The 70,199-nt window shown below is 37.0% G+C and overlaps 8 protein-coding genes and 1 non-coding gene across 13 annotated transcripts; 8 read left to right on the top strand and 1 right to left on the bottom strand.

Moving 5' to 3' along the window:
- Positions 1 to 1,205: 1,205 nt before the first annotated feature.
- On the bottom strand, positions 1,206 to 1,822 carry LOC114722417 (phytosulfokines-like). The gene is made up of 2 exons (XM_028908451.1): positions 1,679 to 1,822; positions 1,206 to 1,593 (listed from the first exon to the last, which is right to left on the bottom strand). The coding sequence occupies exons 1-2, from the start codon at positions 1,793 to 1,795 to the stop codon at positions 1,465 to 1,467; spliced, it is 246 nt and encodes an 81-aa protein (XP_028764284.1). The 5' UTR covers positions 1,796 to 1,822; the 3' UTR covers positions 1,206 to 1,464.
- A 9,060-nt stretch (positions 1,823 to 10,882) lies between these two features.
- LOC114722419 (basic leucine zipper 43-like) lies at positions 10,883 to 12,289 on the top strand. Its single transcript, XM_028908453.1, has one exon. It carries the CDS (start codon positions 11,315 to 11,317, stop codon positions 11,999 to 12,001), a length of 687 nt encoding a protein of 228 aa, XP_028764286.1. The 5' UTR covers positions 10,883 to 11,314; the 3' UTR covers positions 12,002 to 12,289.
- A 9,553-nt stretch (positions 12,290 to 21,842) lies between these two features.
- Positions 21,843 to 25,472, top strand: LOC114722383 (thioredoxin-like protein AAED1, chloroplastic). Of its 2 annotated transcripts, none has more exons than XM_028908411.1 (7): positions 21,843 to 22,929; positions 23,700 to 23,746; positions 23,848 to 23,962; positions 24,586 to 24,630; positions 24,717 to 24,776; positions 24,877 to 24,972; positions 25,051 to 25,128. In XM_028908411.1, the coding sequence occupies exons 1-7, from the start codon at positions 22,624 to 22,626 to the stop codon at positions 25,060 to 25,062; spliced, it is 681 nt and encodes a 226-aa protein (XP_028764244.1). In that variant the 5' UTR covers positions 21,843 to 22,623; the 3' UTR covers positions 25,063 to 25,128. The 2 variants fall into 2 exon arrangements, with proteins under 2 accessions (XP_028764244.1, XP_028764243.1); XM_028908410.1 differs by having other exon boundaries at positions 21,848 to 22,929; positions 25,069 to 25,472.
- On the top strand, positions 21,940 to 22,053 carry LOC114722430 (small nucleolar RNA snoR126). Its single transcript, XR_003738157.1, has one exon. It is a non-coding gene; the product is annotated as a small nucleolar RNA snoR126 (small nucleolar RNA).
- Positions 25,473 to 26,252: 780 nt separating the features above from the next.
- LOC114722394 (AP2-like ethylene-responsive transcription factor AIL1) lies at positions 26,253 to 39,988 on the top strand. Of its 4 annotated transcripts, none has more exons than XM_028908425.1 (10): positions 26,253 to 26,262; positions 36,235 to 36,598; positions 36,701 to 37,319; positions 37,561 to 37,643; positions 37,852 to 37,860; positions 38,011 to 38,099; positions 38,243 to 38,316; positions 38,453 to 38,503; positions 38,632 to 38,708; positions 39,119 to 39,987. In XM_028908425.1, the coding sequence occupies exons 2-10, from the start codon at positions 36,289 to 36,291 to the stop codon at positions 39,703 to 39,705; spliced, it is 1,899 nt and encodes a 632-aa protein (XP_028764258.1). In that variant the 5' UTR covers positions 26,253 to 26,262; positions 36,235 to 36,288; the 3' UTR covers positions 39,706 to 39,987. The 4 variants fall into 4 exon arrangements, with proteins under 4 accessions (XP_028764258.1, XP_028764259.1, XP_028764256.1 ...); XM_028908426.1 differs by lacking the exon at positions 26,253 to 26,262 and having other exon boundaries at positions 35,835 to 36,598; positions 36,701 to 36,861; positions 36,958 to 37,319; positions 39,119 to 39,988; XM_028908423.1 differs by lacking the exon at positions 26,253 to 26,262 and having other exon boundaries at positions 35,836 to 36,598.
- On the top strand, positions 26,499 to 29,072 carry LOC114722396 (thioredoxin-like protein AAED1, chloroplastic). The gene is made up of 7 exons (XM_028908429.1): positions 26,499 to 26,910; positions 27,476 to 27,522; positions 27,611 to 27,725; positions 28,324 to 28,368; positions 28,455 to 28,514; positions 28,610 to 28,705; positions 28,820 to 29,072. The coding sequence occupies exons 1-7, from the start codon at positions 26,614 to 26,616 to the stop codon at positions 28,937 to 28,939; spliced, it is 780 nt and encodes a 259-aa protein (XP_028764262.1). The 5' UTR covers positions 26,499 to 26,613; the 3' UTR covers positions 28,940 to 29,072.
- Positions 31,985 to 32,827, top strand: LOC114722395 (NADPH-dependent 1-acyldihydroxyacetone phosphate reductase-like). Its single transcript, XM_028908428.1, has one exon. It carries the CDS (start codon positions 31,985 to 31,987, stop codon positions 32,825 to 32,827), a length of 843 nt encoding a protein of 280 aa, XP_028764261.1.
- Positions 39,989 to 42,956: 2,968 nt separating the features above from the next.
- LOC114722418 (GTP-binding protein At3g49725, chloroplastic) lies at positions 42,957 to 48,509 on the top strand. Its single transcript, XM_028908452.1, has 13 exons — positions 42,957 to 43,422; positions 43,997 to 44,061; positions 44,142 to 44,204; positions 44,312 to 44,401; positions 44,513 to 44,625; positions 45,058 to 45,126; positions 45,710 to 45,854; positions 45,933 to 45,988; positions 46,096 to 46,146; positions 46,491 to 46,545; positions 46,653 to 46,709; positions 47,218 to 47,337; positions 47,415 to 48,509. Exons 1-13 carry the CDS (start codon positions 42,996 to 42,998, stop codon positions 47,952 to 47,954), a joined length of 1,851 nt encoding a protein of 616 aa, XP_028764285.1. The 5' UTR covers positions 42,957 to 42,995; the 3' UTR covers positions 47,955 to 48,509.
- Positions 48,510 to 56,225: 7,716 nt separating this feature from the next.
- LOC114722428 (1-aminocyclopropane-1-carboxylate synthase 3) lies at positions 56,226 to 58,191 on the top strand. The gene is made up of 3 exons (XM_028908462.1): positions 56,226 to 56,547; positions 56,668 to 56,960; positions 57,052 to 58,191. Exons 1-3 carry the CDS (start codon positions 56,401 to 56,403, stop codon positions 58,022 to 58,024), a joined length of 1,413 nt encoding a protein of 470 aa, XP_028764295.1. The 5' UTR covers positions 56,226 to 56,400; the 3' UTR covers positions 58,025 to 58,191.
- The last annotated feature ends 12,008 nt before the right edge of the window (positions 58,192 to 70,199 follow it).

The following is a 70,199-nucleotide window of genomic DNA, read 5'->3' on the forward strand; positions in this document are numbered from 1 at the left end:
AAATTATTTTCTTTCTGGCCGTATCATTCACATCATGCCTTGTTCTAGATGAATTACGAGCCCCCATCAATGTAATAAGTTTGACGCACTAACCATCTAATATTAAAATCTCGCCGCGAATAAAGTTATCAGCACTATCACTATTCATCGCCTCCGCAACTCTACCGCTTAAACACTATTATTTTCACTTTTTACGTAGCCTTTAAACTCATAAATCCGCACCCGTACACAGGATTGATGCCGAGCATGATTATTAGGAAAAACTATATCTGTAGTTTATGACTTGTATGTATAACAGTGTTTAGTGAATGTTTAAAACAAGGGTATTTTAATAAAATGTTGTGAAATTTTATTATAGTTTAAGTTAACAAGTAATTTTATGGTAAGTGAGACGTTGTTTTAGACAGAGGTTGCAGTTTACATGGGAAGAGAAGTCAATTGTTGAGGAAAGGTAGGATAGCGTAGGCCTAGCGAGAGTAGCCATGGAAGAATGGAGCTGAAGCAATGATAACAGCGTGAGGAATTAATGTAATGTTTCAGAACTTGGAATTATTACAGTTGACGTTTATGCCGGCTCCCCTCTGCCATGGACATGGCAGCCTCCATGCCACTACTTATCCAGCTGCCCTTCTCCCACTCTTTGACATTAGAATATCACCTCTGTTTATTGAAATCCCTTCACTTTATAACAAGACATGACAAGACCAGCAAGCTAGAGCACTACGGCAAAAACGGTTGTTTTATGCTTGCTGGTTTTTTGTCTTCACATATCAGACGGAAATGATCTCTTAACTTTAAACTCAACCGTCAACCAATTCCATCAAAATCACCCTTAATATGTTTGCATCTCTTTTCCAGCCACACAAGTCGTTGATCGCATTTACATTCACTATTAAATGTAGCGCAGGCTGATGGTTTGCATTAAATCCACACTTGTGCCTGCCTCTACAAAGTCCACTCTCACGTACTTTTCCCTCTCTGACTTCGGTTCTTGCTCAAATTTGGGCTTCATATTGCTGAGTAACATTTAATTCCCAGCCATGGTACTTAAGAATTACATTTTTATTCATCACGGCTTCCTCAAGAAAGCCGCTGCTGTCCCACAATTAAATTGGATTATCATGTGCGGAATCATCCTTGAACATTTGAACAAACCATTCCGTCGAGGCTTCCAGTATCAAAATCGTTTTTTCGTTGTTGTGGGCTTATGGCAAGAGCCGTCTTTATTTGTAAATATAACTACAGTCCCATACAAAGTAAGATATATGCAGACACATATGAGCTTATATTGTCAGCTTCATTACAATACTTTATACTAAATAGTAAATACAGAGATGAGAGTTTCGTAATATGACGGGGGGGAACTAAAAGCTTGGGGTCAAAGTCCGGAGGAAACAAGCATTTAACGTATGTAATTACGAATCTTGTTTTGGCATATGCTTCTACTCATAGTATTAGAGAAATTCAAGGCTTGTGCTTCTGGGTGTAGATGTAGTCAAGGTGAGCGGCGAGTGTCCTTCTCATCAAGCATTCATCCTCTGAAACGCCTTCACAAGAGTCCACTACAGCATCATCATGCCCTGCGTCCGCACCCTGTGCACCAGAAAATAAAACTCAGGTAAAAACCCAAACAGAGAATAACAAAAGATATAGGCTAGAGTATCATAATTTAACCAACCAAATGTTGCGTCGTTGCTGAAAGTTCCTCGTTAAAACCTGGGACAGGGCGAGTGGCGTGGGCAAGCATAGAAGAAAGAAGCAGAGCAGTGAAGAACAGGGCAGTGATCTTGGCCATTTTTTTATTCCTTTGGCTTGGGTTAGAAGAGACAGTAAGAAGAGATTGGGATGGAGGGTTTGGAGGCTTGAAGCTACAAGCAGGGATGGAACGAATTTATAGAGGGTTAAGATGACAAATTGAGGTGTGAACGAATTTATCAGCGGGTTTTATTTATTACAGCTGATAATAATGGGAGACCAAAAAGGCAACAATAATACTAAATAAAAATAGGAGGGGAGCATTAATGGAACGGAAAAGTTGTTTTCGTTATTTTATATACTCAATAAAGAATCGCGTGAAGTAATGGGAGAAAAATCGGCCCAATCAAAAGCACAATAACAAGAAGAAGTAAAATGAAAATTAACCGAGAAAGGAGGGGCTTGAAATTCCAGCACTTTTTTGTTATTTATGGGATGGCTTCTGTTTATCTTAGTATGTATTTAGACGTTCGACTGAAACAGAAAAGCGTTTGACATTAACTGTTTAAGAGAAAGTAAAGAACAAGAAAGGAAACTAATATGACCAGAATAAGAAACAAACTTGGGACGAAGGGCCCATTCCCATTCTCACTGTTCTCGTACGTTGGGGACAAATTTGTTAATTAAACCATGAGCTCCTCATTTATTAGTTGGAATGTTACTTGGACTCCCACTTTAAAAATTTGGATACTGTCTCGAAAGTTGACAGATTTGTGTCGGAAAAGGGTTCAAGGATGGATTGATTTTGTCTTTTTTAACCGTGTTGCACCATACGGCACGATATTAAGCCCAAGGAATTCTTTTCAAAGCGTCACATGCACAGCTTCACAATGATCAAATTGTCATCCTCCGTTTGGAATGCTGTCCGAGTATTCTGAGCTTAGTTGATTTTCAGACCCCGTCTCTTTCTTCCTTGCTGCATTCTAAATATTCTAGAAGGCTATATTCGGCGAGTTTTGCCATCTGACCTGTAAATATAATCCTCCTAAGTGCCAGACAAACCGATAAACCAATGGTATCATCTGAACTGAGCGAGAAAATCAACATGGGATAACTTCACAAACATTCCAAGCAAGATTCCGTTTTCTTCGGATTATGATTTGAGCGTGTATCAACTCACGACGACCACGATCATCTGATGTTATTTTCTCGGAAGACAGAGAGTAAGCTATTATAAAGTGGCTAATGAACAGACACGTGGCTGTTAGAGAGGACGCGAGTGACGTACTAAGGTGAGTTGTCACCCACATGCACCTTTCAAGGCCATGATTATTAACACATGAGCCACCCACGACCCAATCAAGTCTCCGAAATTCAGTGGTGTTAGCATGATTTAATTTCCATGGGCCGCAAAAAGCTTTTTAAAAAAAAAAAATCAAGAGTGGGATGTTGCGCAATCTCATTACAATTAATTACCTGTAATGGCCGAGGGTTGATGGCGGCATCTAGCTAGCTAGCTCCATCAACGATGCATATCCATTTTGCTTCCCTAGATATGTAGTCAATTATGATCGACCAATCCTGCTTGAGCAATAATTCTTTAATCTCTCTTCTGGAATTGGCCATTAAGTGACAAGTAGGAGAATTGTTCTGAATGTGTTTTGAAGCTTTGATGGAGTTTATATAAATCTCAAACTTTTCGCGGCATGTAGAGCCAACAAAGCTTAGCTGATGTGACACAACAAGAAAGTCATCAAATTTACTGTAGAACCCCTTGATCAAACTCTTGTTATCATCACAGCCCGATTACACCTCACAAGTGACTTCGTGTCTCTTCTATAAATAATAGATCCATCGACACCAAGCTTTTTATTATGTTTTGAAATGAGGATATATATTTGAGATTCATTTCATTTCTTTAATAACATGTCTTAATTTTCTTTTTCTTATCTTTTATAGCATCACATGTGCATGTTTAGTTTGATATATAAAAATCGCTAAAATCGTAGTTACGTTCTCGCGCTTCCACCAACATTATGGTGTTAGTAGTTTTTAATGGAAAACTGTATCTGGCACATAAATAAAGTGAACTTAAGACCAAGCTAAGAATTAATGAGGCCACTACAGAAAGTTCAGGAATGGAAAATTTGGTGGATATCCAGTTAATTTTCAACTTTGTTGTGAAGTTTGGGTGGGAGCTAAGGATTTTGAATCCATTCTATGCAAATGGATATGGAAATTGGAGTTAGGTCAAAGAGCACGCACAGCTTTCGGCAAAGACTAATTTAAAGCGCTGTAAAATGGCACACCGAGTACTCTTTTTGACGATAGCTAATATTATTCCGTCACTTTCTAATTAATTACACAAAACTCGTGACAAAACCTCGCCTTATCCCTTTTCAAGGATCAAAAGTTAGACTATTCCAGAAAACGAAGCGGGGAATCTCAGATTATGCAAAACCTATGCAGATGCCGACCAACAAAAATCTTATAAAGCAGGATGTTGACCCAGAAGGCGAGTAGAAGGAATTTGTGAAGAGAAGCAAGAAAGAAGAGACATTGTTTGAAGATGAAGGTGACAAAGAAAAGGGAAATCAAACATGTTTGCGGCTTGGGGCTGATGAGGGAGAGGCAGGCTTTAGCTTTATATCCAAAAGTAGATGGTTGAATGAGTCAAAACAGAATTGTTTCAAGTTTGAACATATCCTTCTTTCAGTAGCTTCAGGCAGCGATATTCCCATCGGACAGACTACTTTCTTGTTCCTCATCATTCCTACTTCATCTCTGTCAAAGCTTCACCTGGCAAACAAAGAATTTTATGTTCCTCACATTCCTTTTTTAATTTTGACAATATTTCTTTTTATTAATTTTATTTTTAAAATGAGTATCTGACGTCTACATGCGACCACGCCTCATAAAGAAGATGACTTATTATTAGATCTGGGTTTGTCCTTTCCATTTCATAATTTCTTTCAACGCGCTCACACACAACAAGATCAGCGAATCATTATAAATATTAATTGGCCTTACTCCTTTTTGCTTCATGAAAATCAAAATATGGCAGAAAATAAATTTGAAAAGAATGAAATAATTATGTTTGATATATAGATACGTGATGAACAGAACTTGGCATTTTGTTTGATTTTTGTGCTTGGTTGGATGCAAATAATACAAGAACGAAAAGAAAGGTGATAAAGCGATTGGTTTGTCCTCCAGTACTTTAAATCTTTAACATGTTTGCATTTATTTCAGAAATAAAATATTCAATTTTAGTTGCGCCTAACTTGTGAAGAAAACTTTAATAATTCAGTTTAATTAAAGATGTGTTATATACTCCATTTGTTTCTTATTATAAGATCTAATTTTTTGAATAGTTTTGTCTCTTCTTATAAAATTTTTTTTTGAGTTTGTCTGAATATTTAATACATTATTACCTATTTTATCCATAGTTTAATGCGTTTAATGCATTCTCTTTTTTCATTTGACTCACTATTATTCTCTCACATCTACCTATTTATATATAGGGGCATGTTTGGAAAAAAAATTACATTTGCTACATATTAATTGCTTTTAACTAATTTTACCTATTTTCTTAAACTACGTACTTTAGTTAAAAAGATCTTATACTAAAGGACGGAGTAGTACATAAAATTCTGTTCAAATAGTTTGGCGAGCAGCTGAGCAAGCAGAGGAAGTTGCTTGATATTCCTTTGTCATCTTCACCAACTCAACTTATCATGTGTGACTACACTATCCAAAACCAAGGGTCATCCACCCTTCGAAAAACAAAAATAATGGAACCGTTAACAAACCCAGCCATGCATACACACTCACACTAAGGCATGTTGAAGCTTTTCCAAGATCAATACTTGCTGCAAAAAAAAACAAAAACAAAAGAAAAGATAAAGAAAACAGAAAATAAACAAGAATATACTACCTCTGGCTCTTAATATAAGAGCCAGTTAACTAATTTGAGTAGATTAAAAAAATTAATTAAGTTAGTTATTTATAATAAATAGATATTGTCTTTCATAAATTATCATTGCTAATCAAATGTGTAGGTTAGAAGTACCATTATTACAAGGACTATCTTAAAAAAAAGATAAATATAAGAAAAAAATAAAACAGAATCTTATATTTAAGACCAAAATAAAAATTAAATGAGGCCTTATAATTAGGACTGGAAGTAGTATAATTTCTAATATTTGGTTAGTGGAGAGATGGGCCATCAATGTCATTTCTCACATTAACTCACTGAATATTTTATACTTCATAAACAGAGACGACATTGAATCTGGCTCCATGCTAAAAAGATTCCGTGATCCTTTCGGACTTGTAAAGATTTTATTCATAATTTTATTAATTTTCAGCATCTTCTCTGTGCAGTACTGCAGTTGCATATACTCGTGTTTTGGTTGCTTCAGCCACACACAGCAAGCTGCAGGTAGTCAGTCCCTCTATTCTCCAGCATGAAACACATCTGGTGGGCTCCATGGAAGGAAATAATGGCGCATACCGATCGTTGATTGCTTAGATTTACGGCTTCTTTAGAAATTACGTACGAAATGGATTCGAGCAGAGATTTGACTAAGCATGTAAACCCCAACACAAGTGGCTCTGTCGGCGTCGTCCTCGTGCATCAGTCCAATATGAACTGATGATTTGATCGTCAGTTTGCAGAATTCAACTTGAACGTATGGCCGCTCTTGCAAGTGTTTCCTTCAAGTTACCATTATGGTCGGTGGAAAACGCGGCCACTTTTGTCTTCAAGGACAATATGATGACTGACTATTGCATAATTGTGGAAGGAAATTAACTTCGGGTTGCACCAGCTATGGACCCCAAAATGAAAAGACTGCTTCCACACAAATCACAATAGCGAAACAGATTGATCCAAGGAAAGGCCGAATGATATAATAGCAGTACCATTGAATGATTGGGGTTTTTTTTTTTTTTTTGGACAGAATGATTGGGGTTTTGATTGCAAGTTATTGGACGGTAGCTTTTGACGAAGATATAGTCAAAACGAGTACGATGACCTGGCCCGTTCGGGTGTGAGCAGAAGTTTCGGGGCTTCAGAACTATGGAACCACTTTCGGCCTGATCTATCAGTTTAAGCTTATCAGATTTAAACTATCTGTATCTTATTTAAACATATCAAATTTAAAATTTTTAATTAATTATAAAAATGATTAAAAGGTTATTTTTATTTAGATTCTATACATATTAAAATAATTATTTTGAATAAATAAAAAAAAATCAAATTCAGACTATCTAAATAAAATGTAAACAATCTAAATATATGCTTCTGGACGATCTTCATATTAAGGAGTGTTTGGGTAAAAATAAAACTATAATTTTAATAACACTTTTACAACATACAAAATAAATATATAGAGGAGTTTGTCTCAGTACTTATTATCCAAACACTGTTTTAAAGTGCAGCTGACAATAATAATATGACATTATAACGTCTGACACAAATTTGGCCCCCGGCGCTGTGAGTAAACCACAGCATCATCATTAGATAAAGTGGTTTTATCTCAATTCTCAAGGAATAATCGTCCCTTTTTACTGTCCGTCCAATTCTCTAAAAAGTAAACAGTCTTTGTGCAGAAATTACTTGAATTCAAATGCTTTGAGATTTTGTTTAGTTTAATTTTTTTAATTTTTGATATGTTTTTTGGTACAATATTTGATACTCCTCTGGTCCTTAATATATGACCCAATTCTTAGTTGGTTTTGGTCCTAAATATAAGACCCATTTCTCATATTTATCAATTTTCTCTAATTACCCCTATAGATACTCTCTCAACCATAATTAAGTAGAAGAGGGAGAGAGGATATTAAGAAAGATGATTATGGTGTTTTAGGAAAAATGTGTCACTTTCTTATAATTAACCAACTTACCTAACTTCTTTAATCTAATCAAATTTGTTAAATGGGTCTTATATTAAGGACCGGAGGAGTATGTTTTAATTGAGTTTTTATGCAACCTTTTTTTTTTGGCAGGGAGGGTCTGCAAGCTGAATATGTAGGGGTGAGACGGACTTGGTAGCCCACATGCTTTGATAACGGGCTTTTCTTTGGTTTTTGGGGCAAAGAAAAAAAAAAAAGAGTTTCCGTTTGTGTGGCTACAGATGCAGGCAGCTACCGTTGGAAGGGAGGCTGGCTTGTTTTCTTGCCTGGGGCAAAAGCGGTTGACCATAATTCCTATTCAGCCCTTGCTTCATGCAATAACGCAGAGTACAATACTATTACTAATGCAATCCAAAAGATCACTGGCAAAGAGTTGTCACAACACTAACCCCAAAAGAAACAAATCACTGGGGCTGCTAAGGGTCCAAGACCCTCCGAGTCTATTTGAATGAACGGAACATCCTCAGCTTTCTAGGTTCCTTTTCAGTGATCTTGAATTCCCCAGGTTAAGCGTCCCAGACGCGGGCTTCGTTGCAGCTATTCCTGTTATCGAAAGAGGAAATTAAAGCACGTCCAAAATTCTGCTGCCTGCATAATATGTATATTTCTTTGTCCTTATCTACTTGTTCTCATTTAAAATTACACACCAAAATTCATATGCCACACGTGTGAGAATTATTTCTCTTTTTCAATTTCGCTCTTCATTTAGTGTCACTCTATTTTAAAAATTTACTATCTCTATTTAATGTCCTCCGTTTAAAAGAGGTGTATCATTGAAAACAAATAATAATTCAACTTTAAAATTTGAAACAAGACATATATTTATGGATGAAATGAAAATTGAATCAAGACATTGTAAATAGGAACGAGGGAAGTATATCGCAAAAATCACAATGAATGAGAGCTTTCAACTTTGTTGCAGTTACCGACTTATTGTAGTTATGGATTTATGGCTTTATAAGCAACGACAATTATAGGATGTAGGAAAGAAGAGTTTTCTGCTTTTTCACACAAAAAAAAAAAAAAGAGTCGTAATTAATTATTCTGTGTTGAGTCTAATTTTCAAATAACTGGATTCTACGTTTATGCCTTACGTAGAACTTGAGATAGATCGCGAACAATTCATGGCATATGAGCAGTGCAATTTTTTTTTTTAATAAACTTTATATTACGTACAGATGCTTTGATTAAAGGCAGAACCTAAGGCAATTAAGGTAGGCACGTGGCAATACATATTTCTTCTTTTTCTAAGGTGGAGGATACAAATTAAAGACGGGACAAGGTTGAAGGCAAGGGAGAATGAATATATCTCAAATTGGACAAAAGCAAACATAGTACTCCTCCGGTCCTTAATATAAGACACATTTAACTAATTTGATTAGATTAAGGAAGTTAGGTAAGTTAGTTAATTATAAAAAATGTGACACGTTTTTTCTAAAACACCATAATCATTTTTTTTAATACCCTTCTCCCTCTTCTACTTGATTATGGTTGAGAGAGTATCTATAAGGGTAATTTAGATAAAATTGATAAATATAAGAAATGAATATTATATTTAGGACCAAAACTAACTCAAGAATTGGATCCTATATATATTAAGGACCGGAGGAGTATGTTGACTTGAAAGTCGGAGAGGAGAGCACTAAAAGAAAGATTGGGAAAGCCATTAGTGATATAGCGTTTTCATTCCGACACCAACAACTGAGCAACACCACAGCACAGTACTCCAATTCATTGGCCAGTTCATGAATACATACATGCAATTCTACGAGCAACTTCGATTATTACACATGTTCATGTAATGTCATTTCCTCATTGGAATTGCTTGTTCCGGTACCCAACCCCCATATGCCTTGCCTCTTTCTCTTTTTATTAGATTATACATACTTAAAAGCTAAAGCTAAAGCAAATCTTCTCACAAATTCTCTTTTTTCCTGGACTTCTTGCTTTTCCCCCTTCTTTACTGCTTTATATCACCAACTCCCCCCGTTCACATGGATTGCTTGCTGAAATTTTCTTCAATTATTGCTCCCTTTGTGTCTTAATTTATACATATCTTGAAACTTGTTGCCTCCATATTGGCGGCCCCGGCGTTCTCAATCCCTCTCACCCCCTGCTCCATCGCTTTGTTCACTCTCAATCAGGACCAGACACGATCCATTCGCCACTGTTTGCCCCAAGGTATGGGCATTTTCTTAAATGCGCCACCCCCTCCTTTCTTTTACACCTCCCATGCATAATAATTAACTGATATATACTACGTATACCAAAGAATATTCCTGGCTCGCCCTAATTATTTAATTACGTCGGCCACTATTCTATTTGAAATCTGTAAATGAACTTTTTTTCCCTTCTGCAACACCAGAAAAGATATGCAAACGCATGTATACCTTGATTAATAAATATGCATGCACTGCACTGGCTACGACGATTGGTGTGCCAACAGAAATGAACGATATGCCTATCAGAACGAATTTGGAAAGGAAACGAACATCACAGGCCCTTTTGCACTGTCCTGTCAATATATAATAATACAGACCGCCGTCTCCCTATTCTTAGACTGCTAAACTATATATATATATATATATATATATATATATATTCCCGCGTCTCCTTTACATTCTGACAACCTTTATTCTTCGCCCTCATTCTCTTCCTTTATTTATACATATAAATATAAGCATAATGTACTTACCCAGGTTGTATAGTGTGGGATCTGTATATTAAAACTCGTACCCGTCTGACTTTTGATACACTAACAATAATAGTTAATCGTATTGTTTAAGTTAAAAGAAGAGAAGACGCGACGTCTTGTTGTCAAACACCTTATTCTTGTCTATTTTGTACTTCAAATGATGCACTCAGCACGCAGTTTTGTTTCCCATCATAGTGGAGGGGGACTATCAGAATTTCTTGATAAAAAAAAAAAGGGAAGAGAAACTGGGGACGTAACTTCTTCTTGGGGAAGAAAAAAAAAAACACAGTGCACGCATGACTTCATATACATATATTTATTTGTTCAAATTTATATAGTAATATGATAAAAAAAGGTTCAAGCACAATCATGTTTTATGTGAGAGGCAGCTCAGTACAGTCTCTTGGACATGTTTTTTAATGATAATGATTACTAATTAGTCGAGATACATAGCACTTTCTTAAGCACCGTATGCGTCGCGAGCCTTAAATCCAACTCCCACTGCTTCTTATAAATTAAATAAATAATAACTCCGGAATTATAAAATTGGATAACGGGACCTCTCTCACCTTTTTTCTTTTTCTCCTTTTAAGCCAGTAATCTTGAATTCATAATATGTGGAGCTATTCTCATTTATTTCTCTCAAATTTGGTGTGTTGTTTTGGTCCCCCTCTTTATTTAAAAACAAACTTTGGTGCGGGCATGCCTGGGCAGTGAGGGCGCTCCACGTCGCAAGCTCACCAATCATTGGTGCTGGCAGGCCCACCCAATCACACAGGTGACACGTGTACAGTGCGAATGCGAACTGGTCATTTTACTTCACGAGTAAGCATACAGATGCAGTCTCTTTCAGGGGCCCACGCACTCTTGACCCTCTCCTCGAAAATAAAGTGAAGACCTAGTCCCACCATTAGTGCTCCCTGACTCAAAAGTGATCCCATGTACTGATGTACATATACGGTCCGGCTCCAACTATACGCTCTGGGACTAAAATACCCCTACCGGATGCCCCTAATTTCCGAGGGGGGGTTCCCTCCCACGTCCATAAATACCGCACACCCCCTCAGCCTTTTCTCCCTTTCTCCCTCCTTCCTTCCACCCACCCTCTATAAGCAGAAACTCTGTCCTGCTGCCATGCTGTCCACTCTCTCACCTTCCCACCCTTTCCTCGGGAACCCCTTCTCCTCCTTTGACGGCGGCCCAGCGCCGTGGGAGTTCCCGGACCTTATCTCTGTCTTCGATCCCATCGACCCCGTCACTAATTCAAGTTCCGGCTCAGACGAACCGGACCAAACCCATGCCAAGAGAAAATCCCCCTCCTCTGATGATCAACAGGACCCTCCAGATTCCGTCACGGAGGACCGAAAGCGGAGACGGATGATATCGAACCGGGAGTCGGCAAGACGTTCGCGCATGCGTAAACAGAGGCATCTAGAGAACTTACGGAACCAGCTGAACCGGTTTAGGGTGGAAAACCGGGACCTGAACAACCGGATGCAGTTCTTGCTTCACCTCACGAACCGCGTACGAACCGAAAACGAATGGCTCCGGTCCGAGCGAATCATGCTCCGGCAAAAACTGTCGACCCTAACTCAGTACTTGATGTTCCAACGACTGCAACCCGTCTCATCATCTGCATGGCCATGCAATACCAGCGTCACGGACAGAATAAACTTTGACCGTATATTATGAGTAACCAAGTAAATAAAGCCATAATTAATCGGCCTCGATTAATTGCACGCCAGCAACTGAATTGCTCCTGGTGAAACCAAAATTGCTAAAGAATTAGATGGTGTGGGTCTTTTAATTTTCCCCTTGGGAAAAGAGTTGTGGTTTTGGAAAATATTGGGTGTTTTCAAAACCCGTTATAAATATATATATTATTATTATTTTGTAAAGTAGTAGTACTGTAGAGCTAGCCTCCAGCGGGTGCTTTAATTATTCAAGTATATATATAACTTCGTTACTGTTATTGTTCTCGATCGAATCGTTTCTTTTACTTGAGATCTAGATCGTTCCCCGATTCTTAAAATTCAGAACTCACATCGTCTGATCTTTCGATTAATTCGCTCGCGAGGAATGAATGAGAATGGCGCGTTATATATATATATATATATATGGTTCGTGGCCATAAGTGCGCTCTAGCTTCCAAAAGCGAAGCGGACAGAAAAGTCCGAAACGTCATTCCTCCACATTAAAAATGCCGTGTTCCATGATACTTCCTCGAATACTTAATATAAGAGTTAGTTAATTAATAAAATTTATTAAGTCAGTTACTTATAATAAATAAGTATTTTTTTCTAAAAATATATTTTCTAATCATATATATCAGTTAGAATTACTATTTAATAAAATATTTAACATATGCAATTATTACAATGAAAACTATAAAATATGAATAAATATGAAAGACAAAGTAAATCAGGATCTTATACTACCTCTTGTTCTTAATATAAGAGCTCATTTAACTTTTATTTTGGTCCTAAATATAAGACTCTAATCAATCTTATCCCTCATATTTATCCTTTTTTTAACGTAATTCTTGTAATAATGATAGTTCTAACTAATACACTTAATTAGTGAGGATATTTTAGAAAATATAACATATATTTATTACAAATAACTAACTTAACTAGTTTTCTTAATCTACTCAAATTAGTGAACTAACTTTCGTATTAAGAACCAAATAGACAATATTTAAAATCAAATTAAATATCAAACTAACTCTTATATTAAAGATCGGGAGTAGTATCAACAAAAGAAAAAAATAAAAGCCATGTTCCATGGGGACAATACAGTCTTTTTGCTTTCTTGTAGAGTAGTAGATGTCCTTAATAATTGGTGAAAGCTAAATGCCAACTTCATTCACCAAGCAACGGGCAATTTAAAAGTTCTATATTAATAACCGAAAATAATATTTAAGAGTAAATTAAATATCAAATTAATTCTTATGTTAAAGATCGGCAGTAAGATCAGCAAAAAGAAAAAAAAATAAAAGCCATGTTCCATGGGGACAATACTGTCTTTTTGCTTTCTTGTAGAGTAAATAGATGCCTTTTTTTTTTGGACTCAAGAGTAAATAGATGTCCTCGATGATTGGCGAGAGCTAAATGCCAAGTTCATTCATCAAGCAACTGGCAATTTAAAAGTTTTATTTACGCACGTCCCGGTGTTCTGCCTTTTTGACTTTTCTGTGTCACGTTTATTGTGAAATGCAATTCAATCAAGCAAACACCGAATCTAACTGTTAAGTCTAACTACTAGCTCGGTTTTATAATTTATTGTTTGGAATAATATAAACTTTAATCTTTTAAGTTTATCTTTATTTTAGTTTTGATTTTTCAAATTACAAATAATAAGTTTTGATCCCTTAAATTTTTTTTAATTTATAACATTGGTTCTTATAATCTAATAAAAATTTGAACCATTTTATCTTTTTAGGGACCAAAACTTATGATTTAAAATTTGAATGATCAAAAATTAAAATAAGAACAAATCTGAAGGAGTAAATATTATATTAATCCTTATTGTTTTAAGTGAAAAAAAAAAGAGTTGTTATATAATAGGCATTTGGGAATTGGGCTTGGCCTTTTATTGATGAGATATAAAATTTTGATAAAAATTTAGTAATGTTTCATTGAAATTCTAAGACGATATAATTATCTTGAAACAAAATCAAAATTCTAAAGCAACTATTGCTATTTTAAAACCACCAACGGAGTATTATTCTGAATAACAAAGCAACGTTCAGGCTTCAAGTAATGTCTTAATATCCATAAACCTTCATATAACCATTCTTACTCACATTAATTAAAGTGATGTCGTCATTTTATTATTTTTTTGCCTGAATTATCAATTTAATTTTAAAGCCGTTCAATTAGTTGACTACTTTTTGTTTTCGGCCAACAATTAGTAGACTACTTGATTTTATTCATAAAATAAAGAATCTTCAAGAAATATCTATAAACTATTAATAGATGGAGAATAATACGTCACTTTAGCCGAAAAAAGTACTGAGAAATTAACCTACTCCCTCCCTTTCTTTAAGGTCATTAGCGTTGGATTACGTGCAATTAAGTTGGTAAAGTAGTTAGACTATAATAATAAAGTGTTAAATGACTTGAGCTCCAATTTATTTTTAATTTGTTCAACAACAACGGTCGTAAGTTATAATCAGAGACGTAATCCAAACAACAATAGGTACACAGTGCATTGGCCAGGTCCAGTGATAATTATTTATTTCCAACAGTCTTCAAGTTTTAAATTAAGACCCCAAATTTTGATGAAGTCCCTCGCTCCCTAGCTGCCCCTTATAGTTAAGCAAAACTCGCATTCAGATACAAGGTGTGTTATTTCTTTATCTATGAAGACCGGAGGGTTTTTAATTTCGCAAACCAGCCGTCTGGGAAATTTGTGAACAGATATAGGGGAAATAATTAATGCGGTCAGAATATGTGTGCGTGTATTGATTTACCCACTAGTTCTTTTGGACATAGCTTGATTTCAAATCATTGTGGAATTCATCGTAATTTGGGATGATGAAATTAATATTGTTGTAATGTGCTGCTTACAATTGTATGGCTCAGGCAGATAAATTTTCCTCGGACTTGATCGTCTTCTTTTCGATCTTGATAATTTTCATGCCATATTAAAAAAATGTTTGCATAGAAACCAAACCATGATTTTAGAAGTGTTTTTATAATTTACGAAGCAAATATATAAAGGAGTTTGCCTCATTTTGTAGAAATATGCTTCTGAGAAGTACTTTTGAGAGTTGTCAAACACCTCCTAAGTTTAATTATTGGGTTGTACTTTTAAAACAGATGGCGAAAGTTACCTGCCTCTTGGACACTAGAATATACTCACTCGGGTCTTATTTATAAGCCTTAGATTAAAAAAAATGTTTCATTTTATAAGTTTTAATTTTGATTTGTTTTAGTATTTAATGTATTTTTTTAAATGTTGCACTTAAATTTTTTTATCACATTTTCCTACATTTTCTTTTTCATATTTTTATTATTAGAGCATATTTGAAAACATAAATATATTTCTAACTTATTTATTATTTGAAATTTATCATACGCGTGTGAGAAATTAAACAGTATAAAATATTCCAAACAAAGTAGAAGATGGCTACTTTTTAATTTATTATGGAGAAGCGTTACATGTTCCGAGAAAATCTAAAGAAGATTTCGATATAATTAAATGAATATGTATAATATGATTAATGATGAGAGCGTGGGGGGAGGCACGAAACACGAGTTAGGACCATATATATTTCCAAGTGCTGGAAAGGCCATATCCGGATGTCCCTATCCGCCATCAAGGGCTGTTTTGTTTAATTAAAGTAATAATGACAGGAAAATTACGATCGTTTATTTGGGTGGATCACTTTGTGGATTTTAGGTCTGTGAATTAAAATAATGCGCAGTTCAGCTTGTGATGGAAGCAACAAGCTTTGAAGCATGATGATAGGGTTGATTAATTAATGATATAATTAAACAAAAAGAAATAACGTCGCTTTCCTCATTCAAGGCGGGATTATCCGTTCTGAACTGAATTTCTATTCTCAAATCAAAACCAAAGAGAAAGAAGGAACTGAGGAAAGCTTTTATACCTCAAATGATATGAAGTAGCTTCGTCATTACGCCTTACTAATTCCTCATTATTGTTTCTTATTTATGTCCTCCTTCATTCCTGGATCTTCCTTTCAAGACGATTCTCGTCAATCCCATAATATTCTCTCCAATAAAGTCAACACAGAGCAGCGCAGCCAGCAAAACGAAGATATCATTATACTCCTCCGGTCCTTATTATAAGACCCAATTTGACTTTTTATTTGGTCCTAATTATAAGACCCAATCCATTTTCTCTCTTATATTTATGCATTTTTTTCCAAGATAATCCTTCTAATAATGATAGTTTTAGTCAATATACTTAATTAGCAAGGATATTTTAGGAATGACAACACTTATTTATTATAAATAACCAACTTAACTTACTTCCTTAATCTCTTCAAATAAGTCAATTGGGTCTTATAATTAGGACCGGAGGAGTATTATTATCTTCTTCTACTCTCATAGGAGTATAAAGTTATTGCACCATAATCTTGATTCATCTTATTCATCTTAATCTAATCCACTCATCAAGCCTAATTAATCATTCATCCCATGTTTATCTCTCCTTTGTCATTCTGATTAATCCATCTCGCCAATTAATTTTTATATTTCAATGCTTCTTATCCTCTCAATTATTTTATGTGCCCTTTCAATTGTATATGCGCCATAGCAAATCCCTGTTCCGGCCCTAGTCTCAATGGTATGATGTTGCACGTGAAAGGTGAATTCAATCTAAAGATTAATTTGACTAGTTGCTTTACTATTGAACGGAACAGTGACTAATGAGTACCTCACTATCCGCCGCTCGGTGAAAAACTTTCTTAGAATATATATTTTTTTAACTTTTTAATTACTAAAGTCTGTTAATTGCCAATTTCTTGACTTTCCATACAAAGAGTTTTTCTTTTTCCTTCCGCTGTGAGTAATTTCTCATGTCATGTTAAAAAATATATTGAGGTCCATTTCATGACATAGTAATTAATTCAAAATTTTCTATATAATATGGTTAGGTTTGTTTAATATGAGTGTCCAAGGAGATTAGAACACGCATAGATCAGAAGCAGGTAATGGAAGTGTACTGTGTCGTCAATTGTGAAACTAATTGAATTTGGAATCAAACATCCCTTTCCTACTCAGCTTCCTCGCAGCTCCCTTTCTCTTAGCTCGTAACACCCTTTCGATTAATCGATAAAGAGGTGGTGGGTCATGCCTAGCTAGAAAATAAGAACAAGCTCAGAATGTTAATAAATCACATCATGACGGTGATGTTTTCAATCATCAAATTCATTAACCTACGTCTCCATGTGTGCCTCTCCTCATTCAATTTTCTTTGTGGCACAAAACGGTGTGCTTGTAAGCTATTCAGTAGACCAAAGTCTTGTATACGACAACGTTGGCAAAACATGCCATGTGTTTCCTCTGGCTGTGAATTACCTTTTGGAGAACAGTAGATTCGCATAACGTTCACTCCCTCCCTTGTTTCTCTCGGGATCCATCCATTCAATGGAATGATAAAATGGCAGTAATATTTCGATTCTCAATGTAAGATCTAATTAACTAATTATAATATATTAAGTATGTTAGTTAAATTAGTTAATATGATATATTTTTTTAAAACACTATAATCATCTTTTTTAATTTCCTCTTTCTTTTTCATACTTAATTATTGTCAAATAAATATCAATAGGGTTCATTTGAGAAGAAGTTGATGAACTTCTGAAATAGTTACATATAAGACCAATATTAAATTCAAATTAGGTCTTACATTAAGGATTGAAGGAATATTATACTTATAATTGCATGAATTCTTCTTCTTCTTCTTCTTCTTCTTTCCCCTTTTGGAAAACGGCACGTAGGGCTGCGCATTGAAAAAAACCAGCTGTAATAAGAAACTGCGAGTAAAGTCCACGGCTGCTGAAGGAATGATGATATACCGAGATAGGGGAGAACAGAGACTGGATTAAACATGGAATTGACGAGCACGAAAATGAGAAGGAATATAATTGACCCCCAGCACAATCATTTTCTCTAGCAGCTGTCATGACATCCATGGACTATGGCTGGTGATATATTTTTTTTCCTTTTTACCTGTAACAGTACCTTTTAGGAAAAATCTCAAAAAAGACCTTAGAAATAAAAAAAAAAATTGCAAACAGGAATATTAGCATTGGGTTTGACAATAATTAATAAGCAAATGACAACAATTTTGTGAATGGGTCCATGTGTGCAACTTATTTTGCTTTTTTCCCCCTATCTTTTAAACTTTATACTAAAAAAATATTTTCATTCATTTTTTATTGTGATAAAAGGTTATTAGAATTACAAAAACATAATAAAATCTGGATCATGTACAATTGACAATTCAACTCAAAGGTGGGACAGAAATCAAATCTGCCAGCTGCTTCTTTTTGAAGTCATGGGCTCTCCACACGTTTTTTCTGGCTCAAGTACACTTCTTCCCCCCCGGGGGGGATACGCAAGAGGGCGGCAGAGCCCAACACTAACAACTAAACGATGGATAGCAGGCCAAACAATGGTATGGGGAAAAAATCATCCAAACATACATAAATTATCTGAAATTATGGTTTGGACTAAAACTATGGTTTTGAAACTCAAAACGATAGTTTCGAGAGAAGTAAATCCATTCTACTTTTGACTCAAATTGGAGAGTGTGATTATACCTATCAGAGTAGATCTCAACAATAATATGACTGTAACACTCTTTAATTTTTTTATAAACATATTTAATCTTATATCTTATAAATATATATACATATTAATTATTTATTAATTATATTATCTTATATATTATTAATTATGTTGGTAAAAAATATATTAACAATCTTATTTCTTCCAATTAAAATATATTATAAAATCTATGTTTTATGTAATTATCATATTAGCTTATTCTTTTTTTAGTAATTTGCATATATAAAAAGTGTTTCCGATAACAACTATTCAAACATACTCACTTTATCAAAATCATTTTTCACAAAATTTATTCTTGAGAAACTATTCTCTAAATCGTGATTTGATTTTATCAAGTAACCTCTTAAATCCCATACACTCATTAGCCACTAACGCTTGTACCAAAAAAAGAAAAAAGTAGCCACTAACGTATGAAGAACAGGAGGACAAGAATCTAACAAAGGACTATGAGACAAGCCTTCTTTAACAAGGAAATCCGCAAACCGATTCCTCTCTCTATGAATGAATCTAATTTCCAAGTTCGAAGGGAGTTTAATGAGCTTCTGAATTTGTCACATCAAAAGGCCACCATTATTGATTTCCCCATTAAAAGGCTAAAGTACGCTTCGTTCCCGTGCGTTCCAAGGAGCCCATGTGCATGGGCTAAGTTCCTGCATTTCAGGGTCGTGGGTTGGACTGCCTGCTTAGCCCTACCATCATATTTTACCTTCGGGCTTGTTATCAGCACTGTGCCAATTTCAACCCAAACAAAGCCCATTTGAGTGAAAAGCTGGTTGGGAGGGATATCTTATTTTTCATTAAATACGGCGACGATGAGACTTGACTGAGGAAAAAGAAACTCGTCAGTTAGTGGTCGGACAATTAAAGTCACAGTTTCCTATCAGTACAAGATTGCGGCGGTGATTAACTCTTGCAAAATACTTATTTATTCAGCAGTTGCAACACAGGATGGTGAAACGAAAACGGAAGATAACCTAGAACAATCAAGTCAAAATGGGGTGCTACGAGACCGAGAACTGATGTAATCGATCCAATGCGGTTCATTAATGTATTAGTACTAAAAGAGGGATGTGAAAGGGGAGGGGGCGTACATGGCTTCAGAAAATGATCTTCCCTTGCATCAGTGGAACTCTTGCATGAAAAACTAACTCTGGTATTGCTTGTTTTGGAATTAAACCCAACGCCCGTCTTGGTGTCGAGTGTTGGAGTTTTGGTACACTCCTTGTAAGCCTCCAGAAAGGGGTCTGGTTGCCTCCTGAAGCCCTCCCAGAAAGTGCTTCTGCGAGGAGGCGGTTGAGAAGGCCGACAAGGAGGCGGGGGAATCTTCATTTCTTCACTTGGTAGCGTTTTGTTTGAGCTCTCGTCCAAATGATTCTCAGTTGCTGTTGTCATTTGTCTTGGTTGTGATGCTATGGAACATGATTTCCAAGGAACGGCTTCTTCTGATCCTGTACAGTTGGGAAGGGCTTTTGGAACTCCAAGCTTGTCCTCCCAAGAAAACGCTATGCTTGCGCTTCAATGCACCTTTCTTCTTGGATTCATCATGCTCCGGTCTTAGGTCTCCTGTGCATAAAGGGCTAGTCAAAATATACCCTGCGTCCTTTGCACTCCCTAACCGTAGAATCATCTTAGGTGAGGCGTGAAGAGGAAGGATGCTAATTACTATTCTGATCCTGATCATAAGGATTCTAAAAGCCATGTTTGGTCCTCCATATAAAGCGAAGCTGTCATAAATAATTTTTTAAAATTTTAATTTCAATTTCGCCCCTCCTTCGTTGCAAAAAAGAAAAAGGCATACTTTTAATTATTGGATAACATTTTATTATGGTCACTGAGGAGCAAAATTTAAAACCCGAACATTTTGGAATTGATGACTTTGTTCTTTGATTGGAATTTGAGAGAGCATTGATGGTGGATTGGTGGTGGCATTCAATTGCAAAAGCAGACAAAGACAAAATCCCCAATTAAAATCTTATGCGGGGGTGTTATACTTTTCCAAAATGAAATGAGGTGCCTAAGTACTTTGAAAATATTTACAAAAGAGTATTCAGTGTTTGAATTTTTTTTTCCTCTTATATGCTTTGAAAATTTATTTTCGTAACAAAAATACCCTAATCGCTATTCGCTGTTAAGTTTTGCTATCAAATTATATGGTTTAACTAGTATTTTTAACGGTTAAATTTAACAATAGACAACGGTTTAGAACAAAAGTGTTATAAAATAAACTTCTAAAACGTATAAGAGGAGAAAAAAACTTGTAAGTTCTAGGTGCTTTTCATGAATACTTTTAGAGTATCTAAACATTTCATCCCTTTCCTAGATTGTGGCAAATTAGGAGTGTGAAGTGACAATTCAACTTGTGTAGCAAGTTATGTTAGTATTTAGTAACTTGACAAGAGTGGGGCTCGCACGGTGTGCCCTTGTTCTGCTTGAAATGTCAAAGACCCCATCATGTTTGCTCATTTAAAGAGGCTTCCTTCTCCATCATGCAACCCTGTATTTTTCTAACACCTAATGGGAATTAGGACTTTAAACTATTAGCATGACTGAATTTGATTCTGTTGTCATCTGTGGTTGCCAGATACATAAGAACGCATCTTGAAATTCAAATCCAAACATGTTTAACTATCGAGTGAAAATTTATTCACTCCCAAAGTTTATTAATTCACAGTTAACTTTTCATTATATAGTCAAACAACTTGTGATTTTTTCCTTTTGTGTCATAAAATTCCGACTGCAAGACTCAAGGATGATCATATCTTTCTTAACTTAGCCCAACATTTATTAAACTTGTTTATTTCAGAACTTCAAACTAAAGTTATGTGAGGGAATATTCTGGAGTTGAGACTTGAGTCTCGAGAGTGAAAAATTGAAGCTAAAGCCCATGCTTTCTTTTGTTTTTTGGTACAAAAATCGTCAAGCCCATGCTTTCAGCCCATCAAGGGATGCCTAATGAGACTAATTCCGTCGCGGTCATGGGCTTAACCTCGGGGTGGCCCAAACATTTCTGACTTCGTATTAATCCGGCCACTTCACGGGTGGCCTGAGCCTATAAAGTGAGTCGTATTTTTAGGGTTTTCTGTTTGAGGATGAAAATGACGAACACTTTGTCAGTTCACCCATCTACGATGTCTCCTTCCTCTCATTCCCTATCCTTTTTTCTGATTCTGTTATACTGAGTTATGAATTTTTGATGTCAGTCCAAAAAACTGAATGAATTTTCGATGAATTAGTGATTCTTTTGCCTTAAATTTGATTCTGTTCTGGATCGAAGATTGTCTTTGTTCGGGATTGTTAGAGCCGAGGCTGGGATGACCGAAATTTCTCGATTCAGATTTGGATTTCGGGTAAAGGACCAAATTCCAGAGCAAAAATCTTTTGCTTTGTGATGACCGCGTTTGTGCGTGTCTGAGCCTCCTCTTCGCATTCAGTTTGAATCTTCTAATTCTTTACTGGTGTCGCGCTGCGATGATTGTGGAACAAGGTTTTCTTTGATTATTTTCATGTTAGCAGTTTGGGGACGCCATATTCCGTGGCTAACAAAAAGAGTGTTTTTCTTTCTTTCTTTCTTTTGACTGACAAAAATTGTTTTTGCAATGATCAATTTCACCTTAACAATTGAATGAAACAGGCCAGCAATTTGAAAACACGGGGAAAAACAGTTTAATAATGGGTTTGAAGAATTATCCAAGTTCCAATCAAAAGATGTGTGGCGGGAGTCTCATGTTTTCCCCAAATTAAGTTTGGGGGTCCCTTCCTAATCTCGCAAGTGAAAAATTTAAAAATTTTAATTCTTTATCTTGCCGGAAAAATTAAAAGATTAATATAGGGCCTACGTGGTTATCGTTACTTTCACGAATCGTTGGACCGTTTGACGCCACAACCCACAAAGAAGGAAATTTCTGAGTTTCCATTGCGCTCCTCAGCACCTTGAAATAACGATTATCTTCCAACTCTAGGGTTTAGGTTGATTCGATTGATCTCACCATGGTCTTAACATCTGCGCAAACCTTTCTACGGTCGCCGCCATTGATTCAGCCATCTCTTCCTTCCGCTACTGTCTCTTCTCATTGTTTTGCAACCTCGCCTCGTAAATCACGTGCTTCCTTAGCTGCAGCTAGGTATCTTTCTCACCACAGGGGTTCAGATGTGGTTGGAGGAACAAACCGTATGGTTGCGAGAGCTTCGACCTCGCAATACAGTGCCAATATTGCGGAGGATGTAGGGGATGTTAGCATATTCACTGCTGCCGGCGAACCCGTCATGTTCAAAGATCTCTGGGATCAAAACGAGGTCAGCACCGTTCGTTCCGTGTATGCTCCCTCTCTTTTTCGCCCATGGTTGATAGAATGCTTAGTTGTCTTAGCTTTGGTTTCGTGCGAGGGTCAGTCAGGAATTATCAAACTTTAAAATATGATTGTTGAACCCCCTCTGGACTGTATAAACCGATTGCAGGATGACATGGCTTTAGCTAATTCATCCACCATGAGCGTCTAAATCAAGTTTTCTTGCCTTGTAAAAATATATATATATATAAAATTGTTGAATATATTAAACAGTGAACCCGATGCATGAGGATTCTTACAATTTGTTAGCTTTTGATACTGGGGACCAAAATTTGTAATATTGAATAATGGCCTGCAATGCTAGCTGGTGGCTCCTGTCTGATGTGAGTTTGTACCGCGAAATAGTCGCTAGATAGAAACCAAGTTATGGTTTTAGAAGTGTTTTCACAGTTTATGAAGTAAATATGAGAAACATTTTTGAGGGTTGCCAAACACCCATGCAGTCAGAAAATAATACCTCATCGTTAATCCTAACAAGGCTCTCTTCCCAAAATGAAAATTCTGATACAAAAAGAAAATGACATCGCTGGAAATTCAAAAATGCATCCGGCAAATTTGATGATTATTGTCGTTAATGTGACACATTAACTTGTTCACATATAAATGAATGAAAACCAGAGCCAGCAGCTCGATGGAATGTACTGTTTTCTAAATTTTACAAACCTCAAAATCGGTTACTGTGCAATAACGGTTTGTTCTTCCCCTTGAATTTTTCAGGGAATAGCCGTCGTGGCCCTCTTAAGGCACTTCGGATGCCCTTGCTGGTAACTTATCTTCACCTCGGGCCAAAACCATGAAGCCCCCCTTTTTTAGCCCCATAAAGCTTGTTAATTTGACTCTCTACCCTTGTGCATATTGTTCTTAGCTGGGAATTAGCTTCAACCTTAAAAGAATACAAATCAAAGTTCGATTCAGCTGGTGTGAAGCTAATTGCAGTGGGCGTTGGTGCTCCCAATAAAGCTCGAATCCTAGCCGAACGAGTATCTCTTTGAATTCTTTCTGTTGATCTTTCTTTTTGACGTCCACCAATAATTCATTATTGATATTCTGAACATGCTTGAACTATGAGAATTAGGCGCGATGGCATTGAATTTTATCTCCCATTAGAATTGGAGACGATAGCATTTTTAAGCTTTGGAAATGGCATGCCTGCTATTTTATTTGTGGCATCATATCGAACTAGGTGGATATTGGTGACAGGATGGTATCAAGCGATGATATTTGTTGGAGTGATCTCTGAGGTAGGGGTTGAACCAAAAAAAAAGAAAAAAGAAAAAGAAAAAAGAAAGATCTGAGCTAGGGCCATGCACTCTTGCTTAGTCTTTAATGCATTATGGTTCAAATGCTTGCCCACACTTATTTCATTGAAGTCATACTATTTATATCACAAACTATAATAAGTGCCCCCTCTTTGACACTGGATTGGTGTAGAATTTGGATCTCAATAATTAAATGTCTTTTAACTAATCCCTTCATCATTTCTGTTAGATTGAGAGACCTTCGTAAGTGACAATTTGTGTAATGTTGTTATGGATATGTTCCTAATGTCAATACTCAAAGCTGCTATATTTTGAATTTTTGATGACTTGATATTCTTTTTCAGCTGCCATTCCCAATGGACTGTCTTTATGCGGATCCTGAGTGCAAGGTACCATGCGTATAGCACATTGAATTCTCAACCTTTAGGGCTCATCTCTAAGTGAATTTGGAGTAATAAATGCTTCCTTCTTTCAGGCATATAATCTTTTCGGACTATACTATGGTTTTGGCCGCACATTCTTCAACCCAGCCAGTGTAAACCTCAGACTTCTTCTATGTAGTACATACTTCAAAAGGATCATTGGGTTGCCTTATAAATATACATATATGTTCACCTTGAACTATGATATTGCAGGCAAAGGTATTGTCGAGATTTGATGCTTTGCGAGAAGCAGTAAAGAACTATTCGATTGAAGCCACTCCGGATGATAGAAGCGGCGTGCTACAACAGGTTTGTTAATCCATGTCTGGCATAGAAGGACCAGAACGGAATTAGTTGTGTTGATAATTGCTGTCATGGCTTTATCAATTGTTAATTTGATGGCAGGGGGGAATGTTTGTATTCAAAGGGAAGCAGTTGTTGTATGCGAGGAAGGACGAAGGCACAGGCGACCATGCCCCATTGAATGATGTTCTTATTGTCTGCTGCACTGCTCCTGTTGCCTGAGCTCTGTTCCACTGATTGTTATGCCTTCCTTCATCTGCGCCTACACGCGGTGGGATTTCTCGCCGGCAATTTTGAACCCATGCGCCTCGCTGCATGGGCCTTTATGTTGTGTAGCTTTTCGAATGCCCCATTGTTAAAGGAATTCCTTTTCGTAGAAAATATGAGTTGTCAAATATATAGCCTGTTAAAGACTGGCTGTATAATTGTCAAATGCAATCTTTTTTCAAGCATGACTGGTACATAAAATGTAAATAAAGGCAGGAATCATTATACTGCATTGAGTTTATGATTTCCAAATAAAAAGAATATCCATAGAACGTAAACCATATGAAGAAGTGCACGAGCCTTCCAGGAAATAACGTCAATCAAACTTGGAATTCAAGTTAATGGCGTATGGTCGGATCCGTTTTGGGACATCATGGGAAGGTTGATTGCTTGGTTCATTGGGAGAGCTCGCCAAGTACTCGTTCCTAATCTGAATTGAGCCTGAAAAATATGTTACGGCAAATGAGTAAACATGAATGAAAAAAGACAGTGAAGGATGAAATTACCAAAGGGCGGTGCAATACCAAGAGCTCCGAAGGAACCCATTGTCTGGACATGGATGTAATTTTCACGACTGGTCAGAAGATATCTGCATATCACACCTTTCAACAGTTGAACTTTTCAAGTAATGCATGCGAGATGCGACTCTGCTAGTAATGGCGATCAAACAACACCCTAATCCTAGTGAAAGGCACAACTATCATCTAAATTATAAAATACTGCATAAACATACCTAATATTTGTGTGTATTTATGACGAGCTAAACTATGAAATCAATAATTAATCAAACAAACATAATTAAATTAATAATTAATGAAACAAACATAATTATTACTCGGCTGAACAGGAATACAATAAAATGGCGCCACATTTCTGAGTTCTATTAGTTTCCTTATATTTTATAAATACAAATTTTAAAGAAAAGAAAGATATTAGACTTTATGCCCCTGAAAAAAGGATGACGGTAACCGTGAGGGTTGAATCGATTGGTAAGAGCCGTTTCCATTTAATTACGGGTCTCAAGTTGATGTGTGGGAATGCAGTATGTTAGGACTAGGGACGTCAATCTTAATAACTCCTGTCATGTCTTAAACCTTGATTAATCTGGCCCATTAAGTTTCCGTGTCCTGTGACTGGCACAGGATACTGGGTGCACTATGCAAAAAAAAAAAAAAAGATGACGGTGATCCATCTTACACCGTACACGTCTGGGAGGTGGATGCTGACTGAAAGAGTTGCTGTTCACACGTTTTGATCAGTCTTCCTGCCAAATTTTTGGGATATGGGAATTACGGGAGGGCCTCACGCTCACGCCACTTCGCTTCGCTCCGTGGCACAACTTGTCTATGCTCTGGAGAATACCAAATTTTTCAGACCGACATGGTTTTGACATTTGCTCAAAATTTAGTGTCTCTGCGACCACCGGTTCGACCCCTCGTGTCTTCTGGGGTCTTTCCCCCTTGTTTCTCTGTTTCAACTCCTAGTTCGTGCGTACCAACTTACTTCCCTGAAAAAAGTGGTTCCGCTGTTGTTGGTGGAAAAGCGCGTCTAGTTGCAAGAGCTTCAGCCTCCACCTCGCTATACACACCAAACATTGCCGAGAGTCTTGGTGATGTCACCATTTTCACTGCTGCTGGTGAGCCAGTGATGTTCAAGGATCTCTGGGATCAGAATGAGGTCGGTATCTTTAGCCCAGTTTCTACTCCTTCTGTGTCCTCCTAATCTAACATTCGATTTTTTGGATAATCAGCGGGGATTTGTCATTGAAAAATTTGCATCGTCAAAAATTGCTTTCTTGATTGAACTCTGCCAAGTAACTTTGTTTTGTGTGCCAACATTACGTCCGATATAGATGATTATGTAACGCAGGTGAAATCTGCCCAAAGCTTGTTATTTTTCTTTTTGGCGGACCTCCCCGAAGTTCATTATTCATGTTGAAGTTCGAAAATAATTATTCAGACAACCCGGTCAAAAGTCCACTTCTCATGATAAAAGACTGATACAAATATAACATTATAACTCTGGCAATCAAAATATGAATCTAGCATATTTGATTGTTTTTAGTATTACCATACATCAGTTTAGTCATATACAGAAGCTTTGCCATCACCTTCAATTCATGATTAATGTTTCTAAAACATAATTAGCAAGTTGAGTGGATATGTTCTCTTCTAAATATTGAGACCTAAATCTCTGTTATTCTGCAATAACTTTTTGGTACCCGCTCTTAAATTCTTCCTAGGGACTAGCTGTTGTGGCCCTCCTAAGGCATTTCGGATGCGTTTGCTGGTAACTGATCTTCATCTTTGGCCATCGTTAAGTCTTGTTTCTGTGAAGCTAGTTATTACGACTTTTCTACACTTGTGCTTGTTGGTAGTTGGGAATTAGCTTCAACCCTGAAGGAATACAAATCAAGGTTCGATTCAGTTGGTGTGAAATTAATTGCAGTGGGTGTTGGCACTCCCAATAAAGCTCGTATACTTGCTGAACGAGTAATTTCTCTCTCCCATAATCTATCATTGCAACATATTGCTGGCAATAATTCACGCTATAAGAAGCAAAAGAGACCCTTTTTTTAATTTTGAATGGGAGGTGTTGACCCTTTTTCATGAGTGGCTGAAATTATGGTTGGAAGACTTTGCTCGTAATCCTATAAAGGATTTAGTGGTGTTCTGAAAATGCTTGAACTATGAAAACCATAGACAATGACAAGATTAAGAGTTCACCGTTGCTTCTGTCGGAATTGGGGATTGGATTCGAGAATTAATTATAAGTAATAACCAGTCGCATCCCAATTTATTGCATTTCCAGTTATTTTTGTCATTAAAATAACTGCTGACATTTGAGTTTCCTGTTTATTGTTGAAGCTTATAAGGATTTTTCATGCCTGTAAATCACGGCCCTGATTAGTTTAGTTGTAGCATCTGAACACGCTAGCTAGGTGTTGGTGATTGGCTAGTATCCATAAAGAATTTAATTTTGTTAAGTGTTCTTCAAGCATCATGCTTAGTATTTGATAATTTCATGTCGTCATGGACACGTTGCTCTCAAGACTGATATTTTCTTATTGACCTAATATCCTGTGCTCAGTTACCATTTCCAATGGATTGTCTATATGCGGACCCTGAGCGCAAGGTAATGTGTTTGGCACTCTAAGCACTCATCTATCAGGATTCATTTTTCTGTGAATTTTTATTTTAACAAATGCTTGTCTCTTCCAGGCATATAATGTTTTGGACCTATACTATGGAGTTGGTCGTACATTGTTCAACCCCGCCAGTGTAAACTTCAGACCTTTGTGAAGTATACGATTTGAAGAGACTGTTGAGTTGTTGTCTAATACGTGTATCTTTCCAACAAAACGTTGATATTTCAGGCAAAGGTGTTCTCAAGATCTGATACTTTTCGGAAGGCATTGAAAAACTATACGATTGAAGCCACCCCGGATGATATAAGTGGTGTCTTGCAACAGGTTTCTATTGTAGGACCGGACTAGAACAAACTTTGCTGTGTTCTTAATTCCCTTGAATGGTTTGCTTTTGTTTTTTAGTCCGCCTTATATGGATAAGTTATTAATTTATGTCAGGGAGGAATGTTGGTATTCGAAGGAAGGCAGCTGTTGTATGCGAGGAAGGATGAAGGCACAGGTGACCATGCTCCTTTGGATGATATTTTTGATGTCTGCTGCAAGGCTCCTTCTGCATAATCACAAACCTTATACTGTATAACTGGAAGACTTTTTTCTTACAACTGCGTATTGTCATATACATAACCTGATGATAGCTAGTGGCTAACGATTTGAGATAATAATATTAGGGAACTTCTACGTTGACCTAGGATTCAGGGTTCAAATTTGACATTTTCTTTTCCTAATTGCTTGATATAACCAAAGAACGAATCTGGCAGTTTGAACTTTATGATTCTTTCGGTTAGAGGTGGAGACTGTTATGAACTTGAGAGAATTCCAGATAGGGACTAGTGAGTTGTGCGTATTCAAATAGCAGGTTTCACGCAACTAGGCTGTGCCGAAAGGGGAGGGGAATTGCGTAAAATCTAATATGCCATAACAAAACTCTTTAGGTGCTTGCGTCGTCTCTTAAATTGCAAAATCGTAGCGTAAAATAAGCCTTTGATTTTTCACGCGTCAAGAAACGGGTCTTGTGTATTTATTCTCTGAGATGGTGCAAATCCTTACATGTCTCTGAGTGAAATGAGATATTGGCGTGAAGGAATGAAGGGTGGAGTAAACAGTATTGCTGAGTCTCGGTCAAACTGCCTATAATTGTTGGCAGCCGCTGATCATCTCTTTCAGGATACAAGAGTCGCCTTATATATTCTATGCTCATTCTATCCTCTTCTTAATATAAGAGTTAGTTAACTAATTTCAGTAAATTAAGACAATTTGTTAAGTTAGGTATTTACAATAAATAGGTGTTGTTTTTCTTAGAATACTTCTACTAATTATATGTATTAGCTAGAATTATCATTTAATAAAAATCTTTAACATGTGTAATTATTACTAAGAGGACTATTTTGAAATATATGGATAGATACAAAAAACAAAGTAGATTAGGGTTTTATATTTAGGATTAAATTAAAAGTCAAATTAATTTTTATATCACATGAAATTTTCTTATTTTCTTTTATCATGTCACCAACTCCTGCAGGAGTGAAAGCAAAACTGTTAAAAGATTTATTTTTTGATGTTGATAATTCAAAAGTTTTTTAATAATTAGCCAATTAAAGAAAACCAACATTCTCTCAACGCTTGTATTTTGATTCCGAAATGTTGAAGGGGCTAACGGCAATATAAATATACATAACATAAAAATTTTGACAGATTATAATATAAACGGTATGGCTTTTACCTCATACAATAAATTGAAAGTACATTAATTTCATGGAAGGGGGAAAGAAAAAGGTCCGGAAGCGGATAACCTGAGTATGCGGGGATGGATTATCATTTATTGTTACTGATTAGACAGAGGCAACAATCAATGGCAAAACAGGAAAAAAGAATCAAAATATTTACCACACCATCACTCTTGTTCCCATTAATAATTTATTTTTACTTTATATTTTAAAATTTAATTTTTGATTTGTAACTTTGTGTCGTCTCCCCTCCCCCGGGGGGACTTGGAGTTTGAATTTTTAATTCCGAATTATGGGAGAATGAGATAAAAATATATCAGAAATTAGTTTAAACTAGTTCAATGTTTAGTTGCAGATAATGTTTGAAAGAAAATTCATTCTAATAAATGTGTTTATCAATCTCGTTGCTGATGACACAAGCGTTAGAGATTATGTATTAGTTTATCGTACTATGTAGATTTTAGTTAATTACAATTTTAATTGGTGTCTCGACCTGTCAATCAAGTATGAAGCTTTGGAATAATGTAGAGAACTTTAAACCCCACTAACCACCCTACCAATTGGATATTCTGAAATCTGATGGAACTTTCTCGCCCTTAGTCTCTTTCAGACAATATAGGGATCTCTAGGAGTGTGAATATATTAACTGAAAGGTAGGCTTTAGTAAAAATGGGGTCAATTATTTCCCCCTCTCCTGCAGTATCCAAGGGCTCTTCTTTCCCAGTGAAGGCAATCAAGTAAGGTCTTCGTTGCAGGGCTAGAAGCTACACTCCACTACGCCAGACTCAGAGTACAGAATCTCTGCCCATCTTAAACAAGTGCATTTTGAGCGAAAGTAACTTTTTTCTTTTTTGACCAGCGAGTGAAAGTAACTTAAATATGAGACTAAATGATAAAATAGAAGGAACTTGCCGGTGGAAATTGGGTTGCATAAGTTGAATGAAAATTGGGAGGGTGAAAAAGGAAAAGGGAAAGGAAATTTTGAATGTTGCAGGGTGCAGACAAGAAATTAAAGGGGGTCATAAAGAGGTTCTTATCCAAGGGTACGGCATGCAACATTAATGCCTGAAAAACAGAGGAAATTGGCTGGGCGTAGGGTAAAATCAAGCAAAACTGTAAAAGACAGTAATGAGGCTAAGAGTAGATGCAGGAAAAATGCCATCGGGTTCCATGAAAGGCTTACTTAAATACTTTCCCTTAAAAAGATAAAGTGCATGCAGACCCTATCCTCACACACTACGGTTTTCAACAGGTCCAGACGTGGTCATCCCACAGGTAGCTATCTATCCATCCAGTTCCCCTTTCTCTGTTCATTATTTTTCGCATTTGTTTTGCATGCGTGTTTTTCATGGAATAAAGACCGAGCATTGAGTTTACCAGCAAAGGTAAGAAATCGCAGCATAAAAACCGAGGACGGAAATTTTAGGCTTGCTTTTAATTTAACTTGATCAACGTGAAATAATCTGAATGGTGCTATTTCCATATTAGATGATCTTCCCGGCAGCTTTCCCTTAAAGCTGATAATGTCCTGTCCTTGTGGAGCCATCTTTGTGACCAAAAGCCAAGTAGAAAGTGTCAGCATGACATCGTTCTCGTTCCCACTAAAGCCACATGGAAAACAACTCCTTCGTAGCCGGCCTGACGATGACTTCCAATCCCTAGACACATCAGAAGTGCACTATGCGAAGAATATTCTGCACCCCAACCACGCAAACCAGAGAGGAACAATATAATTGAACAATAAACAAGAACTAGACGGCTCGTTCATTATAAACGAGTCGACATCCTTGTTATGCAATTCCATATAAGAGACCAAGACGATGAGATTCGTCATCGGCGATTACTGATTAGGTGTATCATAAGGGGGAGAAAAACAGATATGAGTGACCGCAAAATCGTTCTAGTGACGGGCTGTGCCAAGGGTGGAATTGGATATGAGTACTGCAGGGCATTTGCAGGGCAAAATTGTCAAGTTTTCGCGTCTGACATCTCACATAGGATGCAAGACATGTTGGATTTGAAGTCAGACAACATAGACACAGTCGAGCTCGATGTGAGTTGTGATGAGAGCGTGAGATCGGCCATGGACACTGTGCTGTCCAAGTGTGGACGCATAGACATTCTGATTAATAACGCTGGGATAGGTAGCACAGGCCCTCTAGCTGAGCTGCCCCTAGATGCAATTAGGAAGGCCTGGGAAATCAACACTTTGGGGCAAATAAGGTTGGTGCAACATGTGGTCCCCCACATGGCTTTGCGTAGAAGTGGGAGCATAGTGAACGTTGGGAGTATTGTGGGCACAGTGTCTACTCCGTGGGCAGGCTCTTACTGTGCTAGCAAGGCTGCCGTGATTGCCATGTCTAATAGCTTACGTCTTGAGCTCAGGCCATTTGGGATTAAGGTTGTTCAGGTTCTGCCTGGGGCCGTCAGGTCCAATTTGGGGAGCACCAATTTGGAGAAAGTGGGGAGTTACCAATGGAAGCTTTATAAGGAGTTTAAGGATGTTATAACGGAACGAGCAAGGGCTTCCCAGGGTAACAAAGCCATGGATGGTGCAATATTTGCCAGACATGTTGCCAAGAAGGTTTTGAGTCCCAAGCCACCTAGACAAATTGTGTTTGGTCACATGACTGGCTTGTTCGCCTTGCTTTCTTGGTCTCCGCTGTGGGCGAGAGACCTCTTTTTCTCCAACCGCTTTGGCCTAAACAAAAACGTTCCATGATTTGTGTCCATTGCAGGATTGGATAGCCCTACAATCTCAAATAAATATAACGATGATGAATTTAAATTCTAAACACAGTCGAGTTATTCATAATGTGTGTGGTGTTTGGAATAAAGCGGTTTGATGTTAAGAGGTGGTAATGAATGATTATGGCCTGATTTGAATAGCCTGAAATGATATAATCAAGAATTACGGTTAGTTGCTATTGGATTGGGAGGTAAGGACTTTTTTTTTGGGGGGGGTGTCAAATAGTGAGAAAAGGAGAGCGACGTAGTCTTCGACGCCAAAAGGAAAGGGTGAAATGAAAAGAAAGCAGAGATGGGAAAAGCAGAGTAAGAGAAGACTAATTAAGGCAAACATGCTATTGGGCTCAAAGTGCTTTGGTAGGTGGAGGATATTCTCATTATTACCCACAATCAAAAAAGGACTTCTCTTTCTCTTTGTTGCTTCTGTGCCACGTCTCTCTTTCGCTTCCAAACTCCCCATTCTCCATCTCTTTTTAGTTTTTCCAGCCAAATCATTCCCTCTTGAATTCCTGTCCCCATGAACCTGGTCACCCAAATTTGCATGCAAAACCAATGATGACCCCGATCAAAAGAGAATACCCATTTCAATTTCCCTTTCTATTTTTTAAAATGCTCACATATTACTGACCAACATCTCACTTTTCATCATCTATCATCTAGTCCTCGAGTAGGGTCGGAAAGAAATGCCTCCTTCCTCTGCTTTGTAAACTGTAGTGAAAGGAACTCCAGATTGTTCAAACTCGATGCCTTTCTCGTTCTTTTTGAATTTTGGAATATCAGACACGCCGATAGGGTTCAACGTATAAAGTAAAGAAATAAATAATTGTTGACGGTGTGTTTTTTCCCCAAAATTTCAATGTTTTTTATACTTCCAAATATGGGGGCGAATGACTCTGAAGCGATCCCGTTATCATTGGTTCTGTTTCCTTTTCTTTTTGCTTTTTCGGGTATAATCCATCTTGCATTCTCGTATTTGCAGGAGTGAGGCTAAGCAAAGCCAGAACTTTATCGCAGTGGAATTAATTAAACAATGGTTAAGGCTTTAATTATTCAAGTGTGAATATGATTAAAAAATGCATGTACCAAACGAAAGTATGTTTGTGAAGGGCCCTTCACATAATCATTTCAGGAATATTATGTACTTTGATCAAGAGGGCAATGTTCATCCCTAAGCGTAAGAAGTTTTATTTTTTCATCTTTTCTTCTCTCCATCTCAAAAGTGGCAGGCTGCTTTATATTATATTCGTGACAGCCGCCAGATCAGGGCACTCTCATTAACATTAAAAACTGCGTCTCATGGCTATATAACAAGCTTTACCCATTAAAACTTTTTCCGAGTTCGATCTTTACTTAATTGGAATTGCATCCCTCCCTCACTATAAAATTCATCCGTTCATTGTATTATTGTTTTCATTCCAGTCACAGACACTTGTTTTTCCCATAATGATTACGCTAATACGAGAACGACATAACCCGCTTGCTAATTTCCAATTTTGCTTTTGGTGAATCCCCTTCCCGTCTCTCGCTTTTTGTCTTGATGCAAATGTTGACCAAGTTCCGGCGTAATCATGCCCATCCTAAAACCACAGTAGAAAAAAAAAGGAAAAAATCTCACACTGTTTATTGCACCTCAGCTATCGCCAAGCAACACCGAGCCTAGTTACCCCAGAGGCATAAATTATAAGATAGCACTGTCCTCCTTTACTCTGTGCATGAAGCCATGAACTCTTTCGTGGGGTGAGCTCAGTCAATCATAACGATGATGGTTGATTAGTTTTTGAATGATCGCAAATGATATATACCTCTTAAAGAGACAGGGATAAGTTCTTTTTTGCCTAACTACCGCCGGCAAATAATTCGCAACGGAAAAGTCTCTAGCAATAGACATTAAAAACTCACAGCAAACTGTTTTGCACATGCTTTTGCAGAGTATTTAGGGCATTTTTCTGACATTTGCGTAGCGAATTTATGAATTTTTTATTGCAAGTTTCACTAATTTTGCGATAGAAAACAAATTATGGCAAATATCCTTCTCTTTTTCCTTAAGAAAAGTATGAAAAGTATGGTTCCATGCACCCAAAAACCACGTTCCGCTTGAAGTAGGTTGTGGTGGCGTTGCGTTGTATATTCCTCTGATGTCAAGAAGCAGAGCATGAGCCGAAGCTACGAATATTTCCTTGACCCTCTATGTATCTTTGTACAAATCATCATATAGTGTCAGGATATGTTCGAAACATGCTGACACAGTGACACATCGATAATAATTTTTATTTTTTTAAGAGAGAGTCTTAAGCTTAAGGGGCATTATCTTTTGGTGCGCATTTTTTCAACTTTTGTACAGCGTACACAAAAGTCAAACACTCTCTCCCCCGCAGTTTAAAAATTTAATTTAAGAAGCAGACTTCGGAAATGAAGACAGTTGCGGATAATTTGCAATGAATAATGGGAAAAGAGAGGTGATGGTGATTACATAAGATGGATGGTGAAACGACGAGGGGAGAGGGTGGAATTCAGATGCGTAGACCTCAGAGGGAAGGTTACGTAGGTCCAGAGGGATGAGTATACGCGTCCAGAAATGAGGTGACTGGAGGGACAGATGGTATTGTGCCCGTGAAAATCTAATTGAGCAAGGTCCTCAGCTACTGCGAGGCATTAAAAGCTAAAGTAATAAGCTCGAGTACATCAATACTGTGCACCCACTAATCAGTAAATTTAAAGAGAGAGAGAGAGAGAGTGTGTGGTGGACTATGAAGTCTTTTCCTCGGGCCAGCTTGAAGTGGGAAGGCGAGTTGCTTGGATGCTCTGTCCTGAGGACAAAACAAGGGCCCTGCTTTCTGTGTTTTTGGGGATCCAGGAGGTATCGGTGGTTCTTGTGGTTTTGTTGGATGCTAATTCTTTAATGGGCTTTTAAGTTTTAAGAACTATTTGTTACGTTTATTTTTAAGGAGAAAAGAAGAGAAGATAAGAAGAAGGTGTGGGAGCGTAGGATAAAGCAAAAGAGCAGGTCTTTCTCATACACGGATCCCCATGGAATGCGGGAAGGATGCCTAACATAGCTTCCTGCAACACATTCTTTTTGTTTATTTTAAAGGAACCTGCTTTCTTCCCTTTAGAATACTGTCCAAAGAGACAAACATATATACGGACCTCTAACAGAGCCAGCCCCAGAGAGAGAGGGGGGGACAGAGCATTTGGATTCAGTTGCTCTCAGGAGTTAGATTTCATCATTTGGATGGTTAGATTTGGTTTGGTCGCTTCTGCTACAATCAAGAGATATATATCTTAACCAAAAAAAAAAAATCCTCGTTCCAAATGGAGGGAAAGCTAGAGAGCAGAGAAAATATATTTCCCCATGATTGAGTTGCCTAGCCTTAAGACCAGCTTGGCTAGAATATCTATTATCTAATAATAGGTGAACAAGTGAGACAGAGAAAGATGAAGTCCGCGGAGAATGATGACACCCATGGTCATGAAAACAACTGGTTGGGTTTCTCTCTCTCCCCTCACATGAATCTAGATGTTCCTTCCCACTGTAATGATCAACAAGGCAAACAAGTTACACGGCCTTCCTCTGCCGCTGCAGATGCAGTTCCGGCGAGCTTCTATCACTCCATGCCCCTTCCTCCTAATTATGGCATTTATTATGGTGCTCTTGAAGGTGAAAATGCCGCCTTCTATTCATCTCTTCCTGTCATGCCCCTGAAATCTGACGGCTCTCTCTATCTAATGCAGTCACAACCTCAAGGTTAATTCAAACTTCTGCCACAAGTTTTGTTCTACACTTCATTTCTTTCGTGTGGTGTCTCTTGACTTTTTTTTTTTTCCCCTGCTTATTGAACATGTGCAGGAATGGTATCGACTTCAGCCCCGAAACTCGAGAATTTCTTGGGCAGCTCAACAATGGGGACCTTGAGCTTAGACAGCATGACTTTCGCCAACCAATCCTCACGCCGAGAACTCAACAACCCAAACTATGTAAACCGCGTCGAACAAGGCCAAGACGTTCAGGTTCAGCCTTTCGCAACATACTATTCTGGCTTCACAAGTCAAGAAATGATGTTAGAAGGGCCCAAACAAAATGAGGTTTCAGACTGTAATGTCCAGGTCCCAAGTATTGCAGAGGAGGGAGTTTCTGGAATGAAGGGCTGGGGCATGAGAATCAACCCAGCTGGTCATGCATCGGAGTCAGAGATGATGGTTAGCGTAGAGGATAACAATGGTGGCGAGTCTGGATCCATTGGATCAATGGCGTATGGCGATTTGCAGTCACTGAGCTTGTCCATGAGCTCTGGCTCACAATCAAGCTGTGTCACAAGTTCACAGAGAGCATCGCCTTCTGTCATTGATTCTGTTGGCGTGGATACAAAGAAAAGAGGACCTGAAAAGTTTGACCAGAAGCAAATTATTCACAGGAAATCCATAGATACCTTTGGCCAAAGAACCTCCCAATACAGAGGTGTAACAAGGTTAGTTAGTTCTTCTCCTGTACCGGTGGTGCCCTGTTACATCAAATTAAAGTTTACCTAAACGTTTGAACTATATCATGCATGGTTCATTGATTTGCCTGAGAGCTTTGCTTGTGTAGTTGCTTGACATTGTATGTCCTGCCTCGCGCGTGACCCTGCTCGACCCACTTAAACTCATTTTTCTTTATTTCGTAATTTCAGTTCAATTTCTTTATATGTCTAAAGGGTTTTAATTTATCAGACATAGATGGACTGGTAGATACGAAGCTCATCTTTGGGACAACAGTTGCAAGAAAGAGGGTCAAAGCAGGAAAGGAAGGCAAGGTATGGAAAATGAAAATGTATCAAGCGAGTAGCTTTTTTTTTTTTGGCCTTTTGTTGTTTGTTTGTTTGTTTCCATGATGTGCTTGGTCATCCATATCTATCGATGTTCACCTGAAAAGCTCTGATTTTTTTCTTGTCATGTCTCACTCACTGTTTTTATATTCTTTGCTTCCCTGGGGATACGACTCAAATAAACGACGCATCTCAGTTTATCTAGGTATGCTTTCTCGACGTTTTCTGCTGAAGTATAATTCTCAAAGCTTAGTAGATTATGTAGACATATTTGCATTGTTTTTTTGTCTATGATGCTGGCAAAAAAGGAAAAGTAATGTTTATGCAAGTGGATCCAAATATTATTTGATTACAGGGGGTTATGATATGGAAGAAAAAGCTGCGAGAGCTTATGACCTGGCTGCACTCAAGTATTGGGGACCCTCCACTCATATCAATTTCCCAGTAATAATTAACTACTTCTGCCTTTTCTCTTCCATGCTTGTAATCTACTAACGAAACCAATTTCAGTAACTGCTACTGATATGCAATTATGATCTTATAATAGTTTACCCCCCCCTTTTTTCCCGTCGGTTTTTTTTTGACAGTTGGAAAATTATCAAAATGAACTTGAGGAAATGAAGAACATGACCAGACAGGAATACGTGGCTCACTTGCGGAGGTATTAAACCTTTGTTATAACCATCGCATCATCTTGAAGATTATTGTTATTATTATTTAAAGAGCATATCGTTAGCATCTTGAATTAATATTCATGTTAGATGATCATAACATCTCTCAGCCCTGTCCCTTTTCAGGAAAAGCAGCGGATTCTCCAGAGGTGCTTCCATGTACAGAGGAGTAACAAGGTCTCTGCGAATAACTACGTAGCATACTGTAACGTTTTAATGAGTAAAAGGATTTCTATTCTTTCTTTAAGAAAGACAGCTTTCTCTAAATTCTGAACCGAGGTTTCTCATTGTTCACTTGGTAGCAGACATCATCAACATGGGCGGTGGCAAGCTCGAATCGGCAGAGTGGCTGGAAACAAGGATCTATATCTTGGAACCTTCAGTGAGTTCTTTCAAATTTCACTGATTAATTTTCTTTTATTTTCTTTTTGCTTGTCAATAATTTTCATTTTTGGCCTGTCCTCTTGGACCATGCTCCCAATAATAGGAGGAGACTGAGAGGCTGTTTCGTGTGTTGTTTACAAAAGCTAGTAATTGATGTGTTGATGGTGTTCTAAGCTCTTTGAGCTCATCTTTCCAGCCAACAATAAAGCTGATCTGCAGTCACTTTAATATTATAGAGAGCTGGAAGCTAGTCCCGAGACTCAGCTTTTTATAAGGCTGTTGACTCAGAATGCAGAAGAATACATATATATATATATATTCTCATAACTTTAATCCTATTCCCTTAAAAATATAATCCAAATGTAAATGCTAGGAAAGTTTATTTATGTGATTGAAATGAAACTCTAGGTACCCAAGAGGAAGCAGCTGAGGCATATGACATTGCTGCTATAAAGTTCCGTGGAGTAAATGCGGTGACCAACTTCGATATAACGAGATATGATGTGGAAAGAATCATGGCTAGCAGTAACCTTCTTAGTGGCGAACTAGCCAGGCGGAACAAAGAGATAGATGGTGGCAACGATCGGGCTATCATCCCTATAGGTACAGCATATGTTGAAAACCAGGATGCGATTTCAATGCGCAAGAGTTTCGAAGGCCAGTCATCAGAGTGGAAGCCGGGAACGCATATGTTCAATCGTTCTCAGTGGATGACAGAACTTGACCAAAATCCAGCAAGAATTGAGACTTATAGAACTCAGTCCTTCTCAGTGCCTTTAGATAACATGATCCATCAAGTAGATGACCCGACCAATATGGGAACGCACGTCTCAAATCCTTCATCATTAGTGTCAAGCTTGAGCAGCTCACGTAAAGTTAGCCCTGATAAAACAAGCTTGCCAGTTCTCAGTGAAACGCCTTCGTTAGTGACAAGCTTGAGGCCTCCACTTTCATTGCCTCATGTGCCAGTTTTTGCTGCATGGACAGATGCTTGATTAGTCCGGTTCTTTTTTAAATTGAGAAGCATTTTGCATGAACAATATACACGAAGGAAGATTCAGTGACCTTCTTGTAGGTGAAATTAGTGGGGAAGGGCGTCTTATTCACAGGTTTTGTTCTTACTTTATAGCTTCCTCCGATTAAAGAGTTACCAAAATTTCAAATCCTTCCTGCCAAATTTTGTGGAATTGTCATTGATGAAAAACGGCAATGCTATAGAAAACTCATATGACCAAAAAAAGGACAAAATGATTAAGGAAACATGTGGACGCTCCTAATCAAAATATCCAACCATGTTGGGTCCTTTTACGTACAGAAACCAGTTCAGTGTGTTTCAATAACCCAACGTAACGCCATGATGATATGATCTATCCATATGTCGATAACTATCTATCTTTTATTTTGACAAAAAATAGGAATCCTTTGACCTAAAAAATAGAAGATGTGATGTCATGGCTACCAGCTCTCCACGTCCATGGTCATCATTACTTATTCCCTTTGCCATGAAACTTTGTCTAAAGGAGGCATATTCCCTTTATCTAATTCAAAACAATAGCAATTGAGTGCGAAATCAGGTTCCGTCAAAAGGACTTTAGTGATCTGATTAGTGACTCAATGACCCGTGTCATTTTTCTCCCCAGCATTTCGCCCTGTGTGTTACGGAAGGCCATCCTGTTGGAAAACCTTTCACATCTTCCAAAGCACTCTGCGTTTCTAATGATGTTGGTCGTCAAATTGGCAATCTTATCCTATACCCATGTGAAATCCATGAAACTCTGGGTTCGCGCCAGAGCTATCGTTTCTTTTTCCTCTTCTTGTGGCCATGTAAAAGAGGGAAGAAGATAACGAGATGAAGAGTTATCAAATTGATCGCTTACAGTCCAAATACTAACATGGAATTGTTAAAACACTACAGGCTTCTTGGTTTTGGTTGTCTTGGCAGCTCAAAATGTTCGATGTTTGATACAGGTGAAAAATCAACGTGGTAAGCTTGTGGTCAGAGAGATCCTAGGTAGAACGGGCAGCAAAGTACGTGGATGAAAAAAACAGTATATCCACTATTAATAAAGGGATCCTTTCGTGGTTGGTTTTTGGGGTGGGGGGGGCCTTTAATGAAGTGGGCGTGTCCCTCCATGTCTTAATAAAGGAAAAGTTCGCATGGTAGCCCAAATATTCTAACAAGGCAAAAGAAACAAGAGAATAACACATATACAAGGTGACATGCCGACGGCAACAACGGACACAAAATCAAAAGAAAGCAGCGCATGTATACGGCGAAGTCAAAAAAGATGATGCATGGTTGGAGGTGGCGATAAATGTGCACCGCATCGTTCATTTTAACCATTCAAATTAGCATTGTCGGTGGTTCTTGCGCTAAGGATGTGCATGCATGGAGAAACCTCAGCATTATATTTACATAGACTGTTATGTCTCTTGTGCGCGTCTTTATACGTTCAAGAGGAATCAAAACTGTTGTCGAACAGAGCTTTACTTTGGTTGTTATATCCGTATTTGATTCAAGGAAGTGAGAGTATATTGTGAGAGTCGTTAGGAAACAAAGTTAAGCTGCGCAGAGTACCATAGACAAGGTGGGCATTGTTTGAACGCCAAATCTCCTCCTCTGGGTTGATAAGGGGTTCAGGCATTCAAATTGTTTTGGCTGCAAGCTGCTGATAAAATATGTGGACCATGCAGGTTAGCTGAACGAATGATTATATTGGACGCCAAATCTGCAAAAATGATTGGAACTGAACGTGGACAGCAAGCAGTGGGAAGATTGACAATAATGGAGAGCCTCCGTCTTAGTCACTTCGTAACAGCTTGTGGACAGATAAAATATTACGTCTGTGAATTGTCACATTCTTGGGATCTAATGATGATGTCCCCTGCTTTCTAAAACAAAAGATCGTATAAAGCTAGTTCAATTACGCCTTTTCATATGATCAGCAGGCGCTACACTCGTGCTTGTCGGGTCAATCACCTAAAAATGGATTAATATTTTGTTTTACAGCTACAACCAACTAAGCCTCCATTAACAAGATACGCACAGCCCCGTCCTCCAACACCCCGCCTCTTCCCTGCGTTTTCTATTTGTCAGGACGGATCTCTCGCTCGCAAGGATGATGAACAGAGAGTGGGCCATTCTGCTGAGCCCATGGTCCAGTCAAAATATGGAAGGCCCTTGTGACTGCCAATTACAACTGCGCAGTAAGAGGATTAATGACGAAGACCCAAGCCCCCCACCCCAAAAAAAAAAAAAGCAGTAAGAGGAATCTGAAAAAATCATGTGCTGTGGGCGATAACAAAGGAAAGGAAGGAAAAAAAGAAGAGGGGGGTGGGGGTCGGATGAAGCGATGCGATGAGGGATGGAGGGGCCGGACAAGTGAGAGGCGGAGGAGGGTAAAAAGGGCATTCAATGAAATGAAAGTGTCGCCTCACAGGTTTTCAAATCAACGTCTTTTCCACACATAACAGACAAAGTTTGTCGCCGCATGACTTCTCCCACGTCTCATTCCCCAATCAAACCCTTTCTTCTCTTTCTCAATAAAGTTAAAATCAACACAACGAGTTTCATGACTCCTTTCGTTTATTTATTCTTTTTTTTTTCTTTTACCAGGAATTTATTCAACAAATATAGCATAAAATTAACATGCATGTGATAAGCGCTTCAAACAAAATGAGATTAAGGGAGTGTTGATAACTCTGAAAGTACTTCAGTACTTTTTCACAAAATGAGACAAACTCTTTCATATATTTATTTCGTAAACTGTAAAAACACTTCTGAAACTATAGTTTGGTTTTCATTCAAACACTCTCTAAATGATGAATGCCAAATATTTATATATATAACCAAACGTTAATACATATTTCTGATTAAAAAAATTATAGCAGTCATAGAGAGTAAATAATGTGATTTATTTTTCAAGTTTAGTGTAGCGTGCAACGAATCTTGATTTTCTGAAAAGGGTTCGTTCTTCTCCTCTGAGACCATATTGGGCTGCTAAAAAAACAACCTCATATCTTGGGCTTTTGTGTGAGGCCCGTACATTCTATTGACCTAAATGAGGCCCGTACAATTAATACAATGATCCTAAAACCCAAAATAGAGGCGCGGATGCGATTGTCTTCACCCGGGAATTAGAGCCCAATATAGGTCGGCCGAGAAAGACAAGCTGAGCCTAATATATGCTGCTTCTTTTTTTCATGAAAAACAAAAACAAGAGTTCCTCCTTAACTGGAGTCCCCGCGAAGCCTATGCTCTGCCCGCATAATCCCTGCTTGTGAAATGTTGAAAACCGTCTCTGGGATGCGCGCTTCACTGAGCTCTTTCAACGAGATCTTAGCTACGGTGCGTTCGTTCTCCAGCCTCTCTTCACCGTCTCTGCCTTCCGCTTCGTCGAAATTGCGCCTCCCTTCCTCTTGGACTCCTTATCTCCCCTATTCGCAGTCATCTAAGCAGAATAAGGAGGACGCATATGAAGTCGTGTCACTTTTCAACAGGGACCCAACCAGCCCTCCTATTTTGTTTGTTGTTCAACCCCGTCTTCGTCCCGATAAATTTTTACAGGCAAAGCTCAATGAAGCTCTTTGTCTTGCTAACTCTCTGGAAGAGCAGCGAGATGGGTATTTCGACACTGACTTCTTTGATAAGGCTTTGCCTCCCCATATCATTGTTCAAAACCCATCCATGAAAGGTCACAAGGCTCGCGCAGGTCTGTCTCCAACTTTACTGTCTTGGACTACATTTTCTCTGTCTTCATCATTGGAATCTTCCTCTTGCCAAATGGTAGTGCCAATCTGGACTTAAGTTCTTGAATCAGAATCTGCAACCTTCTAGCAATTGTTTTAAATTGCACTGCCTTGGATGCATAATTCACCAAGCTTTGGGTCAGACAGCTGTAGGCTTTAGGGCCGACAAGGGAACGGTTTATCGAAATTTGAAACAATGCTGAGGTTATGAGAGCTTTGCGGGGCCTTTCGAATTAGTTGTTTACATCTGAATGGAGTAGATAGTATAAACTGTACATTGTAGACTGTTCATAGTGCAGCCCTTCAGACTAATTTCCTCCTATCTGTCATGCTATAGATTTATTACAGACATCAAGTAAATAATAATTGTAAGATATACTGATCTATTGCCATTCCACAGTAGTGAAAGCATTCTTCTTTTTGACTCACGGGACGACCTGTAATGTTTGTATGTAGAGTTTGTAATAACTTGTGTAGTTAAAATATTTAAGTGTATAATATGATTTTTGGTTTTGATTCTTTATTCGTACTTGGCAGACACATATTTTGGACCAGGCACTGTACAGAACATCAAATGCCATCTTAACGCCGCTGAATCAAAGGCAAAGGAGTAGTTTCTTTTCTTGGTGATTCATTATCGGTTTCAATTTAGCAGATGATTTTGACTATGTAACTTAAACAGGGTGAGGTGGATGCTATTTTTGTTAATGCTATACTATCTGGGATTCAGCAACGCAATCTGGAGGCAAGTTATACTTATATATCAGGCCCAAAAAGTTACATTTCTGTGAATCTTCTCTAACTTTGGTGGACTGGCAAATTGATGTCTTGTCCCATGCCATCTAATACCAGAGGGCTTGGGGAAAACCTGTGCTGGACCGTGTGGGTCTTATAATAGAGATATTCAATGCTCATGCCTTTACAAAGGAGGCAAAACTGCAGGTATCATTGGCTTCCTAAATTATTAATATTACCCCTCAACTGTTACCTACTTGTTAATATTACCTCGAAATAGCTTGTTATCACCCTCCATCTTTTTATATCTTTATGTAGGCCGAGCTAGCTGCGTTAATGTATAAGAAATCAAGACTTGTTCGTGTCCGCGGCCCGGATGGACGTTATGCATTCGGGATTGCTGGAGAAGCTGAAGTTGTTAGTGCTCGGGGGTTGGTTTGTTGCCTAAGTTTATAGTGTTTAGTGTGATTTTTAGACGATAAATTATATTTTTCATGCGAACAAAAAGTGCTAAATTGGATTGATATATATTCTGAAAATTTGAGGTATTGAAATAAGCGCCAATGATGGCCAGCTATTGATGGCCACCATTCCTTTCACGGGCCTAGCCAAAAAAATGATATTACTTGGACCTAGTTTTCCAAAGTCTAAGGTTGATATGCAATATATTTTTTTTTTTAACATGAGGTTAATATGCAATATTGTTAACACTAAATATAACTTTTTCACTTTTCTGACCGGCCTTTACACATTCATGTTTGCATGCATCTTGTATTGCTCTCTGCATGTTCTCCATGCCAATCTTTTGCTTTGGTAAATCGTTAGTTCCAATGTCAAATTGTAAATTGAATACTGAATTTCAGGAGAGGAAGCGGGGGGCGAGGTTTCATTAGTGGAGCTGGAGAAACAGAACTTCAGCTTCAGCGACGAAGGTATATTTTGACATGCTGAGGTTTTTTGATGCACTTTTACTCAAGTATTCTGGGTTTGTCTTTCTTTTGTGCATAACATATTTCTTCCTCTAAATGTGTGTAGTTTCTTAAGTTGGTTTTTACTTTTCCACTCCCTCTAGCTATAGCAAATTTTCACTTTAGTGCTGAAGCTATAGTCTATGGATAAACAGTTCTCCTTTTCAGATGAAGTCTTCACTTATAATACCACCACTCATGAGGGTAGTCATTTTATGTCTTTGGAAGAGGATATGGGCAATGTCAGTAGAATTGTAGTAGGCAGTGTAAGTTTAACAAGTGCTGGGCTCAAGTCAATCCAAATGATGCACGTCTTTTCTGATCACCATTGGTAATATAAGGTTCAATCTCTTTTTGGTATCTTTTTTGTGGTGTTGTTGAATAATGATGCATATGGTCTTACGCAAGTTTAAGGTAATCTTGGATTTGTAATCCTCTTGAAATATGTTCGGTTGATGAAATATGAGGTATTCATGATATGTGCAATCACAAAAGTTTTCACTGTTATAAAAAATTATGTTTTATCACTGAAATGCAAAATGCTCAGAATCTTGGAACGGCGAAATCACCTGTTGTCACAAATTGAAGAGGTTCGTCGCACTAGGGCTTTGCAACGCGCTGGTCGCAAAAGGCAAGGAGGTTCATTTGGACAAGGCTTAGCTACTGTTGCTGTCGTTGGGTATACAAATGCTGTAAGCAGTCCTAATACATATCTTTTCTATATATTGTATCTTCAAGGGCTAATGTGCTTTACTGCCTGCTTATATCAGGGAAAGTCCACACTAGTTAGTGAACTGGCAGACAGTGATCTGTATAGCGATTGTCGGTAAACCACCTCAGATTTTTCCTACATGCTTGTGCATGCTTTAATGTCTTAAATCTTTCGTAGTAGCTTCTCTGCTTTAACGCCCCATGGTTTCATGCCTGTTGCAGACTTTTTGCAACAGTTGATCCTAGATTAAGAAGCAGCATGCTCCCTTCAGGGTAATTGACCAGTATTCTATTTTAATCTCTGTTGTTTAATTTGATTGTTAGGGAATAAGGGTCCAGTAGGCTGTGGCCCCTGCCTGTTTGCGTATTAGCTATATTTGTGTGTGTATTCTAGCATGTGATGAATTCATGTGTAGTTTATTAGATGATATAATTATGGCGAGAGAGGTGGGATGCAAATGTCAAATATAAATCAATGGGATTTTTTTCACGTTCTGGTTATCACTGACCTGAAGCCTTCAAAAAAGAAATCCTCTGATTTCTATTGACCTTTAATGTCCATTGGTTAGAAAAATTTAAGCATGCCTTTCCGTACAAATTTCATGTAAAATATGCAGGAGAAAAGTTCTTTTCAGTGACACAGTGGGATTTATCTCCGACCTACCTGTACAGGTAATGACAAATCATGAGCCAAAGTGCCACGTCGCATTACTCAAGTCTTGTCAGTATTTTCTGGACACTGACGCAATCTATCCTTTTGGTTTCTGTTTTTCCTTCAGTTGGTGGAAGCGTTTCATGCAACTTTGGAAGAAGTGGTTGAAGCAGACCTGCTTGTGGTATGATTTAGTTGCACATTTGAAGTGACATGAGAATGCTCTTAGTAGTCTTGCTGAGATGTACAAGAAACTTCCTTTCCATCATGCAAGATTACCTGATCAACTGTTCTATCACATGGGTTTTTGTCATTCTAACCCATTTATAAATTTCAAACTCAACAACCCCCCCCCCCCAAAAAAAAAAAATAATAAAAAAAAAAGGTAAGAGAAAAGGCGAACATCAAGGTAAAGGGTGATATGAAGATGGCAGGTGGAAAGAAAATCCATATTGGGGATTTTTTTGGGTGATGAACAAGTTCAGTTGCTGGAAAACAATGCTCATATTCATACAGAAGGCATTTAACATAATTTCTGGTTTCCAATTTTTATTACTCTCTCAGGTTTTTTCAATGAAATAAAAGTTATTTCTTCTTTCTCGCTTTTAGTTATATTTGCACAGAATTTCAGTTGATCACTTAAGAAGCTGGTCTTCTTGTTGCTAATCTAAAAAGTATATAATTTCTTGAAGCATGTGGTGGATTCCAGTGCTCCCAACCTTGATGAGCATCGCTCCACAGTGCTGCAAGTTCTTCAACAAATAGGAGTGCCGGAAGAGAAGCTTCAGAATATGATTGAAGTTTGGAACAAGGTAATGCGATTTACCCGCTCTTCTAATGGAGAGGGGAATAAAATTAATTACATATGTGAACAATGAAATATGTTCAGATTGATATCGAAGAGGAGGACGTGGATGATGATCAATATTATGATGATGAAGTTGAGGGTAAAGGTGAAGATGAGACTGAGGAAACCTGCATCTCCTATGGAGAGGATGGTGTGAAATTTTGCGCATCTGCGGAAACTGAAAAGGATGATGATGCAGGTAATAATCCTGGTGTAGAAATTGAAGATGTCAAGGAGGCCATGGTAGGGAAGCAAGGTGATTCTGATGGCTGGTTGTATGAGGATACTTTGGTCGATGAAGATGACTCCTCTTTGCCCTGGACAGTTTGTGAGCAACAAAACGAGCCCTTAAATAAGGACCGTGGCGTTGAAAATGCATGCACTGTGGGCCTGTCTGGTCCCCATGTGAGAACGTCTGCTGTCACTGGAGTGGGTTTACAAGAGTTGCTGGAATTAGTTGATGAGAAGCTAAAAATCCAGGATGAGAAGTCGAAGCCTGAAAAAATGGCTGAAGGGAGCATCTTTAATAGGAAATGGAGGCCCCCTCGATCAGAGAATTCCGACATGGCAGCTGAACGGTAGCTTACACTTAGACATTGTTTTCTTCACTACTATTGTTATTATATAAGGGCAAAGTAGATGCTTGAAGTAGCGAGGAGGATCGAATCCATGGCCTTCCACCATCAAGGATAAGCTTCATGTGTCTTCCTCAGGACTCAGGAGGCCATAGGCTCCTTCGTCAATATTCTGTTCAGTACAAGACCTTTTTTAGTGGTATTAATGGGCCTTTTTTCCCCCTATAAGTTCGAAGACCTCGGCCCACTTGCGGAATGACTCTGCATTCTGAAATTGACGAACAGCTCTACGAAAATCAACAGGATATAATCCATCCCCTGTGGGCCTTTTATTTGGAATGTTCTTTTCTTATTTTCTCTTGGCTAAAACCCATACAAGCTGCTAGAACCAGAGAATTGAATGAAATCTTTCTGAAAAACGAGTTCCAGATATGATTCAAATAATTGTGAACTCACGAGCCTTAATTACATGCTAGAGATTTGAGTTTTAATTGTAACTTGTATCTCTCAGTTTATAATTGTGATTTCTATTTGAATTGCTTGAATGGAACTTTTTTTTCAATTGTTTGAACCGAATTTGTAGCATAGTGACAAAAATCGTGCAGAACTATATCTCTTTTTTATTTTTGGGATTGCACGCACATATTGCCTCGTAGGAAAGATTCTCCACGCACCCAGGAAACACAAAATAGGGGGAAACCAAAAAAAGTTTCCTCTTAACAAAAAAAAAAGTGATTTAAGTTTTCTCTGTTTTTTTTTATTCATGTTTACTAATATACGTACAAAAATCAAAATTAAATTATTTAATATGTACTATAGAAACTAAAAAACATTTCCGTTTCAAGAAAATTATCATCAGCCATTGAAATATTTTATCATTAGTTTGATCTTTAAAGTTAATTTTGATTGATATGCTTATTTGAAAAAATATTGTCAACATTAATTTAACTCTAACTTGGAACTGAAGATATTTTATTAAAACATTAAAATTAAATTGATGTCACTAAATATTTAACCGCAAAATGAAAATAATATTTTGAAGGACGAAAACGATGGCCGATAAGCATGAATCCTATGACTTTGTCCACCCAAAAAAAAAAAGGTATGACTCCAATGACAGTAACTTTTTTTTTTTTGACCGGATCCAATGACAGTAACTTGAAGGGTGCTATTTGATAATAATTATAATAAAGCGAGATCATATAATAATAATAATATGAGGATGGGGAGAGAGACAAGAATGAGTGAAAGAAGGAGATGAAGTCGAAAGTGGGCCGAAAGAGACTGAGTTCCCAATCAAGCTGGGCTGGCAGGGTCCGGTGTGGGGCTTTTCCCTGATTGGGACGTCTTCCCTTCAGCAGCTTCTAATCTACGACCCATGCCCACTCACATTGGCCCACATGACTCTAATAAGACAATATCACAACTTGGTTAAACAACAGACACAAATAATAATTTTTACATTGGTCAAAAGTCAAAACCAAGTGATGGGCGGAGAGAACGGACTATGTACGTCGGTTTGTTTTCTTTGCCAGCACGTACATCGGTTTGTTTCTGTTTCAGCAATAACATAAACATAATATTAACCCAGAAAAAATAACGCACATATAATATTTTCTTAAAAAAACTATTGTTTATTTTCTTGATACATTATACCATCTTCGATCCTAATTATAAACCTCGTTGTAGACTACAAACAATATCTTATAATTAGGACCAGAGCTAGTATCTAGTTCCAAACAAGAACTAGTACCAACAAAATTAAACTACTGCAGAATCAGATTTAAAACCAGAACTAATTTCATTGTATACAATTGTTAAATACAATCGTTCGATATCCAAAGTAATTACAGTACATACACAAAATCCATCGTCCAACCTACTAAGCAAACTATAACCTCAAGTCATACAGGAAGTAATCAAAACTCACTTGTTATTAACGACAACTCATTGAAACACAAATTATCGTAACAAGTGGTCTTTAAATAACATCGATATATATCCTCTTGTATATACTGTTATGGGTTGTCAAATATCAAGAAATTCAAATCAATAAACACAGGAATTAATAAGCAATAATTGAACTCAACAAATTCAACAATCATGACAAAACTACTATCATTGGGATCAAGTACCTAATTACCTAGTCTAATTTCTCAACACAGTAAATTGAATAATTTTATATATATAGTACCATGATATCCGCACTCTACAACTCTTAGTTGACAATAACACTGATAATAAAAATTACAATGGAGAATTTGAACAAAAAAATATTTGAAATATAAATAGATGAGAATAAAATGTTTAACTTGAATTACGTACTTACACTTGGGTAAACCCGTTAGTTTTTTTGCCTCTTTTGTGCTTTCCACCCATTATAAAATATGTTAAAATCGCCTTATATCATATGAAACACATAAAGAAATCAGATATTGGAAAAAAAATTTTACACATGTAACTTACACATCAAACATGGTTAGTATCCTTGGTTGGCTTTCCACCTAAGAAATCAAACCAGTATATATAACATTAATTTATTATATACTTAGTGACCTATAATCGCGGAGTAACTACGTACTATCTAACTAATTTTGGCGACAAACCAAAATTATTATTTAACTAATAAACAACCATTGACACTGGCATATATGCTACCTTGCATTCTATTATTAGTTACACCAAAGTCATTTATAAATTTTTATAAAGGTGGCTACATATGGGATCAAGTTTGAGCATCACTCTCCTTTACATTAATTACTTGTACGTTTATCTTCGTCATGATCAAAACTTTTGATCATTGTAAACTGGAGATCAACAGGATTGTTAATCATTTCTGCATTTTCCCTTAATTGATAATTCCTCAAAAGGGGCATCTATCGTAAAAGTCTACATAACTGAAAAATAAAGTACTGATCAATCAAAATAATAATAATGATATATATGCCGTTCCATCACTCGGTGTGTACTGATTAATGACGCTGGCTAATTTCAGCTATGTTTTCCCCCCTTGTCTTTTAATTAGTTGACTTTACATCTGAAACTGTCGTCTAAATTTGGGATATATGTCTAAATAATTAGTATCGAGATAGGACAATGGCATATATGGGTACAATGTGGCTGGCTATGTATGTATCATCACTTTCAGTTTCTCAAGAAATGCCACTTGCAAAACTAATAATTCAGAGTTGAAAAACATCACAATCTTCCTTCCTTCTGAAGAATGAGATCTATATATAGGAAGATTTGAAATGCGTGAACAGGTAGGAACCATAACATAATGGTTTGAATAAAGACTCAGCCGCATTTATATTTGTTTAGAGTTTCTAATGACTTGCAAAGAAGTCAAAACGTTAATTAAGGATCAAACCAGCTCGAGTTGTAAAATCTTATGCATGCTTTGAAAGTCTTCGGTGCAACTGGTCCAAAATTACGTGTTACTTCTAGTGCTAATATGTGCTCATAAATTGGATGCACCCGCATATGTAATTTTCGTTGACCTCTAGCGGATGAACTTGATTAATCGGATACACACACACACAATTTCGTCCAGATTAAGCAGGAAGATATAGACAGAGAGGAAGGGTGGGGCCAGGAGATTAATGAACGAGGGGGAGCAAGTGGGGTCCGCTGGAAATGTCTCCTCGTAAAAGAGTGCAGGATCATGTTAGTTGTCACGGAGGAGACTTGGTCCTCAAATGGCCCCCGCAAACTAATGTTTGTGTACGTTTCACAGGGTTTTCTGGGGGGCACTTAAACGAGGGTTTCACATGCCCTATTAGCCCCTTCTTTACTACAAACCACGTGGTCTCACCCCTTGTACGTACTATAAATATATTTATACACATCCCAGATTAATTGTGCTCATCCTCAGATTAATTTAACTTGGGTTGGATTCCTGCTATTAATGACGCCTCCCACTGAAATGAACCTACGTAACAGTAACACACATATAGATATTAGCTTCTGGAGATCATTCAATTCAAATTATGGAAATTGAAACATAAATGGAAACTGTTCACTGTGCGGTGCCCATGGGAGGGTGCAGGTTGATGACGATGATGGGAAAGTGATAAAGTTTCTGCTTTATTTCCAAAACTGGCCAATTTTATTTGATAAGGGGTTGGTGTAGTGTTAGTGATGACCTTCAAATCGTGTCTGGGTTGTGTGTTCCCACGAGAGAACCTTGAGAGGGTATTGTCCGTTAGAAGTAAGCCATGGCCTGTTGTGTCAATCTCATCCTTCTACCCCAGTCACAGACCAATTTTGTTTTTGCTTCCTTACACCAATTCAACGGGCTCCCCCCCCCCCCCCGCCCTGCTGTCCATTACAATTTAGTACGAAATTAAGCACTGCTAATCACTAATCAACCCCTTTTGTCATATCATACTCTCTAGCTCATTCCAACGTCATTTTCAATTCTTCTGCCTTGACCTGACGGTGACCTACTTTGTATTTTTTATATTACAGCAATATTGCTCCACGTCCGTCAAAACTTAATCTTATTATCATTTTCTCAATTATTTTATCAGCTCTAAAGTATGATTTACAGGGGAAAAAAAATAACCCAGCAATATTTTTGTGTCCGATATGTATGCGAATAAGTTCTGTATGGTTGCGATGAACGTGCGTTGAAGTTGTGTTAGGAATTATCGTGTCGTATTTTTTTAAACAGGGAAGGATGCACGTGAAAGCAAGCTTTAATTAGTGCATTGAATTATCATTATCCAATCACCAATGGCTCCGCGAGTAGGATCAAATATCTAGTGGAAGACAACACAACGAAGCAAGGAGGAAATAGCCCTCGAGTGCGCCAGCCTTTTCACGTAGTCAAAATTTAGAATATGGTCCCAAAACCATTATTAGCAAATTAACCCTATACACTGTGTTTTCTCTCTAGTCTCTCTGCTTTTCTAGCTGCCACTTTCGGTTACGTCGCTGTGTTCAGTTTCTTTCAGACCGGCCATAATCTCATCCTGGAAACGCCATATACACATTTAAAGAAAGCATCATCGCTGTCCAACAATGTTCGACATCATTAGTAGTTTATTAATGATGAACAATTTTATAATAGAAGTAAATATCTGCAACTGATTTTAGTGTGTTTATGATATGCATATGTGAATGTCGGCCAATATTTTCTTAGATGAAAACCCAATCAATAACAGAGAAAGGAACCGAGGGGGGGGGGTTATGAAATCAGTGTGTGGCAGGTGGGTGAGACATCCATTAATTCAGCAATCTAGTTTACTTGATCCTCTGCGTTTGAAAAGACTGATTAATTACCGTCACTTTGATGATTTTATTGCCCAAAATGAATTAAGCTTTCGTTCAACTTCATAACTTAAATTATAAGCTGTCCTATTTTAAGCTATTTATACTTGCGTTCACACTTTCCATTACTAAATCAGGTTGCCAAAAACTGAGGGCCGGTCCCTGGTTACGCCGGCTTCTTAATTATTGCTTTATTATTTTCTTGATTTGTTTTAATCTGGCTCGTAAAAATCATACACATTCATTTCCTTTTAATTGAAAAAAATATTTATGAAACAGCCCCACCAAGAAATTATGACCGTTCGTCAACTCCATTCTTGTGGGCCTCGCCCAAGGAAACATCCCGATTGAGAATCTTTGTTGCGATATTAAATCCGTATAAGGTCTGCAGCTAAAAAAAAAAATCCCTATAATAAGCTGATTATATTATTGATCGAATTACATAGCCAATAATAATCAAGAATTGTCATCGTTATCAATCATGTTTATTTATCTCTTACCTTTTATTATTTGAATTGACTTTTATGCTTATATGATAGATCCATGGAAATAATTACAATATTATCCCAAATTCAATATTAATAAATGTTGTATCATAATTTAAAAATAGATTGGATTAATTATAAAGGGCATAATTAGAGTCATTCACTTTAACAAATTTTCACTAGACCTACATAAAAGTAGAAAATGCGAAATGGGAAAACTTAACTGAAAGTTTAATGGATTGATCATTAATGAGGTAGGTGAAGAAAACACACTCGCTCCCATAATTGGAGGTTTGACGATGGAAAAACAGAGCATCTTGAGCTCCATAGGTCAAATGTTAGTACAGTGTTAGGTAAATTTAAAAGATTAAATTCAAATTATTTTATTCGGATGTATGAATTCTTCAAGCATACATGAAATTTTGGTGAAAAAATAAAGTTCACGAAATCCATTTTTGTACTCATTTTTTCCCTCAATCGAACGCTAAGAAAAAATGTACAATGAATGTTTCAAAATAATCAAATTTCAATTTTATTAAAGTGATATAAAAACCGAGTAAGATGGATAATATATATATATATATATATATATATAGGGGGAGAGAAAGAGATCTGATGAAGCATCTCGATTAACCCATGCGAAACAAGGTACGAGCTCGGTCAGTTTACAACACACAGCAAATACATCAACCAGGAAGAGACCCGAAGGAGAGAGGAGAGGGAGAGAGTTTTGGAGTTGTCGCCATTGCCAACACTAACTCTCATCATGATCCGTATAAAATCACATAAAATTAAATCCTTGAAGGTGACTGAAATATTGAATTATAATAATACCTTCGGTACTAATTATAAAACATAATTTGTATACTATAAATAAAATATAATAATTAGGACCGGAAGTAGTAATATTTTTCTTAACTTAAACAATAAACAAAAACCGTCTCACACAACACACATTTACTCAAATAGGATTGGAACTAATCTATCAAGAATGAATTAGACATTTGGCTAAAAAAGCACGATAATATGACTTGCAGACATCTAATTTATTGTTGAGACTTAAAATACTTAATTCAACCCGATCTCCCAAATCACACTCTGGGAGTCCAAGATATATATATATATATATATATATAGACACTCTTCTGGTTCTATTTATAGGGTAGAAAGAAGATTTTTTTTCTATTTATAAGTCACTTTATTAAATTTTTATTATGAATGTATTATATTGTTCTTTATTTATTATAGTGTAGGTAGTTTTTTTTTTAAATGTGTATATATTAAATAAGAATAAAGTCAAAAAGTTACTATATTTTAATAAAAATTAATGCAGTTTTTTTTGCAAGTATATATAAAACACGTTGAAAATGTCTTATAAATAGGATCAGAATAGTATATGCATGGCAATACCACTAAAAGCCTTTTGATTATTTCAATCTACAATGTAAAATATACACATTATAAATATAAGTGTCAAGATAATAAGGTAGGACAAAAAAAGATGGCATAAATTTGAGGAAAGAATACACATTTTACGTAGAATGGCATACTGACATGATGCAATAAGTGAAGGTAGGAAAGTGTGATGAACAGAGAGATGGAGATTCTGAAATTTAGAGTGTGTAGTGGGAATGAATGGAAAAGTAAGTTAGAGTAGGAAGATATGGTGAAAGAGAAGAGGAACAGATCTAGGGTTAAGAAATTAAAAAAATATATATATAAAAAATTGGGATTGAAGGAATTAATGGCAGACAGAAATGGTGTTGGGTCATTGGAAGGGGGGCCCTGGTTAGTGCTAGAAGGGAGCAGATGGACCATATGGACCATTTTTCCTGTTGGCACTGCTCTACACACTCTGCTAACTGCCATATACCTCATTACCTCCCCTTCCATTTTTTTACCCCTCACCATCATTTTCCATCTCTCTCTGCGTTCTTCGCTTCCTGCTCTCAGAATCTATATTTCCCCTTTCTCCAAAATGAATGTCACATTTTTTTATAGAAAAATTATAAGTTATCGTTCATGTGTGTTTTATATATATATATATATATATATTTATATGTAAGAGCAGTAAAGAACAATTCGCGGCTATACATGGTTCTAATAATAAGCTAGTCGTCGTCCGACATTGGAGTGTTTACACAAAATTTGTCGATTCATGTCTATTTTAGCAAAACTGGGACTGCGGGTGATTCAGAACTTGAAAACGTGAACTCCCGGTGACATGCTTGGGCCGGTGCAGAAACCGCGTATAATTTAACACATCTCCTATTCCCCTTTCCCAACAATCATTTTAATTCCAATTATTCATTCATTCATTCATTCATTCATTAGTAGTAAAACTAAAACACTTCTCTCTCTCTACCTAAGTTTGGTCAAAAGTGTTTTTGTCACACCATGTGGCCCTCTTTGCCAATAATATTTTCCATGTATAAATACCCCCTCCCCCCTCCCATACCACCCGCACTGCATATCGCTAGCAAATCCATCCAACATTTGTGTTCACGACTTCAATCTCTACACCCCTTCCTCCTGCTCTCAAAAAATATCCCTCGATCGCCCTCTTCATCTCCGTAAACCCCTACTTTACGTGTGACTCTTTTGTCCTGCCTGATCGAGTTTTAGTATTCTTCGTAGATATTATCCAAGCAAGCCGCCTACAGAAACCACCTCATTTCCCCCCCAAGAAAAAGAATGGGCCTACTGTCCAGAAAAGTCACTTGCAACTCCCACGGCCAAGATTCTTCATACTTCCTAGGATGGCAGGAATACGAGAAGAACCCATACGATGAGTTTCTCAATCCCAAAGGAATTATTCAGATGGGTCTTGCGGAGAATCAGGTAAAGATTCGTCCCGGCTTTCCATGACAGCACTATTCAGTGTTTATTTGTAGTGCTTCCTTTCAAAGTTCGATTACGTACGTGGATGGGCTAAATATGACAAAATCTTACGTCTTGCAGCTTTCGTTCGATCTGCTGGAGTCATGGCTGGCAAAGAACCCAGGGGTGTCAGCATTCGAGAAAGACGGAAAATCCATATTCAGAGAGCTGGCTTTGTTCCAGGACTACCATGGCCTTCCTGTCTTCAAGAAGGCACTGGTGGATTTCATGGCGGAGATTAGAGGGAACAAGGTCGCCTTTGATCCAAGCGGCATAGTCCTCTTTGCCGGCTCCACTTCCGCCAACGAGGCTCTCATGTTCTGCCTCGCTGATCAAGGAGACGCCTTTCTCCTTCCCACTCCGTACTACCCTGGGTGAGTGTATCTTCTTTGACCCTTACGTACTTTTCTTAATTCCTTTTTTTTCATACATTCCCCTGATCTTGCTTGCATTGCACTTGTGCAGATTCGATAGAGACCTCAAGTGGCGAACCGGGGCAGAGATCGTTCCAATACAATGCACAAGCTCCAATAACTTCCAAATCACTGAATCTGCGTTGCAACGAGCTTATGAAGACGCCCAGAAACGTAACCTTACAGTAAAAGGCGTGTTGGTCACCAATCCGTCCAATCCATTAGGCACCTCCATGTCCCGAAATGAATTGAACCTTCTCGTCGACTTCATCAGTGACAAAGCAGACATGCATTTGATAAGCGATGAGATTTATTCGGGGACGGTTTTTGATTCTCCAGCCTTTGTAAGCGTCGCGGAAATCCTCAAGGATAGAAATCTCACCAAGGATTCCGAATCCGACGTTGGGAACAGAGTTCATGTAGTGTACAGTCTCTCGAAAGACTTGGGTTTGCCGGGTTTCAGAGTGGGTGCAATTTACTCGGAAAACGACACCGTTGTGGCGGCTGCCACAAAAATGTCGAGCTTCGGTTTGGTCTCTTCCCAGACTCAGTACCTTCTGTCTGCCATGCTGGGCGATAAGAAGTTCACCAGAAACTACATCTCGGAAAACCAGCAGAGGCTCAAACGACGACAAAAAATGCTTGTTTCGGGGCTTCAAAAAGCCGGTATTAGCTGCCTAAAGAGTAATGCAGGCCTGTTTTGCTGGGTAGACATGAGGCATCTTCTTCAGTCCAGTACCTTCGAAGCAGAGATGGAGCTGTGGAAGAAGATGGTGTACGACGTGCGGTTGAATATCTCACCCGGCTCATCATGCCATTGCACCGAACCGGGTTGGTTCCGCCTGTGCTTCGCCAACATGTCCGAAGACACTCTGGACTTGGCCATGAAAAGATTAAAGGCCTTCGTTGCAGAGTCAACCGGCAGCCGCAGCAGGAGGAGTATCCACTCCTCCGGAAAGAGAAAGTCACTGACCAAGTGGGTTTTCCGGCTATCCTCTCGTGATCGCGAACAAGAAGATCGATAGATAGCTTGGTCATTGTGTGAACGCATGCACCACTCACTTGACATATTATTTGGTAGAATTTAAAATATTCTTCACTGTCCCTGTTTTAGGTTGGCCAAAATGTAGAGAGAGGGAGCGAGCACTCTGTCCATGTGGATGTGAAGTGTGGCTTTAGTCTAGGCTAGTGTGATTTGGATCATTAATTAGTTCTCTGCGCATTAAAATCTTTCTTGGTATTATCAGAATGAAAAGTTAAGTTCTCTATAGTATATCATAGGGAATGGTTGTATAAATTATCCCCGAGAATCGCATATATAATAGCTACTTGCAAATTATATTATATCTTGTTCTTCCAGAGTACTGTAATTGACATGTGTGCAAACAAACGCATCGTTTACGTGAGCATCATATGAGTCAGTAATTAATGGCATCCGGCGAGATAAGCGGCTATAGACGGTAGAGGGAGCTGCCGACGCTGGCGGCCAGTCTTCCTCAAACCGACCTCTCTTACCCATTTGACCGTCTTGTCACGGTGACCCACCATATTTCAAGGCGTGCGAGTAGGGGAAAGACCACCCGAAATACTAGAATTCGATCAATAATAATTAAAATGAGGGTTTCTGGATTTATTAAATGAAACATTTTAATATGAGAGATGAGACCAATCCCAAGGGTCTCCCTTGCTACTGCTCCCCTTTCTCTTCAACTGAAAGGAAAGGAGAATGTGGAGTAAAAGTAAAACAGTCTCCGGGCAAAGCGTAAAGGGTTTCCTTAGCTGGCAAGAAATCTTCTTTTTTTTTCATTAAATACATCGTATAATCTGTCTCAATAATATAGTACTTTGTTTCCAATAAAAAAAATGTGTTAAATTATACAAACCCTGAAATTTATACCATATGCAAATAACTTCCCTAACTTTCGAAATTTTACGATAAATTTTTCTGAACTTTTATGTTTATGCAGATGACTTTCACATTATTAGTTTTGATCATTAATATTTATCTACGAATAACTTAAAGTTTAAAGAATTTATCTGCATACAACTCAAAGTTTAGGAGCGTTTATTATTAAATTTTAAATGTTGAGAATGTTATTTATCTTCGGTTTTAAATTCAGTTTCATGTGATTTAGCCATATACATATATGTATGCTTTTTTATAAATTTAAATATATACGAATGAAAATCAATTGAATGATAATTTCTACAAGTTTATTTGGATGCCTTAATAAAAGATAAACATTGTCCAAATCGCAGCGTTTGTTGCGTCGAAACAAAATGGCTGATAAAGTTGTCTTTGTCTGAAACAGACTACGGGGGAAGTGGCATGTGCGGGCTCTCTCTCCGCCAACGACTACAAATAATTTTTGGTTTCGATGAGTGAGTTTATTTTACAAGAAATGAGGGGAACTGGAACCAAAATTCCTAAATTGATGTTTAGATGATAGAGTTACCAACACAGACCTCTTCTTTTTCTATTCTCCTTATTTTCCTTCACTATTCTTACCATATTCAGATTTTTATAATTTCATATTTAATTTTATATAAAACTATTATTATAATCATACATAAAAATATATAAATAACTTTAAAATACTGTTTCATCTAAATAGTTTAACATTGTAAAAAATTGCTAAAATATTTTATAGAGTGATTTTTTTAAAAACTTTTTTCACGGTTCTAAATTATTTACATCAAATCTTAATAATTTGAATTTATCTATGTATTTTTATGTCCAGTTGTAATAAAATTTTTATAAAATATAAAATTAAAATTGTTAAAATTTTAATATAGTAGAAATGGAGGAAAAGTCAAAAGAGGAAAGGAGAGGTTATATATTTCCCCCGCAATAAATACATGGCATTATTGGGAGGGAGGGCTCTAACGTTATATCACACCACGCATTCGCCTAATTTTCGCATGCAGGGCCATCACATATTTGTGCCACTCCTACACGTTACCTCTTCTTCAACACTCTCCTGCTGTTCTTTTTTAACAGGTAGTTGTTAGTTACACAGCAGCTTTAAAATTCATTGGCTTTCTACTTGGCACACATCCAAATTGCAATTGAGAAACTTTCAATTTTGGATAATATATTTCTTGCCAGGCGACTTGTGAGGAAAGGAAACTCAGCTCTTTCTTCCGAGATTGCTAGCTAATGATTGAGCGTTATATTATTATTGGATTCATATTCTCTTTTTTTTTTTTTGGTATTTAATTCAGCATAATTGAATTCATGTACATTAAGTTCCGTCGCTTCCTTAATCATATGAACCAATTAATTACTTTATTCATAGGATATTGATTTGGTTCATCCTGATTCAGCAGATAAGATCTACTACTACAGAAGATTTTCATAATGTAGGAATGAATCCCTAATCACTGAAATAAATAATGCGCCATTTCCGGAAAAATAAATAATTAAAGCGCTTGCTTAAAAATAATAACTTGTAAGAATAATTATAATTATAATTTAAAAAGTCAAGTTAATTCTTCACCATTTAGGATGTTTTTAATTCAATCTCCATAGCACACGGTAAAGGAAGTTTTATTTTTGTTATATGAATTTTTACATATTTTACTGGAATTCATAATGAAGCATATTTGCATACCAACGGAATTTTAGCAACGCGTAACTTAAAAAAACAACGTGTAAATATTAAATTAAAAACCCTCATATATAGAATATAGAGAAGCTCGATTATACTAACAAGACTTTCTTCATGATCCTTTTTGCTGTTGGGTTATCCAGACTATATAGGTTTTAATTCGAGAAAAACCTAAGCAAGTACTCTGTAATAAGTATTTCAAAATATATAGAAGCTAAAACTCATGAAGGCTCGTAATTGATTCGTGTATAATCTGTTGACTCTGGAAGGTATAAGAGTTTGAAAATATCTATTTTAAACTAAAATTGGTCAAACCAACCTCCAAAAAAGATTCTAATTTAGCTAAAAAAAAATAGTCTTCCAATCTTTGGATTTCATGAGGGTCGTGAGGACGAAAGAGAATTTAACAATTTTTAATCAATAAGTTGCATTATTTGTTTAATTAGTTAAGATATTTTTCTGTTTAGATTTATATATTTGACGTTGCTTGAAACAAGGAACTCCATATATGCTCTGCGGTCAAGCTTGCATGTGAACAGTGGATTGACCAAGTCGCAACACTTGATTAGTCATTATTGGGTGAGTGAGAAAGACGAGCATTAATAAATGGTTATTAGCGTTTTTAAATATACAGAGTTTGGGAATTTTGGTCGATTTTCCTCATTATTGACAACAATATGCCATGTGCTCTGCAAGTTAAATTATCTGTTTTTTCGCTACACATTCGGCTTCACACTTTGAACAATCAATTCGCTCGCTACAACCAACAAACATAACATGACGTTCGCTTTATGGTAGGTATGAGCTTATATGGTACATAATATTTTATTGAGTACAAAGAAATATTTGTCCTTTTTATTTAGTAGAAAATGGAAACATAACTAGTGACCGATCTCTAATTTAATAATATGATTAATAATTATCTGTTCTTGTGTCATCGTTATTATTATTTAGAAGCGAAACATGTCAACTGACTCTACACGGTTTTCGGTTAGGATCCATTGATGAGCGCGTTCCGGATTTTGGACGGTAGAAGAACATGATGCTGATTGCTGAGAATATAAATATACACACATATATATTTTTTGCATGAATGTGGAGAATCTATATATCAAATCTCCAGGATAATAAAAAATTGTCTGTTGCAAAATCATTTTTTCATTTTAATTTGCATGTCAGAAGGGGTCGACTTATGCATTACAGTAGTATATTCTTATTATTCTAAAATTAATACATGTATTATTCCTGCATAGATATTCCGCTTGATTGTAGTCCTAGCTAACTTTGGGAAGAACTGAAATGGTTGTTCACATAAGGTGTCCCAAAATAATTATTGTTTCTTTTGAAGCGAGAAGTGACAGCGCACTAAAACACTGCTTAGATCGTGGGTATATGATTAAATGGTTCAACATGCAGACATGAAACCTTTTTCACTTAGAAAGATGCTTGTGTATGTTCAGACATGAATCTTACGTTTAGCATTAATCAGTCGTGCAATGTTCCCGAAAAGAAAGGGAATAAAATATCACAGACACACTTTGTGGATCACTCTACGTACGTATATATAGTAGAGTTCCTTAATTTGATGACGCTTTCACGTAAGGAAAGAAGTTAATAACTTAATACTCATCCCGTCTTTAATATAAGATATATTTAACTAATTTAATTATATTTAAAAAGTTAAATAAGTTAGTTAATTATAAAGCCTATAATATGTTTTTTCTAAAACACTATAATTACCTCTCTTCCTCTGTTATTTGATTGTGATTGAAGAGGAATCAATGGGGATAATTTAGGGAAAAAAACTATAAATATGATAACTATGTCTTACATTTAGGATCATGATCGACTCAACAATTAGGCTCAACATCAAAGATTGGAAGATTATTATATACAGATCTCAAAGTTTTATCTGAAAAGGGAAAAAAAATCTGTTTTCACACGTAAACTGCGGAACGGTTCATTGCTTGTTTGCCATTGTATGTAAGAGGCATATTGCTTATTTTGTGATGAGAAGCACCACAGGCAAATATATTCATAATATTAACATCGAGAATTCGTTGTGTTGATTTATAATTACAGCAGTTCTCTCGATCCCCTTTTTTTCTGTTGGTGATCTATTGAATTACAACACGCGTGCGATTAAATAATTAATTCCAATAAGAGATTGATCCATACAAAAAAGGAGCAAGATCTTAAGAAGGATATAATTTGGCTGGTAACAATCGGGAAAAAAGAAGGGATCACATTGAAGAATGGGAATAATGAATGGAAGATCGACGACAAGAATGCAGGAAAGCAAGTAGAATATTTTTACAGTGCGTGTAGATAATTCTAGGGCAGGATATATATATATATGACAAATTTGATTTAGGGGGCGTGGTAGACATGTGGGTTTCACATGCAACAGCAGAGAAGCTAGGGAACAGAGGACACCTGCAAAATTTGAGTAGCTAATTAATGTGTGGGGGAGGAGGTAATTAAACTGGGTCATATGTATAGTAGGGGTGAGTTTAATATATATAATTGTCGTGGATTATATATATTGAAGGAGGGAGGGAAATAATAACAAGTTGGAGGGGTGAGGAGAGGGGCGTTTAATTGGGAGATGGGGACAAGAAGGGGGTCAGGTGAACATGGGTGTTTGGATCGCGCAATAATGCCCTTTCACCCATATCCCATACAATCCATTCTGGTATCATAATTTTGGGTCCCATGCGTTTTCCCACATTGACCCTATATATTGCCACCAACATGATTGATCAATTAAAGTTTTGTCTTCATTTTGGACACTATCTCAAAATGTCCATATATACACCTAGGGCGAGTTTGACAACCCCCTATAACTACTTAAAAAAAATATTTTTACATAAGTCAAGATAAAATTCATCTTATATATTTACTCCGTTTATTGTAAAATTACTTCTAAAAAAACTAATTCAAACACCCCTATAATGTAATTAATATATAACTACTTAGGAAAACTACATCATAAAAACTAGTTGGAGTGAAAGAGTTTAAGGTCTTAAAAAAAAAAACCTTTGCTTCAAGTAATATTCTTGATGTAAGGCTCATGATGATATAATAACTTGTCTCTCATCTGCATATATTAATTTCTCTCATTAATAATAAATATTGCAAGAAACTCAATTCGTGCATTTAACCATCAAATTAATTAATTACCTTTCGGTTTTACTTGTTCATAATCTATGTTTGCCTGCGGCCTTTTGATAATGAGAACGCCCGCTTATATTTCATAATTAGCAAAATCTGTATAAAAGAGGAAGATTTGTGTTAGTCTAGACTATCAACATAAAATTATGTTGAGTTAAATTAAAAGTATTATTTAAAAAAAAAACTAATGGAGGCACTAGTGAATTTTTACTTCCTTTGCCAGTAGGTGAAGAAGGCTAATTAAATAGATGTTTATACCTGGCGCCGAAAAAATCAGGTCTGGTCGTGATTAAGAGTGCACACATCTTTCTATAAACCGTTTTAATTAATTAGCTCACAAATGTATGAAATCAATTGACTCAAACTCTTAGTTTTTAACTTCTCAATGGCCTCTACATCATGAATTAATAATGGCTACACGCACCATCATGCTACCATCAACGCAAAGAAAGGAAAACTACAACTCAACTGCGATTAATGCATGCCAGCGATGATTTTTATAAAACACCCCACAGGTTTTGATAGTCGCTTTTATAATCTGAAAATATTTATACTAATTATCGTTGAAACAAAACAATTGAATCGGCAACAGTGATAAACTACAGTCATTTTAATCGCAACTCTATAAATGTTAATTATTAAAGTGACAATTACTTACTTAGCTGTTCTGTTCCGCACTCGAAATTGGCCTCATAGTTTTTATTCCTTACTGTTTGCCTGTGTTATATTTGATTTTTCATGGGACGATACTTTCAAATTTTAGCAATACATCCTCCTTTTTTTGGGGAAGAATACTGTGATGATCATGAAACAATTCAAACGAATCATGACAAAACTTTTTATTTGGTGGTGATGAAAAGTGACAGAAAAAAAATGAAAAATAAAAAATACTGCATATCCTGATTTTATCATTCGAAGGCTATTATTCAGTGCATCTTCTTGTTTGCAGATGCAACATATTAATTAACCTATTTAAAGATCTCATATCTTCCCTCCTCTTCTTAATTCACTGGACAAGTGACAAGTCGTCTAATTTCTTCCCAATACCAGCAGAGGATAGTATTTTTGTTTTTTTGGGCGACAATCGTGTGTGTGTGTGTGTGCAAACACGCCGCATATGTTCATGATATTCAACAATGCTTTCTCCAACTCTTAAAATAGAAGTTACTTAATTAATTCAGATAAATTAAATAAATTAGTTAATTATAACAAATATAATATCATCTTTCTAGAATACCCCTAAATCATTATACTGTATATTAGTTTAAAAGTTAAACAAATTAGTATGAAAAAAATCATAAATATGAAAAATAAAGTGATCAATTAAAATTTTATATTTTGAAAAAATTCAATCCCTCAACTAGGTTTTATATTACGAGTCCAGGGAGTACTAGAAATGAAAGTAGCAATGTATTTCAATATTGTTAAAAGTTTAAGTTCGGCAGACTGCAGAGGGACATGCGGCTTTTCAGTATTTTTTTAGTTCAGCAACAGGATTATTATTGTTTTATTATGCTTGATAAATCTGTTTTCCAAATAAACTTTTCAGTTGTTGGGTCCTACATAAATGAAGAAAAATTAAGTGTGATCCTAATTAAAAATTAACAATTACTTGTAGGTGCTTCAGAAGCAATAATATAACTTTGGTTCACCGCCATGTGAAAGAACCGTACGCTGCACTCACTACTTATGCCCTCCAGCTAATTAATAAATTACTTCAGTTTGATCAAACTTTTCCTGGTGCGCGTGCTAGATGTTAACCATGGCGCTGTTTTTCAACATTACACATCATCCTTCAGAATTGGTCTCTTGACCAGCTCGCGCGATGGATACCGATCACTTCAAATAATTCAACCAAAATTAAAGAGTTGAAATGGACATCTCAGCAATAAATTAACTACGTAAGCTGCAAGAACTGGGGACGACGCTACTGATGGATTCCTTCTGTCTAGCTATATTCAGAAGGAGACATTAATATGTTAGTCTTCTTCTCCCAACCCACACACAATCTATATCCTGCGTACCAGAGGCAGAGGACAAACAAATTCAGCACTTGTGCATATAATTGTTACCATGTAGTCAAGTCAAGAGGAGTGGAAAGGGAGGTACGAATTTATATTGATGAATATCATAGAGGGAGAATCCTTTACTGGTATTGGTTCACATAATGTGTTGCATGGGACGAACTTCGGAGAAAGTTCATCGTGGGTGATCGAAGTGACGTAGAAAGTTGAGGGAGGCACGCGGGGGATCTGGGACATGCATGGGGCCATCAGCCTTTGCCTTTAATGGAACAAGGCTTTGGTGAGTTGCCCTGTAAAGAGGGGGAGATATCCCTTATATTGCGAGGTCAGTCCTCAAAGGCGGTGCCCCAGCCCCAGCACCAAAAGTTGAACTCTCTTGCTTTTGTTTTGTTGCGAGATCATTGTCGGACTCGGTGTCGTCTTTAATGGGTGGTTGTGGGTTACACCAACTGTACGACGGTCTCTTTTTCCTCCTACACACGCCCAAGTGCAAAACTTGTACACCTAGCTACCCATCTCTTCAACTTGACCTTCAACTTTTTGTTGTCCAAATATTATTCCTCATCCTCCTCCCCTCGCCTTGTTTGCCTTACATATTATTAGTTGGTTTCCACCTCAAGCCCTTGTAAAGACTCATTCGTTGATAGCTAGGACAAATAAATCTGTATTACAAGCGTATCCGAATAATGTCGTTGATCAGGGATATATCCATTTACAATTAATGTACTAGTATTTGATAAAATTTGTCTCCATTGTTTACATGCATGACAATCTTTCATTTACGTCCTTTCAGCTCTCCTGTTATTTTGTCTGCATTTAGTCGAAAACTCAAAATATCAGCAAATGTTCACGCGAATAAAAAGAAAGAAACAAAGAAATTGTAGAGACAACACAGAGGTGAATCTCAGTTAGGTAGGGGTCAATCACAACCTCCGAATTAAACCAGCGGCAGACCCCACCCCCTTTCACCTTAACAAAATTACATGTTGAGGCTATGAATTTTTAAATTTTGCATCCCCTCCCCTTCCTCTTCTTGATATTTGAATTTTGAACTCATATGGTCTCTCTTAACCAAAACTCAAAAGTCTAAAATTTTTAACTCAAAGCCCAAACCTTCGCCCAGGATTTTTAATTCGTCATGCCCAAAACGAATATTATTTCTAAACGAGTCCCGGGCACAATATTAGAATGGACCGTTGGGATGTTGTGAGAAATGCTATCATAGTATCATGTTCTTTTCCCGCTGTGTTTCCCGAAATAATTAATCGGAGCAACTTTTTTTCTGTTTGGGGTACAAGGATTTGGACATTTAAAAAGCTTTGTTTTATGTAAGCCCAACGCAAACCCAAACCCAAACCCAACCACCTCATACGGCCTATTGGGCCGGACATGAGGTTGCATTCCAGTTTCTTGTCGTCCAAAGCAAAGTTTGCATCGTGCGGGCTTAATGCAGGGTATTTCTACAGTCTATTATCTTTTTTTTTTTTTTTACCAGAATTTCTGCGGCGTATTATCAAAGAGTTGAAAAATATGGATATGTCATTATGTCGCAATGTCAGGCCGAAACACTGGACTGGACCATTGAGAAGCAGAACGCTGATATACTTTGAATTTCTGATTTCGCTTGCTCCTTTTATTCTTATGTCATGCGAAGCATGAAACTTGTCACGTTATTCATTATTGATGACTGACAAATAATGTATTAGTAAATAAAACTAGTGTATTTTACTATAAATTATGAAATATATGTTGATATAGTGACGGAGCATGCGGATGATGATGATAAATCAATATTGATCAGTGAATTTAATATACGAGAAATTATCGCTTAAAAATTATTGTTACTTCGAAAAAGTTCTTGTGCCTGGCGCGGCGGCCAAGAGGAAAATTTCAAAACTGTTTCTTGAAAGAAATAAATTGTGTAACCATAATCGGACACATAAGGGTATGGGAATACATATATGGTTTATTTAATAGAATACATACAACTCTGAGGACTTTAATAATGAAAAGGAGACGAATAAACAAGTGTTGGTGGTGAGTGTCCATTTCATTAAATAAAGAAAGCAAGGAGGAGGTGATGTGAAATATAAGGGGGGAGGGAGAGAGACAGAAAAGTAAAAAATACTTTATTCAATCAGTCTACAATAAAAAAAACATAGGGCTAATTATAGAGTCAAAGAGATATTAAAAATAATAATTATATTCAAGCCCTAATCTAATTTTAAAAGAATAAGATAATAATGACAATGAAGAAAATCTTATGATAATATATGAGAATAACTTGAATATACTGAGACACCATATTTTATTGAGATAATGCATAATATTAAAAAGTAAAAAGAAAAACAAATTATATATATAAAAAAATCATGTAGGTAATATTGTCCATAGGAACGATCTATTGGCATGCATATACCCATTTTGTTCACTAATGTCCCTCTCCGTCATTGCTCAGAAAAGACGAAATGGTTGAGGCCCTGGGCTGACTTGAAGGCTTCAATCAAGCCTCAATCATCTGTTTATTTTATTTGATTGAATTAATTAATAAATATATACTGTAACTCCATCGTCATGGCAATGAGACATCAAAATGGATTAAAAAATCTCTTATTTTTGTTGTTATGCTTCGAAGCTGTTTGCCAACTGTTTTCTCTCGCCAAGGGATCATTCGCAGCATGATTTGGAGGCTAACTGTATCAATTTATTCCTGTGATTTATTTTTCTACGCATTATTATATTCATTATCCACTAGAAATTAGAAAGGACACAGGTCATCATCCTCAATCTGTCTTCTTGCTGCCTGTTGAGAATGTTCAAAATATATACATATATACAGCGCACGTTATACCATTTTTATTTTTCTCAGTTCGTATTTTTTCAACACCTCATTCTTTCACCATGAAGCTTAATATCTAATTCTTGTGTTTGATTGAAATGCATGAATTTGAATTTAAGCAGATATATCACATATCTAATATGCTGATATGGGATCAATAAGTTAATGTATAAAGAAAAACACGGGCGTGAACAGCAGGAAATTCCACTGTTTTCCGGTCTTGTTGATAGATGACGAGCGGCACGCAATTATAAATAAAGAAGCAAGAGTGCCCTTTTTTTTGTTGTTTCTGAAATAATGGTTTGAAATTTGTAGGTAAGGGTGGAGCCCGAGGGGCCTAATGTCGACAAATGAAGTATCAACATCAAATCAACCTGGAGATTTATGTTAGAAAAGTAAAAACATTAATTTAACGAGGATTAAAAAACTGAGGCCTTATTATGCCTACCCCCAAAAGAAAAAAGGGCGGGGGGGAGGAAAGTCAAGATTAAAAATTCTTTAAGTTGAATCGTGCAACTACTCCTCGCGATTGTTCCTGACTCGCCAAGTTTTTGCCTACTCTCACTTGTCCTTTCAACTTTCGACCTTCCTGTCTCATGCCTTCACACCCACAGCTATAGTACATTCGGTCTTCCTATAATAGCTATGCACAATTATTTGATGTCATTATCTCAGTGAAATTGTGTTTAATCTGTTAAGCACATGTAATTTAAATTATAAACAGTTGAAGACGATGGAGATCGAGAGAGGCTGTGTATTAATTAGCCTAGCTAGAGCTAGCTAGCTAGTCTTTTATTTATTGCGTCGGTAGCGATGATAAGGAGAGGTTGATTTGCATAAAACAAAGGTTAAGCTATTCATCAAAGTAAGTGAATATGAGAATGTGCTACTTTATTCATAGGGTTGACTTCTTAAAAATCAATATCATGTCATCACTATGTAATTTATAACAAAATGTGTAGTACTAGCTAGTCGTAAATAATGTGTTTTATTTATTAGATTTTGCGCAATATATGTGTAAAACATGGCTAGTTTTATCCCCGAGTGCATATATAGATATTTTGACAGGACCTTGAAATATTCCAGCCGGTAAATCTGTTGCTCAAATGTTCTCATTAAAAATATTTGTGGGGAGCTGGGAGCATAATATGTTCCGCTGTCAAAACATATATATGAAGTACCGACCAGTAACTCATCGTGCGAATACTCTATCCTAGAATATTGTAACACTTATAGAAGATTTTTTTCCCACTACGGATGCATTCTTATTTTTATGCAGAGCTAAATAATGGAGAAAAGAAGATGGATCATAATTCGTCCTGTAACTCAAATTATATCATTATTTTATAGCACTATTAAATTATTTACATAATTAATTGAGAATATGCCGCGACTTACTTGCGTTCTCACACTTTTTTCCCCTTTATTTTTGTCTTGGGTTCACTCACCTTACGCCTTCCGAGAATCAGAGAATAACTTCGTTTTTTGTGCCAAGAGAATAACTTCGTTTTTTGCTGAAGTAGCAGTGAATAGTGATGCAAGAATTTCAGGT

Source organism: Neltuma alba, unplaced genomic scaffold (assembly GCF_004799145.2).
Source record: "Neltuma alba isolate B1F8T4 unplaced genomic scaffold, ASM479914v2 tig00012092_pilon, whole genome shotgun sequence".
Taxonomy (NCBI): Eukaryota; Viridiplantae; Streptophyta; class Magnoliopsida; order Fabales; family Fabaceae; genus Neltuma; species Neltuma alba.

Coding starts and splice junctions, on each gene's coding strand:
- LOC114722417 (XM_028908451.1), bottom strand. CDS start 1,795: ATGGCCAAGATCACTGCCCTGTTCTTCACTGCTCTGCTTCTTTCTTCT. Junction 1,594..1,678: donor CAGCAACGACGCAACATTTG/GTTGGTTAAATT, acceptor TCTGGTGCACAG/GGTGCGGACGCAGGGCATGA.
- LOC114722419 (XM_028908453.1), top strand. CDS start 11,315: ATGCCCCTAATTTCCGAGGGGGGGTTCCCTCCCACGTCCATAAATACC.
- LOC114722383 (XM_028908410.1), top strand. CDS start 22,624: ATGGTCTTAACATCTGCGCAAACCTTTCTACGGTCGCCGCCATTGATT. Junction 23,963..24,585: donor CTCGAATCCTAGCCGAACGA/GTATCTCTTTGA, acceptor ATTCTTTTTCAG/CTGCCATTCCCAATGGACTG. Junction 24,631..24,716: donor ATGCGGATCCTGAGTGCAAG/GTACCATGCGTA, acceptor TCCTTCTTTCAG/GCATATAATCTTTTCGGACT.
- LOC114722396 (XM_028908429.1), top strand. CDS start 26,614: ATGGTTTTGACATTTGCTCAAAATTTAGTGTCTCTGCGACCACCGGTT. Junction 26,911..27,475: donor ATCTCTGGGATCAGAATGAG/GTCGGTATCTTT, acceptor AATTCTTCCTAG/GGACTAGCTGTTGTGGCCCT. Junction 27,726..28,323: donor CTCGTATACTTGCTGAACGA/GTAATTTCTCTC, acceptor TCCTGTGCTCAG/TTACCATTTCCAATGGATTG.
- LOC114722395 (XM_028908428.1), top strand. CDS start 31,985: ATGAGTGACCGCAAAATCGTTCTAGTGACGGGCTGTGCCAAGGGTGGA.
- LOC114722394 (XM_028908425.1), top strand. CDS start 36,289: ATGAAGTCCGCGGAGAATGATGACACCCATGGTCATGAAAACAACTGG. Junction 36,599..36,700: donor AATGCAGTCACAACCTCAAG/GTTAATTCAAAC, acceptor GAACATGTGCAG/GAATGGTATCGACTTCAGCC. Junction 38,100..38,242: donor CCACTCATATCAATTTCCCA/GTAATAATTAAC, acceptor TTTTTTTGACAG/TTGGAAAATTATCAAAATGA.
- LOC114722418 (XM_028908452.1), top strand. CDS start 42,996: ATGTTGAAAACCGTCTCTGGGATGCGCGCTTCACTGAGCTCTTTCAAC. Junction 46,546..46,652: donor TCTCCGACCTACCTGTACAG/GTAATGACAAAT, acceptor TTTTTCCTTCAG/TTGGTGGAAGCGTTTCATGC. Junction 46,710..47,217: donor TTGAAGCAGACCTGCTTGTG/GTATGATTTAGT, acceptor AATTTCTTGAAG/CATGTGGTGGATTCCAGTGC.
- LOC114722428 (XM_028908462.1), top strand. CDS start 56,401: ATGGGCCTACTGTCCAGAAAAGTCACTTGCAACTCCCACGGCCAAGAT. Junction 56,548..56,667: donor TGGGTCTTGCGGAGAATCAG/GTAAAGATTCGT, acceptor TACGTCTTGCAG/CTTTCGTTCGATCTGCTGGA. Junction 56,961..57,051: donor CCCACTCCGTACTACCCTGG/GTGAGTGTATCT, acceptor GCACTTGTGCAG/ATTCGATAGAGACCTCAAGT.